Genomic DNA, 72,089 nt, shown 5'->3' with positions numbered 1-72,089 from the left:
CTGCATCTGGTGCTCAATAAAGAAACAGGGACGTAACAGGGTAATGTTGATCACGTGCTGACTTATTACCTACTCCAGATGTGGGCCCATGGTCCATAACAGAAATCAATCAAATGTTTACTTCCCATCCTTTCTTCTTTTTTTCCTGAAATAAAATGATTTAAATATTTAGGAATGAAATATTATTCAAACAATATCAGCTCACTCTAATATTTTACCATCATGACAACACATGGTGCTTTTTTAATGTATATTCCAACAATTCCAAGGGCCCATTGAGCCTCCAGTCACCACAAAGAAAAAGAGGAAGACCGAAGAGATATGACTCTCATTTTCCTGTCTGCCTGCTTCAACCAGAGAACATCTTCTTTCATCTTTTTTAATATATTTCATTTATGATTTCGTTTTTATAAAGGATATTTCCATATAACAAAATAAAAATGATTGAAAAAGTGGAAAGAGTACCAGACATTTAGTGAGGACTACTTTTCTGAATTCAGCACCAGGTTTCATAAATGCATGGAGTCTCTAACACTATTGATTTTTCAATTTAGAAGTAAATAAGCAAGTGATTTTGTTACTTTTTATATGTAACTTCAAATTTGCCTCTTTGTAAGTAATATGAGAGTAACATTTTCTATATTCTCTTTACTTACTTTTTTCAGCTGTTTACTTAGGTGGATGTTTTATCCACATGTGCATGGAAAACTTCTATACCACCAGAACCTCTGCCCCTATGTTCCTCGCACCATCATAAAGTAGCTACTTATCCTTACCTGCAAGGTCTGTCCTCAGCCTTTATTGCCAGGATCCAGCCTGTACAGCTTTAAAGAATTCAAAGAGCTCCAGATTGATAATTTCATTGTCCTGGGATCTCTGCCTCTTTCCTGGTTTTTGCATTCTTTTACAAATTCATGGAGCCTTTGCCTTTGTCTTTGGAATACAGTCTTAGTAGCTTTTCCCTTACTTCATTGCCTAATCCCTAAATTTGTCATACTGCTGAGTATTCCACTCTTCCTTGAATGAGGATATTAATGATAAGTTTTATTCCTTCAAGTTCACCTTGAAAAGCTGACTAGGTTTTTGCACCACACATATACCTACAGTCAGCTGGCTAGTCAACCTGATACTGACCACATGTCTCCCTAATCTACTCGATGCTGCTGGTGGAGCCTCCAGATTATCTTTCTGCACGCGGGAATCTTTTTCTCTCTGCTTTTTCTGTGATTTTCCTCTTTCCATACCTTTTGTATTTGTGTAGTGCCATTGTTTTAGTCTCGGTGACCCATAGCACCCATCTGAGATCCCAGTATTAATATTTCCCCAAATTTGATGCATTCCAGAAATTCACATGTAGGCTGACTACTCATTGTTAATGATGTGGGAAAGACATTAGGGTTTGGAGCCGAGGGCCAAGAAAATTCTTGAGATGTCTTTAGTAACAAAAGGTGATTTTATGAAGCATGGGGATAGGACCCGTGGCCAGAAAGAGCTGCACGGGGGTCATGAGGAGTGGCCCATTATATACTTTCAAGTTGGGAGGGGGTTAGGGATAGCATAAGTCTCTAAAGAATTTGAAAGCAAGATTTCCGGGACCTTGAGGGGGTTAGCTATTGTTGGGAAAAGGTCATTTATTACCATCTAATAAAACTTTAGTCATGAGACCCTTCAGATGTATATGGGTGGGCCATATGCTTGGGGGGATAATTGCCAACATGTATCTTGGGGGGTTAGAGATAAATGAAGATGCCAAAGGAATTTTTATATGTTAAAGTAGGCTTACAGGATGGGGGGTGGGGGTTAAAATTGCCTTTTGCCCTTAGCAAAGTGTCAACATTGAGGCAGTTGAGTTCCTAGAGGAATGTCAGTCTACCTATTTTAAGGACTTGTCAATGGGCTCTAAGTAGTAAGGAAATTTAATAATTTTTCTTCTGCCTTTGTTTCCCACATCAGTTAAGACTAACTTTATTATTATTGTCACTGCTTGCCAACTGTGGATCCTAATATTTTCTGCTTTCAAGTATACAGAACAAGAGGATTATTCACAGGGGGATTTTAACATTATAATGGAGCTGAGGTAACTGTCTGGCACTTTCTGATTCATTTGTGCTGGTGTTGGGTCCTCAAATATTTCTTTTCTTGTTCTGGCAATATGTTAGTTTCTAAAAGATGAAATTAACAGGCAGAAGCTTCTCGATGTTTCCTGAGTTCAGGAGGTCATTTCTGAGTTGAAGGGTCAATCCTGAGTCCAGGGAGTCAAGGGGTCTCACTGATGACACCCCCACCCTCAATTTAGATGCCAGTTGCAAACCCAGGTTGTCATCTGTGCTTCTACCAACCTATTCTAGATCAGAGGTTCCAGTGACCCCTTCCTCAGTTTCAATTACTTTGATAGACTAGCCCACAGACCTCAGGGAAACACTTATTTGCATTTACCAACTTATTAAAGAATATGAGTACAGATGAACAACCAGGTGAAGTGATACATAAGGTGAGGTCCAGGAGGGTCCAAGTGGAGGAGGTTTTGTCCCTGAGGAGTTGGGAGACATCACTCTCCTGGTGTGGATGTGTTTGCCCACTTGGAACTTCTCTGAACCCCACACTATTGGAATTTTGTGGAGTCTTCTCATATAAGCATGATCAGTTATTAACTCCATTACCAGCCCCTCTCCCTCTCTGGAGAATAGAGTGGTGGAGTTGAAAATCCCAAGCTTCTAGTCATGGTTTGGTCTCTCTGGTGAGCAGCCAGCAACCCATTCAGAGTCACCTCATTAAAACAAAAGATGCTCCTATCACTCTTATGATTTAGGAAATTACAAGGGTTTTAGGAGCTCTGTGCCAGGACTCAGGGGCAGATACCTATATATATTTTCTATTTCTTACACCTCTTAACTGGTCTTCCTGCTTCTGCTCTTGTTTGCACAGTTTCTCACAGCACAAACTCCAGAAAGAACCCATTGTAAGCCAGATTGTGTCCTTCCTCTGTGCAAAACTCTTCAATGTCTTCTCATTTTACTCAAAGGAAAAGTGCAAGATCGCTAATGTGATTCATGATCTGGATCCACACCTCTTTGATCTCATCTCTCCTGGTCCCCACTCTGTAGCACTTCAGCCACACTGTCTTCCACTCTTCCCTAAATCTGCTAGTCATTCTCTTCAGTAAGTCCCTTGAGTGGGAAAAGGTTAGCATATTTTCACATTGCTTTAAGAACGTGCATCATATGAGATAATTGCATGACTAAGTTGACTCATTTTTCTACACATGATTCATCCACTTTCAGTGTTATGTGAGAAAACTAAAAATTGGGGCGCCTGGGTGGCTCAGTTGGTTAAGCGATTGCCTTCGGCTCAGGTCATGATCCTGGAGTCCCAGGATCGAGTCCCGCATCGGGCTCCCTGCTCGGCAGGGAGTCTGCTTCTCCCTCTGACTCTCCCCCTCTCATGCTCTCTCTCTCTCTCTCTCTCTCATTCTCGCTCTCAAATAAATAAATAAAATCTTAAAAAATAAATAAAATAAAATAAAATTAAAAAAGAAAAGAAAACTAAAAATTATTCCTATTTAAAGCCACACCATATGAACTTTTGACCTTCAGTTTCCTCCTATCAGCTGACAGGTATTTCAAGTATTAAAAATAATTTTAAAATATGCATTCACAAAGCATAATTAAAGTGGTAAATCTGTTACTGAAGGACAAAGTCACAAACTCTGTTTCATAGAAATTATTTTTATATTACCTGCTGTCAGAGTCATTCCAGTCACTATTTTCAATTGAAGTAAGATGAGAATGAATTACACACACAAATACTTAAATGGTCCATTTTATTCTTTTCATATGGATAAAATTAGTATTAGATAGATTGTGGTGACTATTTAGTAACTGATTTTGTTAAAATTCATAGATAAGACATTAATTTTCCATCTTCTATGTTATTCAGTTAAGAAGTAAATGAACATGCAGAGGGCACAAGCTTTGTGGGAAATCTTTTTAATTCTTTTGAGAAAATGGTGATTCTCTTCCATTATAAATGAAGAGAATTACTTTTGTCAAAATGAAAAATCCTTTGCCTGTTTTCTATATCACTACATATATAGAATTATCCACTTACAAAATAACAGGAAATTTATCTCATCAGAAGATTATTATAGAGTAATAATTTTGCTTAAAAGTGTTCATATGTTATTATGAATTGCTTTCAATAAGGTTTTTTAAATATATTTAGAAACTCATATTAAGATGTAAGATTATTGTTTTATGAAATACTTCTCCTCCTAAAATTTCTGTTCTACTGCTCCACAGAGATAATGAATAGTTTCAGAGGACAGAGGAAAAATTTTATAATGCAGTGTTATCTAAGTGCCCAAGAAATAATGTATTCCAACTAGTGATGAAAACATTTTTTCTGTGGCATTTTTGCTCCTCTTGTGACATTTTGTTCCTCTTGTGACACATCATATGCTACCTTGAATTAAAGATCTAGAACTGATTGTTTTCACATAATAACCTCTCCACATTATAAGTCAATGTTTGATAGTGATAGAATATTCAACTATATAAATATGTCCTTATTTATTTAAAACCATTTCTCGGGCGCCTGGGTGGCTCAGTTGGTTAAGCGACTGCCTTCGGCTCAGGTCATGATCCTGGAGTCCCTGGATCAAGTCCCGCATCAGGCTCCCTGCTCGGCAGGGAGTCTGCTTCTCCCTCTGGCCCTAACCCCTCTCATGTGTGCTCTCTCATCCTCGCTCTCAAATAAATAAATAAAATCTTTAAAAAAAAAAAAATAAAACCATTTCTCAGTTGATGAACAATTAGGTTGCTACGTATATTTTTGTTATATAGATAATTCTGCACTGAGTATTTATTTATATATAAACTTTCACAATATTGTGTAGTTACAGTTTTAGAATCAGTATTACAAATCAGGGATGACACAGATATGACTAAATCACCTTCCAAAAGGATATTACTATTTATATTCTCATGAGCAGTGAATGGTATGAGTCCAGTTCTCTAGTACTTTATCCAGGTTTTATTTTTTTATGGATTATTCTTAGTGTATATATCTTCTTACCTTTTTCTTTGTTAAGTTGTTCATCTTTTGTTAATTATCCCTTAAGAATTAATTATTAATATTCAAAAATGTCTTATTATATATGTGAACACTTTTATTTATTTGTTGCAAACATTTAATTCTGGTCAGTCACTGTTTTAAAAATGTGTTCATGGTGTCTTGTATCTTATATTTTTATGATGTGTTATGCCTTATAGATATTGTATTAATTTATCCAATTCTGTGTAATATATTGCCTCAAAACTTAGTGGCTTAAAACCAAAAACAAAAAATGTAATTTTCTCTCAGTTTCTCTGAGTCAAGACTCTGGACACAGCTCAGTTGGTCCACTGACAAAGGGTCTCATACAAGGCTAAAATCAAGGTGGTGGCTAAGTCCACAGTTTTATCATCAGGAAAAACTCAGAGAGGACCCACTTCTTTTTTTTTTTTAAGATTTTATTTATTTATTTGACAGAGAGAGATAGCGAGAGAGGGAACACAAGCAGGGGGAGTGGGAGAGGGAGAAGCAGGCTTCCCACTGAGCAGGGGACACTTAATGACTGAGCCACCCAGGTGCCCCAACAGGACCCACTTCTAAGCTCTTTTGCAAGTTGTTAGCAAGATTCAGTTCTTCCCCCAGTGTTGGATGGAGGGCCACAATTTTCCACTGTCTGCTGACTAGAGACCATCTATGACTTGTGGTTCCATGCCATGTATCTCTTTCCATGGGGCACCTCACTTGGCAGCTGATGGCTTCCATTTGAGTGTGCAAGTGAGAAAGCAAGAGTTGGTGAGCAAGGTGGAAGCCAGTCTTTTTGTAACCTAATCTCAAAGGTGATATTACATCATTTTTACTATATTCTTTTCCTTTGAAGCAAGTCGATAGGGCCCGCTCACACTACTAGAGAGGAGATTATACAAGTGAATGAATATGGGGAGACAGGGATCTCTTTGAGAGGCATCCGGAGCTGAGTACCATAAATGTCAAAATTTTATTTATGCAAGTTTGTCTGAATTTCCCTTTATTGCTTATAGCTTGACAGAAAAATATTTATAGCTTATTTATAATTCCTTTACTGTGGCAAGAATAGTGTTTGGAATGTAATAAAGACTTATTAAATATTTCCTGAATAAATGCACCAATAAATAGACTGAAAAGATAGCCACAATTCCCACTCCTTCCTATGTCCATGGCAGTTGCAATGTGATTTCATAGATCCTTCCATCAAGAGGTGGGTACTATGCCTTCACACCCAGAATCTGAGTTAGTTTCATTATTTGCTTTTGGAAACAGAATGTGGCTTCAGTGACAGTGTGCTAGCTCTGAGTTAGGAGATGAAGTGGCTTTTTATGACTCTCTCTCTCTTTGAACTCTATTGCTACCATGTGACCAAGCCTGAGCCAACATCCTGGAAAACTAAAAATCATGTGGATAAGACACAAACTGTCTAATTTTAGGAATCTACCGCCAAGCAGAGCAGCAGCCACCTGATTATCAGAAAGTGGTTGCAAACACAAAAACTGTGCCCAGCCAACAACATAAGGACCACCAGCTAAACCTGACCCAAATTGTTGAACCATAGAATTGTGAGCCAAATAAATGTTATTTTGAGGTGGTTTATTAAATGGCAAAATCTAAATAATATACTCACATGAATACTTTTTATTTATTTATTTTCTATTATTTGGCAAATTTCACTAGGGAAACCATCATCAGGTCCTAGACTTTTGGTTGTTGGGAGGTTTTTGATTATTGAATCTCTCTGCAAATAATCAGTCTGCTCAGATTTTCTATTTCATCATGATTTAATCTTGGTAGGTTGTATGTTTCTAGGAATTTATCCATATCTTCTAGGTTGTCCAATTTGTTAGCATATAATTGTTCATAGTAGTCTTTCATGATTATTAAATTTTTATTTGAATTTATTCTCCTTTGGGCAACTTGTAATAGAATATTCACCTATGAGATAAGTTTGCATTTTCTTCCATTTCTTTCCCTTTTTTTGTCCATTTCTACTTTTAGTTTGAATTTCTGATTAGTTTTTCATATCTCCAATGCTTTTTGACTATATATTAATTTTTAGAGCATTAAAATATTTTTATTTCATGGAACTTGTATTTTTTATGTACTTTATAGGATCAATTTCTTTCAGTTGATACATACACAACTTTGTTTCATGATTTTTGGTATTAGTTTACTAAGGATGTTAGGAGTTTTATTTAGATTTTATGATATTGGGGTATTTTATATGATTTTTTTGTTCAAACTTGCTCAAATGTATCCCTTTTACACACAATTATTTTGCAGCTTCAGCATTCTGTGTTCAAATAATATTTATGGTGTGATGTTCCATAGGTGTGAGGTTATTTTTTATCATTTAAGGAGGGAATTTGGGGAGGTATTTACTATGATACCAATATTGTCTACAACTACTCAGATTCCTACTCCAAATATTTCACATTTATTTTTGACATTTTTATCTTTCTTGGTTATTCTTGTAATCAACATTCTTAAATTTTAAAAAGTTAAGTTTCTTTTTGTTTATGATTTAAGGATATTCTTTAAATCCTTCATAACTTAAGAAACAATGGGACATAGCTGTAAACTGCTACAGCTTCAGGAAACATCAACTATTTCACTATCTATAAATGTCTAAAAGTTTAGTAGTTGTTTCTGGAGGCATTTTGTTAAGGGTTTAGAAGGTAAATGGATATTGCTGTCTTTACTGCAAATGAAAGCAAATTATTTCTCTTAAAAATACAAAAACAATAATAAAATCAAGTTCACATATGAAAAATTGCAAATCATCAGTCTGGGAATAACAATGTGAAATCTCTCATAATCTGATTCCCAGACTAAACTACCACCAAATAATATGTGTATACAATTCAACAACTCATAATGTCAAAACCCTTCAAATACAAATGTACTTTCACATATTTTACCTAAAATCCCACTGTATAAAGGCAGTTAAGGATACACAGTAGAATGGGGAGGGGAGGGGGTATTCTCCAAATCTACATGTAAACCGAAAAATATTTAGCATATGTAATACCTTGTGCCAGATGAGGGTAAAATAAATGCAGCAGGTGGTATTTTACTCCCTTTAAAAACAAAGCCCTTCACGTTCTACATGGAGCACTGGGTGTTATACGTAAACAATGAATCATAGAACACTACATCAAAAACTAATGATGTAATGTATGGTGATTAACATAACATAATAATAAAAAAATAAAAATAAATACACACACACACACACACAAAGCCCTTAATTTGTTGAAATAAGCCTTGAACCCATGAGGAGATAATTTTAAAAATATAACAATTTAAAATGTGTAGATTGATGTGTAGATTAATCTGATATTAAACCTTGGATCTCTGACTTATCTTTTATTCTCAGAAATATGGCCCATTTGGGCACACTGATGATATTTCTCAACACATTTGCTTATCAGATGATGGGGCCAATAATCACAATCTAAGATCAAAGAAATGCAAGTGAGTCCAACTGGGGAGACTTAAAGGATGGGTATTATTCAAATTGGATCATGAAAAATAGGTTGGAGTTAGAGAAAAAAAGAACAGGAGGAACACACCTGGTATGAGAAATAATGTGACAATGGTAGAGAGCACTAGGTTGCCATCAGAATTATTCTTCTCCTTCTCTATAGGACAGAACTATGGCTGGCCATACAGACAACCATATTGAAAGTACACTTCAAATCTTTCTTTCAGGTAGATACAGCCATATTACTAAATTCTTGTCAATGAAATATAAACAGAACTGCAATAAGTCACTATCAGCATTAACCCACCACTGGGTGGGCTCTTCTATATTCTTTTCTCTTCCAGTAACTTAGATGTTAACACTGATGTGAACATGAAGATGAAAACCAAAACCTTAGAAAATGGTAGAGAAACAGATAGAAGGACCTGCATCACTGAGTGACTATGCAGAATAAAGATACTCAGCTTATTCAGACTACTTACTTTAAGGCTAGTACATGAAAGAACTGATTTCTAGCGTCTTTAATCCATTGTGTTGTAGGGATCTCATTTTTACAATGCTTCAAACTCTTAACTATGTTAACTGATCTTGAATAATATAGTGAACACAAGTACAAAAGGGAGGAAGCACCATAAAACATTATGTGCTAGGATTGGATTAGTTGATTATAATCTAAAAAAAAAAAAAAAAGAATGTGACTGAGGGAAATGTAGATAAATGAGGTCTATCATCTCTTCTGAGAAGGGTCTTCACAAAAGAGAGATGTGCAAGTTGACTTTTCTAATCGTAGAAAGGCTATTTAGGAGCAGTGGATTAAGATGACATACAGATTGCAAAATGTGGAGTCTCTTAAGACAAGGCTGAGGAGTCTAGAATTTGCCCCTTCAGACTTTGGCTCATAAACCTGCAGGCATAACTGAAGGAGGTAGGGTGTAATTAGCAAATTAGAAACATAGAATTCCCCTTCATTTCCATAAATTAACAAATTTTGACACATACGTTTGAACAATATCATTATCAGTCTGTTTTTCTTTGTTTTCTCTCTTTGGATATAGAAGTAATTACAGGAAACATTGCACTTTATTCCTAACTTTTTTTGAAGGAAAATAATGCAAATGTTACTATGAGTAACAATGGACAGGCAATCTTCTTGTTGAGGGGATAATAGCAGAGTACATGCTCCATCCAGTGTGGGTAGTTTTCTATGAATGCTAGCTGACTCTTGCCATATAGGAACCCAGGCTCAAATTTCTCTATCTGCTGTCATTGTTTGTTTGTTTTTTTTTTCAAGTTAAGCCAGGAATCTGGGCTTTCAAACATAAAATTTCCTTGTCTTAAATGTTGGTAGAAAATTGTAGCTTATAATGCTGGGCTAACCTTTACTGTGACAACCAAACTGACCATGTTTGTAGGCCACATTTGATCAATAGTCTACCAGCCTATGCTCTTCTGAGAACATTCCAGTGAGGGAGAAAGAGTGAAAACATAATCTTAAAAAGAGCAACCCAATTGATGAGCAGATGATTTGAAATAAGCAAATATTATTTATGGTGAGAGAAAAGAGAGGAAATAATATTTCTTGTGCTCAAAATAGTTATTATATAAAATGCTTCACACAATTTATTTCATTATGCTCACAAAAATCCCGTAGTTCAATATTTTCTTTTCTTTTCTATGGTAAGTAAACTGAACCTTAAGGAAGTAAAATAATATACTGTTTTGGGTTGAGTAACCCAAGAAGCAGAAGCCGGATAAATATATTTGAGCGCAGATAGTTTCTTTGGAAAGTAAACTCATGAAGCACTGGTAGGGAAGTGAGACAGAGGAGAAAAGGAAAAGAAGTCACTATTACTTGGGTAGAGTATAATACGCCTCAGAATTGGTATACCTTGCCCCTATCCTCCCAAGGGACAAGGAAGCTGGGTTATGTACCCACTACACCTGCCTGTCATTTGTGGAGGACAGCTTCCAAGAACATTAATTGTCTGCCACCTCTGACGTGTCTCATGTTTTTGCTGGAGAACATCCCTGTGGCCAGAGGTAGCCCTCAGGCAGAGTGTTGCAAGTACTTCAGAGTAAAGCTGCTGGCATGTATGGATACCCTGAATGCTGAGGGGTTATGGAGTCCTAACCATATCTTCCACACTTGACCAAATTTGCTGAAGTATTTAATCTAGGGATGGGAGCAGAAACTGAAGGATGAGCAAGTGAAGAGGATAAAGAAGAAATATTCAGATAGTAGGTAAAAACTAGAACAATATGGCATTATAGAATTCGAGTGTGGTTGGAATGAGAGATTTATAAAAATTAATAAAATCAAATAATCTATTAGTGCATAAAATGCATTATATTGTCTTTGGGAAATTCTCCAAAGTTTAAATATTCCAGACCCACATTGAAATATGAAATATGAACCAAACGATAATTTTTGTCTTCAGAGAACTTGAAATTCATGAAAGCATGGTCAATAGAAGACAGTATAGATTGTTATACTCTTAACAATCTAGAGATGGATTTTAAACTTTCTAAGGTAATATTATTTTCTTCAATAGGGTATCAGATCTATTTTCATTTGAAGCTTTCAGATACTTATGTAAGCTCACATTCTATCCAAATTGACCTGGCCTATCTATTACTTTGTTGTGATGCACACATTTACAAGTTTTATTTCACATCCCTTTTCACTATTCAAATCTCTTTAGGTAATATTCCTTCATTAAGTCCACATTTTGGCTGACTACTCCTGAATTTTTTTTTTCTGCAAAATGTTTCTGGAACTTTTGTTCAGTTTTATTTTATTTTATTTTATTTTATTTTATTTTATTTTATTTTACTTTATTTTATTTTACTTTATTTTATTATATGTTAAGGATTCCAGTTGAGAGGAGTAGAGATCATATAGCTAGATCTGTATTGATTCTATGATACTCACCATAACAATCAAATATAAATAAAACTAATTTCCAGGTCAACTTCAGAAACACCAGAACTAATATAGGTTTTGAAACAGGGTCTGGTTGTACATTGCTAACTAGCACAGGAGGGAATAAATCTTGTCAAGCAACAAAACAACTTGCTTTTTATACACTCCCTGGAGGGAAAAGGTGATATTGACATGGAACACATACAAGGCCACAATATGGAAAATAGGTTTAGTAAATCCATACCAAACTCAGAATGATAACTGAGATTTGCATTGTCTCCCTGTTACTTTGCCCACGCTTTTCTACTTAAAAGTTAGGTAATGTAGGGCGCCTGGGTGGCTCAGTTGGTTAAGCGACTGCCTTCCGCTCAGGTCATGATCCTGGAGTCCCGGGATCGAGTCCCGCATCGGGCTCCCTGCTCGGCGGGGAGTCTGCTTCTCCCTCTGACCTTCCTCCCTCTCATGCTCTCTGTCTCTCATTCGCTCTCTCTCAAATAAATAAATAAAATCTTTAAAAAAAAAAAAAAGTTAGGTAATGTAGTACTTTTTGTCAACTAGCTGATTTTTTTAGTTTCTGGAGTTTAAAATTCTGTGTCCTTAAGAGCATCTTTCAATCAAAAAGCATAAAACGTTGTCCCAAGTCTTGGTTACATGACCCGTGAAAAAAGTAAAGAGCACTAGATCTGTCAGAGAGAGAGCTGTTGTTTAGTAGCACATACCGGAGTTTCACTTTCGAAAAGAAAGATGTATTTATATGTGGAGCTAGATTTCCCAGAGAAGCAGTTTACACCATGCTCTGCAAAGTATTTATCTGGCAGTCAATAAATGACAGTGATGATGGTGATCTGTTAGACTTACAAGAGCACCTGGAGGAACTATCACGTCTGACTGATAAGCTGAGAAAAAACAGTGAGAAATAGAATTGGGACCATGAGAGCTCCACTTGATAAATAGCCCACAGCTCGTAGTCCCTGAGAAAAGACTGAAGTTACTTTGGGGGATTAATTAATTGGAGATGGCAAATAATTCTGGAATTCCTAAATTCTTACCACCCTGCTAATAGATACTGTCTAATGAACACTTCACATTTTGCTTCTCAAATTATTTTCCATCAAGAAATAGTAGGGGGAAAAAAATCTATCAAAGGCCAACTCATTTTAACATAAAATGTTACCAACATAAAATGACCAAAACCACTATGCGTTAAGATTTTACGTAATAAGATGTTTTAGTAGTGATTATGGTGAATGGAAAATAAAAACACAAAACTAAAAACTAAGATTTCTGGAAGAATGGAAAGGGATATTAAACTAAGATTAATGGTTGACAATCTTTACATAACAGGATGGAAAGTGTGACCCATTGTTTTATCTTATGGTTTGCTCTAAGGGATACCCATAGATACACCACCCTCTCTGGTGTGAGGCCTCAGCAGTCTGCAACTCTGTGCTGCATTAGATTCAGCAGGCTCAATGAAAAGAAAGAGGGAAATTCTCACAAGCCAAATCATACAGAACTTCACCAGGGAAAAAAGTGTGAAACAAATTCAGGATAAGGCAAAGAGCTCAGGGAAGAGAGTTGAGAAAAGTTTCATCTATAAATAAAAGCAGCGGTACAATGTTGCCCCAATTTATATTTGAAGACACTATTCTTTGATGATTGCCCATAGAGCAGTGCCAAGGTTTGACTCCTAATAGAGTTACAGAGCCTTCTTTTGCACTTGTTCTATTCTCTGTGTAATTCTGAATTTCAAGCTGCTGGATAACCTAGAGGAGTTTATTGCCATGACGACAGTGAGGCGTGATTGTTAAAATAGATCAGAATGTTTATTTTTCTAAGTATTCGTTTTAAACACTTGTTTACAGCTTCTTTTTATTTTCAATTTGTTCATACAGTACCATTTTGGCTGTCCACTTCCCTTTGTTTTTACCACTTACACCAAAGAAGAGATTTAGCTGTTATAACTAAAATTGCCACACTCAAAATGGATGCTGTAAGTACTACCCTTGACGTTAGCCACCTTTATTGCTGTAAGACTCTCATCTCGGTTTAGATTAATGTTGACCATAGATTTAACAAGGTAATAAAAAATTATTATCCCAACAACTATATCAAGTCAAGGAGAGATATGCATCATGAAACACATTAACTATTTTTAACTTTTTATTTACATTGAACTGCATTAATTATGCAAATGTAGACCTCAGTAGCAAGACAATAGCAGTAGGAAAATATAAAATAGGTTGGAAAACACTGCCTCAAGGTAGCCTCCCCTTAATTCTCCATGTTTTCCGGGCCTTAGAAATCTGAGTGTAAGAAGTGTAAGTGTTCTACCTAGGTTATTTATAACTTGAGAAATGTATTTTATTAATGACCATTACTGATAATGCTAACAGAATGTATTTAGAATGGCATATTTTCTATATCTATTCATAAGTAGTTTTTAGATCACATAGTACTATAACGAGTCTGTGACATAGATAGAAAATGTGGAGCTACATCTGTATTACAGATAAAACTGACTAGTGCTAGATCTTATGTTAATATACGGCAAATTCAGGATTGGAATCTTGCCGATTGCTTTGCTTTCTACAACAACAGAGTCAAGCAACACACTTGGTTTAAGCTAATCGGTAAAAATCATTTTACACTCCATTCAGGACCTGGCACGACAGGCACTGAAATATTAGATAAATGGATGTTTAATAATGAAGGACTGTCATCTCTTCGACTATACCTTTTCAGCAAAATATTTTCAAAATGGTTAAGCTTGATTCCTTATTTTGTTTTGTTTTGTTTATTATCATATTTGAGTAATCTCCACAGAGGCTAAAGCCCTATCTCCAGCTTCTAGTGTAACATCTGTCACATAGTAAAAAGTCAATGTAGATTTTTTGAATGAATGGATGGTTGGATGGCTGTCTGATTGCCTACTCGGCTGGATGACTGCATTTTTTAATTTATACCTTGGGATCTTGTTATTTGAAGTTATTATTGGATTGTCTAAAATGAACTATGAAAACTAAGGAATTCTTCACTTCATCTACAGCAGTGATAATTGTGATGGTTAAATTATTCATTTCTTGATTTCACTTCTCATATAATGATTCAATGTGTCTAGGTTGGGATCCAAAAATCTGCATTTTAACACACTCAAATTTATACTAATGCAGTTTGTGGATTATGTTTTGAGAATACTTTTTCATGGTATATAGGTCTGATTAGAAAAGACCCTGTTAAAAATTCTTGAGCAAATCTAGGATAAAATTGTCCGACTTTAGATTACATACATCTCAAAGTACTAAACTGATCTCTGAATTCCTGACAGAAGTCTCACAAAGCAGTAAGTATTGTTATGAACATTAACCATAAAAATAAGAAATCTGCATTGAGCATTTGACATGTGCTTTAGAGTGTAAGGTATAGTTCTTGATTCAGATAGCTGGGTTAAAATCTTGGTTCTCTCCTTTAGTAGTTGTATCTCCCTGGTCCCATTGTCTAACTTCTTTCTTCTTTAGTTGTTTTATTTGTACAATGTAGAAAAAATAAAAAATAACAACATTTCCTGTTTTCAAGGAAAAAATTAAAATAAAATTTAAAAATTAAATTAAATATAAGTATATTTCTTATTTTGGAAAGAAAACTTAAAGCAAGTGAACACTAAGGTATTATGGGTATTAATATAAGGTATTAAAGGTTGATATTGACTCACAGATAAGCTAAGGCAATTTCCAAAGATAACTAGAATTTTTCATGAATTTTACACCTATGTTCTATCAGACCTGCAAAAATGGGTTTTCTCTACTAAATACTCTGAAGAAATTTATTTAAGACTTAAAAAAACATAGGCAAAGCTACACATAGAGATAGCAATACAATAATATTTATGAGAGTTTCATCCTTTTTATCACATATCTCACGAAAAAAGAAGAGGAGAAATGGGAAAGGAATAAAATCCTGGAATGTGAAATTTGGAAAAAAGGTCAGAATTTCTCTAGTCCACTGATGCCATTTTACAGACAAGTAATTAATCAATGAATATACATCTAACTATATTATAATAGCACCAGATGCATGGATCTCTACCACTATAATTCATGTTCATTGCAATGGATATGCTAGCCTTTTATATAATTGAAGCAAAAAATTCCAGGTTTCAACCAAAGATATCATCACATTTTTTTATACATGAAGAATATAGAATGTCCTATGTATTGACATAATGTCTTTAACAAAGTGTTTGTTTAATTAATATGTATTATATATGAATTGTATATAAATATATATGATTATATAATCAACAGAAATATAAAACCACATTTTTACATATATATACACACACATATATATGTGTACACACACAATTATATGTACACACACATTATACAGTAATACTCAAACAAGGCTGTTAATATTCTTTGACTGAAACAAACACAAAAGCTATCTTAACCAATCATTAACCGAATAATACTAACACAAAGATTAAGTCTCTTTGCCACTTTTCAACATTAGTTGTTTTTTTTTCCAAATTTACTAAAGACTAATTCTAAAGTTTAAAAGGAAAAGCAAAAGAACCATAATAGCTAACACAATATTAATGGAGAAAAAACAAAATCAGGAGACTGACATAACAGAGCTTCAAGGCTTACTATAAAGTGGTAGTCATCAAGAAAGGGCAGTATTAGCAAAAGAATAGACAACCAAAGGAACAAAATAGAGAGTCCAGAAATACACCCAGATAAATATAGATAGCTAATCTTTGACAAAGGAGAAAGGAGAGTCTTTTCAAGAAATGGTGCCGGAACAACTGGATATCCACATGCAAAAAAACAAAAAACAAACAAAAAACTTAAAACTTTTACAAAATGAACTCTCAAAATGTACTAGAGGTGTAAATGTAAAATGCACAACGATGAGTCTCCTAGAGGATAACATAAAATATAGGTGATTTGGGGTTTAGTGGCAACTTTTTAGATTTAGTACCAAAGCACTATTAAAGAAAGAAAAATTGATTCATTAATATTAATTCATTAATTCTCATTAATATTAAAAACTACTACTGTGCAAAAGATATTATTTAGAGAATGAAAAGACAAGCCACAGATTTGGAGAAAATATTTGCAAATACATATCTGTTACAGGACTGGAATCTAAAATATGCAAACAGTACTTAAAACTCAAAAACAATGAAACAAACAACCTGATTAAAAAGTGGGCAAAAGATACCTCACCAAAGAAGATACACAGGTGGAAAAAAATGCTAATCATCACATCATTAGGGTACAAAATAACAATGAGATACCACTACAAACTTATTTAGAATGTCTAAAATCCAATACCGCATACTGGTGAGGATATGGGTGGGAATACAAAATGCTACAGCCACTTTGGAAGATAGTTTGGTAGTTTCTTACAAAGCTAAACATATATTTACCATATGATGCAGCAGTCACACTCCTTGGTATTTACCCAAGTGAATTTAAAAGATGTCCACAAGAATCCTGCACATGAGTGTTTATAGAAGCTTTATTCATAATTGCAAAACTTGTAAGCAACCAAGATGTCCATCAAGAGGTGAATTAGTAAACAAATGGGGTACATTCATTTAATGAAAAATTATTCAGCACTAAAAAGAAATGAATTATCAAGACATTAAAAGGTGGAACCTTAAATGCATATTGCTAAATGAAAGAATTCCATCTGAAAAGGCTGCACATTGTGATTTGAACTATTGACATTCTGGAAAAGGCAAAACTATGGAGACTGTAAAAAAGATCAGTGATTGCTAATAGTTCAAGGGAAAGAAGAAGCAAAGGGGGTTTTTTAGACAGAAATCGTTCTGCATGGTACTCAAATTGGTGGACACATTACACTATATATTTGCCCAAACTCTTAGAATGTACAACACACAGTGAACTCTAATGAAAACTCTGGACACTAGTTAATAATAATGTATCAATATTGGCTTCTCTATTGTAACAAATGTTTCACACAAAAGCAAGATGTTAATAATAGAGGAAACTGGGGGGTTTGGAGTGATGTGGGGGTATTTATGAAGTCTCTGTACTTTTCACTCAGTTGTTCTGTAAACTTAAAGTGCTCTAGAAATAGTTTATTAACTAAGGAAACAAAAAAATTAGCAATATTACACATTTTAATTATTTTAAAGAAAAAACAATTTTAATTATAAATTAGTTACTAAACTTCTTTATTATCATTAAAATTTAAACAAAAAATTAATACTATGAAAACCTTTTTAGATCACAAAAATTGTTCCCCAAACCTCTTAAAAACCATAGTTAATAAAGTATTTTGGAAGAATTTGGAAACACACACATGAGCTAAGTATGATAACATTAAAGAGTTACATAACTGGGGAATTTTTTCAAATTTATTTATTTATTTTTTTTTATTATGTTATGTTAGTCACCATACAGTACATCATTAGCTTTTGATGTAGTGTTCCATAAACTTTATTTAAACAGAAATGATTAAATACGTTCTGAAAATTAGAATAGTTTGAAAGGATTAGTATATTTTTAAAAAAAATTTTGAGTATAGTTGACACACAGTGCTACATTAGTTCCAGGTGTCCAACACAATGATTCAACATCTTTATATCTTATGCTGTGCTCACCACCAGTGTAGTTACCTTCTGTCACCATACAACACTATTACAATATCATTGACTATATCCCCTATGCTGTGCCTTTTATTCCTGTGACTTATTCATTCCATAACTGGAAGCCTGTATCTCCCACTCCCCCTTACTCATTTTGTCCATCTCCCCACCCACCTCCCCTCTGACAAACATCAGTTCGTTCTCTGTTTTTATAGATCTGATTCTGCTTTTTGTTTGTTTTGTAGATTCCACGCATGAGTGAAATCATATAGTATTTGTCTTTCTCAGTCTCATGTATTTTACTTAGCATAATATTCTCTAGGTCCGTCCATATTGTTAGAAATGGCAAGATCTCATCATTTTTATGGCTGCATAATATTCCATTGTGTGTGTGCGTGCATGTGTGTGTGTATAACATCTCCATTATCCATTCATGGACACTTAGGTTACTTAGGTTGCTTCTATGTCTTGGTTATTGTAAAAAAAAAAAATGCTGCAAAAAACATAAGGGTACATGTATCTTTCTGAATTAGTGTTTTGTGTTCTTTGGATGAATACTTAGTAGTGGCATTATTAGGTCATACAGTATTTCTATTTTTAATTTTTTGAGGAATCTCCATACTGTTTCACAATGTCTGCAACAGTTTGCATTTCCACCAACAGTGCACAATGCTTCCTTCTTCTCCACATCCTCCCCAACACTTGTTATTTCTTGTCTTTTTTACTTTAGCCATTCTGACAGGTATAAGGTGATATATCATTGTGGTTTTGACTGGCATTTCCCTGACAATTAATGATGTTGAGCATCTTTTCATGTGTCTATGGGCCATCTGTGTGTCTTTTTTGGAAAAATATCTATTCAGGGATTAGTATAATTCATCATGCATAATCAGTGTTAGAAACTGAAAACCCACCATGCCTCCAAAGACCTAACTAAAATGAGATATTTTCATTGTGTTCTTTTCCTCAACTGAAAAATATTTTAATAAACAGCACATATTTAGAGAATGACTACTTTTAGTTAAGTTTAATTAATTAATTAATAAAAAATAAGTTTTGAAATCCAAGATGTTAATTTTCCCTAGTTTCCTTCTTTGAATTCTGGATGTAGCCAGGTTCCACCTTCAATATTGTGATGGTTTGAATGTTTGTTGACCAGAGGATTGCTGCAACATGGTTTTATTTCTTTATAGACCAATATGTAGTACAATTATATTGCCTTTGGGTTGGAAATAAACAATGTATGTCTAGTTCATTGCTTTTACTATTTGAAAATATAGCTCGATTGCCTTCAAACTCGTTAATTCTCTCTGCCTCTTCAAATGAAATGGCGTCTCATATAACACCTGAACAAGAGTGAATTATTTTACTTCAGAAGATGAGGAAAAATAGTTATGCCCTATTGAACTTTTAATATAAACCAACTGCTCCTTGAAATGCTTAATGATTACAGAAAAGACCTATAGGAAGATTCCAGACTCGATCTCTTAGAAGAATAAATAAAACAGACAGGTAATTAAAAGCAAATTCAGTTCTTGGTTTCACTGCTCAGTGTATATGCTCACTAAGCGTTAGCAGATCAGGAGTAGGACTGCAGAATACTAAGCTGGAGAGAGCCTCTGCCTGGTAGAAGACATCTTTACTATTTTTCACTGAAAATCTCAGCTATCAAAAATCTTCAACCTTTACCAACAATCCAGTACAAAGCAGATGTACTCACCAAATAAATTTTATGATAGAAATGAATTAAAATGATATGAAATTTGTGTGAGAGTGTGTGTGTGTGTTAAATTGCTTCTTATTTAGAAGAAGTAAGCTTCATATATATGTATATGAACATGTCAAATTTCCTGAGGGCAAATATTTGAAGATTAGCTCTCTTTTCTCTTATTATTTCCACAAATATTTAATAATTCTCAGTGCCTAACCACGTTTCAGATATACTATCTATAGAACCAGTTGAACCTCCAAACTTTTCTTTTTCCTTTTAATATACTGTTTATAATCCTGTTCTGCTCAAAGGCACACCTCTTGTCTTTGTTTCACCCACGATAAACATCTCTAGGGGTACAATGAAAGGAATTTTGACTTTAATTTTCATTTGATTGAATCAGATGATTTTGGAAATGCTTCCTATGGTTTTGTAGTTTCTTTATTGCCCGATTCAATTAGTACCACTTACATACTAGTCTAATTTAATGCCCATTTCCCACCCACAACACTGAAAGTTGTGCTGTGTGTAATTTTGACACGCAAACCTATTTGCTGTGACTAGAATCTCTTACATGGCATCAGTGGGATCGTACTGAGTGCACTGTGGTTAATTGGCATTCAGAGCACAAAGTACTTATGCTACAGCCATTGCTTTTCAAACTTCTCTAGTATCAGAACTCTGGATGACTTATTGCCTGATATTTGCCTCATTTCTTAGTTTTATTTAGTCTTATATTGGTAGGATCAATTGGTAACAAGGAGAATTACTGGGTTGGTTTTCCAAAAAAGCTATTTAAGGAAAGATGATTTTCTGAAAATCATCATCTTTCTGAAATCTTATTTCAGAAAGTTTTATTTCTGTTTTTGTTGGAAACATAGAGATGATGACTGAAGCCACACAGGAAAACACATTGGACATAAGGTGAGCCTGACAGGACGATGCAGTTAAAATGATGCTTGTGAGAGAGGAAATTGGGATGTTGATGCCACAGACCTTCTACAACAGTTATGATGGACTCCCTACTTCGGAATTCCTTTACATGAGACAACAACCTCTATCTTTCAGTGTTATTTAAATAATTTATTCTAGGAGACAAATATAACTCCCAATGCATGCAACTGTTTTGTGCTCCTCTTAGCCTATTGAGTGTAATCCTACTGGCTAGAAATGCCTGAAAGCATTCACCTGGCTTGCAGTGAGCTTCCCACAGACATGTCCTCTTTCCAAACCAGTGTTAAAACTGAACCCATCCTTGTGGTTCTTCCTATGCTTGCAAGATGCCCTTCAGCAACGACCATCAGGAAACTTTGAAAAAATAAATGTTTATTACTTACAAGACCTGCAAATGACATAATACCCCTGGGGCCCTCTGGTAGAGAAAGAGGAGAAAGAGAGAGAGAAAGCTCATGCACTGGGGATTCTGCTTTTATTGGGGTCAAGAGTGGGAGCCTCAGGTTTCACAGGCTCACTCTTTAACGTGAATTTAAAATATAACAGCAGGAATTTAAAGTGAGGGAAACAGAAAAGACATGGAGGTGAGTAACTGAAATCAAATTTTCTAAAACACAGGAGCCTCAGACAGGTGGGGAGTGGTCTGGCTCTTTATCTAATCCTGTGGACTGGTAAGGTGTTTATTCAACATAGCTGGCTTTGAAGTGGATGACTCTTTCAAATGGATACTAGCAATCAAAGCTTAGTCAGGCACTTGCATTACCAAAAAGAAAAAAAAAAAAGTCTGTAAGGGTTCACACTACAACAGCATTACTTCAGTTCAAAAAATCCAAATCAGATCATTTATATAAATTCTTAAATAGCCGGCACATACTGGGCAATGTACAGTTAATTAGTAAAAGTGGAGGCTGATACAATTGGACATGAGAATTATTTTCAGGTCATTCTCAGTATTTGAACCTCCATTAGTCACAGTAGAATCAAGAGTCATAAAATTTTTCCAACACTGCTATACAGACTGGAAAACAAGCAAAAAATTTACAAGCAATAGATGCAACTCAAATCCTGCAGAGAGCATATGTTCAAAGAATATGTACTAGGAGAACTTATATTTAAATTTTCAACCCTTAAAAATTATAAACAATAAAAAAGATTGAGAGTTGCTTCAGTTTGCCATAAAACCACTTCAGTTTGTAAATCTCAAAAACAAAAATGCTGTACCTGTATCAAAACCAGTATAAAAAGCTGAAGTTCAAAAATAGATCTGGAAGTCCCTGATGCCCCGGCTCTCTTTGTCTTATTTATCTTTGATGCAGCTTAAAGATCAGCAGAATTAATAATGGTAAAATATATTTGATGACACTCAATGAAAGTTAATTTTCTTAGGGAAAATAACAAATGATTTCCACATATAGGGAGGAAAAATGGTAGTGGTGATGGTGGTAAAGAATCCACAAAATTCAGGGGTGTCAGGGTGGCTCCATGGGTTGGGCCTCTGACTTCCACTCAGTTCATGATCTTGGGGTCCTGGGAGGGAGCCCTGCATCAGGTTCTGTGCTCAGTAGGGCATCTGCTTGTCCATCACCTTCTCCCTCTGGCCCTCCCCCCACTTGTGCTCTCTCTCTCTATATCTCTCAAATAAATAAATAAATAAAAATTTTAAAAAAAGAATCCACAAAAATCATAGATAGAAATATTCTAATTTGTCCAGCAAAATACAGTTATACAATTCACTAATTCATAAAAACAAAATCATAAAGTCTTTACTGTTTTCTTAGTTTTTGCTTTTGATAAAAAGTGTGACTAATTATTTAACAAGAGTGAATATCACTCTGTAATTTTAAAGTGTGAAATGAAGTTTGGAAATAAATAGCTTGCAAGCAGGCCAGTTGAGGACCCAGCAGGGGACCCACAGGACTAGCTAAGAGGATTTTTAGCTTTAAGTAGGATGGAAATCAAATGTGAGCCAGCAGGAAGTGAACGCAGAGTTTATTGAAGATATATATCTTCAATATATAGAGAGAGAGATAGATAAATATAGATATATATAGAGAGAGAGAGAGAGAGATGGACGGAGCATCCAGGAGACTTGGAAAGGAAAAGAGCATGAGTCTCCTCTTTGCTTGGAGTCTTGGGTTTTTATTGGTGATTGTGGTCTGGTGCACGTGTTCTCTTAGTCATACAGGGAACTGTTTAGAATAAGGACAGTGTCCAGGTGTCCTTCGTAAGTCACTGATTCCCTGAAGCCAGGGGTCTTGGTGTCAAGGTGTTTGGAGTCAGTGGTTTTGGAGAATGAGGACCCTGCCCAGTCATGCCTTAGATGTTATTTATAGTGCTGGAAGACTCCAAAGATATCATTATCTCTTTGTCCCTTACAAGGAGGATATATGCTATTTGTATTACAAGGCATGTGTAGAGTGGGGGGGTGGGGGGCAGATCCTAGCAAGAATAGGAACTGGATAAGAAGAAAAAGAAGAAAAAACAACTTTTTCTTTCATGGGGTCCCTTCAGTTTCCCTGTGTCATAATTATGTCAGCTATGATTGAATAATTGCCCTAATTCTCTACACATTTCTATATTCATCGCTTTTAAAAAATACCTTTCCAGGGGCGCCTGGGTGGCTCAGTCAGTTAAGCATCTGACTTGCTTTCATCTCAGGTCATGATCTCAGGATTGTAAGATTGAGCCCCACATCAGGCTCTGGGCTCAGCTCTCTCTCTCTCTCTCTGAAATAAATAAATAAATATCTTTCCAGATCCCTCCATCAAAAGGCAGAGTCTATATATTCACTCCTTGAATCTGATGTAGCCAGATGACTTATTTTATCAGTGGAATTTCTGAACCTAAGCCTTAACAGGACTTTATACATTTTCTCCTAGACCTTTGTCTTATCCATGAAAGCAAGCCAGGACTATCTTGTTGGAGGAAAAATACATGGAAGAGAGCTGAGGTACCCCAGCCAAGAACCATATGACTCCCAGATGCAAAGCCACCTAGCTTCAGTAGCAGCCATTTAAGGGAGACCAGCAGATACAAGAAGCCCTCTACCTTGGCCTATTTTTTTTTTTTTTTTTTTTAAGATTTTATTTATTTATTTGAGAGAGAGAATGAGAGAGAGAGAGAGCACATGAGAGGGGGGAGGGTCAGAGGGAGAAGCAGACTCCCCGCTGAGCAGGGAGCCCGATGCGGGACTCGATCCCGGGACTCCAGGATCATGACCTGAGCCGAAGGCAGTCGCTCAACCAACTGAGCCACCCAGGCGCCCTGGCCTATTTTTTAACATATCAGAAACAGTGATTTATTGTTTAAAATACTCAGTTTTGGGGTGCTTTATCACAGAGCAATAATATGGCAATAAATTACTAGTACAATAGCCTAAAATGGTTACATGATTCTGAGACACTAAGAAAATGTTGTAATTGTACTATAGCAAGCTGAATTATAATACTTTATTCAAAAGAGAAAGCAGAGAGAAAGTAAGTTTGGCAAGCATGTAGATTTAGTTACAAATTTCATCATTACTATCTATGTAAAAATAGGGGCGCTTGAGTGGCTTAGTAGGTTAAGCTCTTGGTTTTGGCTCAGGTCATGATTTCAGGATCATGAGATTGATCTGTCAGGCTCCTAGCTCAGCGCCCAGGAGTCTGCTTGGGATTCTTTCCCTCTCCTCTACATATGCCCCTCCCCCGACTTGTATGTACGTGCATGCGTGCTCTAGATAGATAGATAGATAATAAATAAATAAATAAATAAATAAATAAATAAATAAATAAATAAAATCTTTACTATCTATCTAAAAAATAGAAAATCAATTAGCTTTTTTGGGCATTACTTTCCTCATCTGTAAACTGGCCTAATAATAGTATCTACCCCTTTGGTGTTAGCAAATAGGCCTTCCTGTTAAAAACAAACAATCAAAACTAAATATTATAAATCATTTTTAATGCTTTAGCCATTGACCCACACGAAGAGTTAACACATATGCTAGGCATCTAGCACTCTTACTAAATGTTACAAAGAAATCATTTTAATACGATTTAAATGTCATCATCAGCATTATTTAATAAATGCTACCAAAAGTTCTCAAGCAAAGAAAATGGAAATTATTTTAATAATCCTTTAAAAAAGGAAGAGTTTAAATACTGGATTCATGTTTTGTTATTTAAATTTAATACAAAAAGATGTATTGATGGATCACATACAGTATTTTTAAACATAGATCAAATGAATTCAAACTTTTTAAAGACATGTTAATACATAAAATATCTGGTAACTTTTTGAAAAACATATTAAATTCTATTCACACAAATAATTTTGCAAGCGAGACGTCATTGACTAAAACCAATTACATTAAAAAGATTCCTAAGTAAAAAATAATGTTAAGAAAACTTTTATATTAAAGGATATTTTTTCAAAAGCAATTATTACTTTGGAACATGTAAAAGAAAATAAATATATTATGTATAATAACTATACTCCATGACCAGGTGTGATTTATTCCACTAATGCAAGATTATTTACATATTGAAAACCAATCAATATAATCAACCACATTGATAAGCTAATGAAGAAAACATACATGATCATATCAACTGATATAGAAAAATCATAGAAAATCATGAGGAACTTACAATCTAGAAGTAATAATCTAATTCAACAAAGTCACAGGACACAATAAAAACATTCAAAAATCAATTGTTTTTATGTACTAGAAATGAACATTTGGAAACCACAATTTAAAATACAGTACCATTTAAAATTGTTTCAAAGGAAATGAAATACAAAACATGTACAGAATCTATATGCAGAAAAATTACCAAAAAAACCTGATAAATAAAGGAAGAAACATATTGTGCCCATGATTTGGGAGATCTGACATAGTTAATATGTCAATTATCCCCAAATTGATCTTTAGGATCTGCACAATGCCTACTAAAATCCCAGCAAATTGTTTTTTTTTTTTTAATATCAACATTCTTTTTTTAAAAAGATTTTATTATTTATTTGAGAGAGAGAGAGCACAAGCGGGGGGGGGAGGGGCAAGGGAGAGGGAGCAGCAGATTCCCCCCTAAGCAGGGAGCCCAATGTGGGCCCCTCCCTGCCCCATCCTAGGACCCTGAGATCATGACCCTTGCAGAAGGCAGCCACTTAACCAACTGAACCACCCAGGCGCCCCTATCAACAAACATAATAAAATTTATGGAAATTAAAATGTACTAGAAAACCTAGAACAATTGTTTAAAAAAATAAAGTGAGAGGAAACACTCTACCTAATTTTAGGAATACTAGTTATCTACAGCAATCAAGACAGTGTGGTATTGAAAACGTACAGACACATAGATCAAAGGAAGAGTAGAAAAGCCAGAAATAGACCCACACAAGTATGCACAATTGGATTTTGGCAAATTTACAAAGACAATTAAATGAAGTATGAGTGACTTTTCAACAAATATTAATCATGGCATCTTATGGTCTGTAAAAGATAATATTGATAAATTGCACTTCATCAAAATTTAAAATGCATGCTCTATGAAAGACCGTGTTGAGAGGATGGGAAAACAAGCTACAACTGGGAAAAAATATTTGCAAACCACATACTGGACAGGGGATAAGCATCTTAAATATTTGAAGAACTCTTGAAACTTAGAAAAAATAAGCAGTAAGAAAATGAAAATTTAAATCATGGCATATTAGAAAGATTAAGTTAATAAGATATGATAATACTGAATGTTGGCCAGGTGAAGGATTTACTGAATTTCTCATAAATTGCTGATAAGACTGTACAATGTTATAACACTCAGGAAAAAAGTTTGGCAGTATCTTATAAAACTAAAATACACTTACTATATGACCTAACAGCCCCATTCCTGGAATTTATCTCAGGGAGATGAAACCTTATGTTCACACACAAAAAAATTGTACATGGATGTTCATGGAAGGTTTATTTGTAATAGCCAAAAATTGTAAATAGCCCTGTTGTTGTTCAGCTAGTAAATGGTTTAACAAACCGTTGTGTATCTATGCCATGAAATATTACAAAGGAATGAACTACTGACCCATGTAACTACCTCCATGGATCTCAAGGTGTTGAGTGGAAATGTCAATCTCAAAAGGCTACATACTATACATTCCATTTATGTAAGATTTTTTTTTAATATTTTTATTTATTTATTTGACAGAGAGAGAGAGAGCAGGAACACAAGCAGGGAGAGTGGGAGAGGGAGAAGCAGGCTTCCCGCCGAGCAGGGAGCCCGATGCGGGGCTTGATCCCAGGACCTTGGGATCATGACCTGAGCCGAAGGCAGATGCCCAACGACTGAGCCACCCAGGCACCCCATTTATGTAAGATTTTTGAACCAACATGGGGATGGAGAACAGACTGGCTGTTCATGTGAACAGTCAGAGTTTAGCAACAGTGGGGTTGGTAGAGCTACAAAGGGGTAGTATAAAGGAGTTTCTTTGAGATGATGAAAGAGTTCTGTTTCTTGGTTGTGGTGGTGGTAAAACAAATCTATATGTGGTAAAGTTTCATTGAATTACACACACACAGACACAAATGAGTGCATGTAAAAATTGTTGACGTATGAATAAAATCTGTAGTCTAACAGTATTATATCACTATCAATTTCCTGATTTTCTTTTTGTGTTACAATTATGTGAGATGTGACTATGGTAGGAAGTAGGGACATAGGCAAACTGGACTCTCTGTACTATCTTGGAAAATTCCTGTGTATTTATGATCATTTAAAAATTAAAAATACCCTCTAGTTTCTTAGATTTTTGTTTTTTAATAAACCAGAATTTGATACTTCATATTAGTTCATCACAAGTCAATGGAGTTTCCTCAGATGTTACCGTCCAATTCTAATGTTCCAGATACCCACATTAGTAACTAACCAAGGATGTCTTATCCACGGATTTTTGTGTCCCTGTAGCATTGCATATTCTATATCCTTCTCTTTCCATATCCACAGGTGGCTAACTCTTAAAGTACAGACAAATATAATCTATTCTGGAAAGTTCTCTTAGTCTTACCGTAAATGGTATTGTATTCTAAATCTACATAAATACTTCTCCCCCCATCCGTACAAATACCTGTGTATGATTTTCTACTATGAAACTTGTTTTGTTATTACAGAGTATATGTTCCTGTAAGGATTGGGGTACAATATATGAGTAAGAACTGCTATTGATATTTCCATCTTCTCAAATGATACACAGAATATAGTGGTCCATATATATAAGTTGATAATGACAGAATAAATGAATAAACAAACAAAATAGTTTGGAGGGACACTATGATCTAGAAGTTGTTTAATTATCTGGTTTAAAAGGTTTAATTTTTCAAATGGATCTGGAATGTTTTTAACATAATATTGACTTTTAGATCTTTATTGTTGTCATCTACTGTGAGATCTTGCAGACACTGATTTATTTGGTGAATCAAATTATTAAATATTGAACTCTTAGGAAATATTTTATGAATATTTTAAACATAATTCTTACACCACATATATCATTTGACTTTTACAGTTCCTTCAATTATGGATAAAAATAAATGTTCTATGAAATTGTTTTGGGGAACTTCTAAATCTGAGAACACTTATTTTACTTTCTAGTGAAAATATATCTCAAGAGTTTAATTCTGAAGATCATGCTTGTGATATATCGTCTATTACAATATACACATTTTCTGTTTTTGTGCATTTCCAGTGCTTACTTTGCAACAGTGCATCTTCATCTTAACTTTCAACTCAAAAACACAACTTGCTTCTATTTACTGTGAATTTTATCTATGTCTATCTACTGGGAATTTTAAATTTAAATTTGTGCACTATAAATGGAAAATTCAGTTAGAAGCTTTGTTTCTTATTCTTCATTCCAATATCTTCACTTGAAGTTAAAATAAGTAAATACTTTGTTTTCTGGAAATGTTTATATAGCAAGATGTTCTTTTTCTATCACTTGTCGAAATTTCACATTCCAGTAGTTTAATAGAACAGCTAATTTGTTTCTAATTATGCAAATTCCTTTTTACATACTGTAGTTTTGATGTACAGGTACAGCAAATTGTAACACATGAGTTTGTTTTTTTTTTTAACTGAACAGATGCTAAGATTACAGAACGTTCCAATAGTAAAATATTTGGGGAAAACATGGACTATGCAAATAGAGTCTACAACAAAGACTGTTGAAAGCTGGAAAGCCTATGCATACCAAAATGTCTAAACATATAAGAAGATAAATGTTGGTCTATTCCCAGATACCTTGTATATATGAATTGTAAGGGAAAATCTTTATATACACATAATTGTAAGTGAATAATAAGTAAACAAATATAGCAACTGTTCTATAAGGATTTGGGAATGACAGAAGCTGTTAAGGGAATTTAGTTTTAAGAAAGTGAAAGGAAACATTTATGTATCTACTTGCTGATGGGAACAGCTTTTATTTATTTTTAAAAATTTTTCCCACGTTCAGATGGCGATTCCATTTGGATATTGTGAATACTTGGTGGATAATAAAAAAAAGTAACAGTAAAGTTTAATTCAGGACCATATTGCAACTAAATAGAGAAATGATCTCTGCTTTCAGTACTCACTGCTCACGTATGTGCAGGAGATGGACTTGGGGTCTGCCTTCCTTCATTACATTTCGGAGACCATGTTATCGAACCAGACTTCACCACCACCTGGAAATCCTTTTAAGTCCCCTACTGAGGTTTCTATTCCCCACGCTAACTCTTTCGCTCCTTTCCCAATCCCGTTAAATGCAGTTTAATCCTCTCACTCTCAGATGACCTTCCTTCTCATTTCAGAGAGAAAATAACATGCATTCATTAGATAGGAACTGGATCAACTCCCTCAAAAAGGCAAAAAGAAAGAAAGAAAGAAGGAAGGAAAGAAAGAAGGGAAGAAAGAAAGAAGAAAGAAGAAAGAAAAGAAAGAAAGAAAGAAAGAAAGAAAGAAGGAAAGAAAGAAAGAAAGAAAGAAAGAAAGAAAGAAAGAAAGAAAGAAAGAAAGAAAGAAAGAAAGAAAGAAAGAAAGAAAGAAAAAAGAAAAAGAAAAAAAGAAAGGTGTCCCTCCTTCCCAAACTTTGATTTGTTTTTCTGAAATGTCTCTTCTAAGAACTCATCTTAATACTACGAATTTTTCCTGGGCTGTCACATTGATTTTCATGGCTTTGGTTTTCATCCATTTGTAACTTCTCCAAAATGTACCTTTGCATCACAGCTTCTCCAAGATTTGGGAATAAAATTTGCAACAATGCATTACACACAACTCTGTGGATATTAGGAAAGAACCTCAAACTCATCATGTTCACAGCTGAAATCTGGAGTTTCTCTCCCCGGAGCCATTCTCCTATGCCCCCGGCTTATTGCCAGATACCTGTCAAAACTGAAGTGCCTAAATTAGAGACGGGACATTATCTAGAATCTTGTAAAAAAAATCTGCCTTGATATTACCACTGATAGGGTATTTTACAATTATTTAAAGTAACTTATTTAGAAACAAATACAATTTTTGATCAACTTAATGTTCAGGCTTTTCTAGTATTCTTCTATGAATTTAAATTTATTCCTTCAATTATTATTATTTTTTCAATTATCTCATTTTGGTTGAAATGAAAGAAACTTTCATTAGATCTGTCGTGAAAAAATATCATAATTTTTTCCTGATTTAGTAGAGCTCATCTTTGGTCAGCCTGTCTTTCTCTTTTAAATCTTATACCAAGAAATGACTACTTCAAATAGTTTTCTTAAGAAACTTAAAAAAAAAGTATAAATTTATGTTTATAATACCATTCATTATGGATATGCCAGCAAATATATTTTTAATTCTGATCTACATTATTGATACATGTGAAACCTGCATGTAAATATGAACTAAACTAATAAAAACTTTTAAAAAGATATTTATAATACACATTTACAAGTGAAGTATAGCTCCGTATTTAAGGATAACTCTACCATACCTTTGCTCATTTTTCAGGAGAATTTGGAGCCCTAGAAGCAGTAACCAATGGTATTTCTCATTTTGCCTCTCTCTCTTCCTTCAGTTTTACATTCTGATCTGTAGAAAAGTATCCATTATAGTTCTTTTATACTTGTAGGGAACCACTGCTTCTCAAATAAATAAAAAAATCTGCCTCTTTAAATATATTGTCCTTTAATGACACATATTTATTTTAATATTATGAACTGACAATTCAATAAATGTATACAATACAGACACAAGAAATTGCCATCATAATATCTCTGACCCATATGGAAACATGTCTTATCCAAATAACTTTCCATAATAACTTACCACAATACTTTGTTTCACATGTGTATTATTCTATATAATTCCTTTTGCTACCCCATAAGAGTCATATCTACCAATACAGTTTTCAGTATAGTATTCCATACATAATTTTAAGAAATAGTGTTTTTATTAAAATTTTCTTTGTATGATCAAAACTCTTTATTAATTATCTTCATATGCATATTACCTCTCACTTATTCTTGAGTCATGCTTGTTATATAAAAACATCATCTAAAACACTTTGATATGCATAGAATAAATGGATATTGTAAATCAAAACCATGTTGCTGCACCACCTGAAATATCTGAATGATTACAGGATTTTAGTACAAAGAAAAATTAAAACAAAATATACCATATATCTGTTCTGATGTGTCAAATGTAGCCTTTTTTTCAAAACTCAAAATATTATACAAGGTATACATTTTTAAATGTTCTGATATTAAGATGTGATATTCATATCTTCTTTAAGATTTCTATAAGTTAAAAAATAGAGGGTTAGCTTAAATCTCTATACTACAAAACATCTGGTGCATTCCTGTTGAAGTCAGCATCAAGGCAACAACACCCCTTACTACTACTACTATTCATTATTGTTCTACTATTCATTTATTGCTAATGCGATAAAATAAGATAAACAAATGAGGTTAGTAAGGTAAGAATGAAAATACTTATTATTATTTACATATTATATGAGATATGATCACCTAATAAATCCCAACAGAGTCAACTAACCACTAGTATTAAATAGTTTTAAAAATCTATAAAGTGGCAAGTTAAAAAGTCAATACAAATAATATACAAAAAGTCAGAAAAACGTATATGAATAAAACTGAAAAACTTTGTTCACTGTCATAAAAGAAAGTCTGAATAAATATAAAGCCTTAACATTGTACAGGTGTCAATTATTTCCACATTTTACTAAGTTATCCATAAATCAAATTCAACGCAAACATAATTATATAATTTGTGGAACTCAACACATTGATTCTAAAATTAATATTGCAGATTAAGGGGTTAAGAATAGTCAAGAAAATTTGAAGAAGATGCAATTTTTTGGTATGATTTTAATCGCATTTTAATATATCTCTAGGAAATACATTTACTTTTTTCTTCAGCGTTGCTTTTTTATACTTTTCTTCATTTATTTCTATTTCTGTTATTTATCATATTTTTTACTGATCTGTAGAAGTTCCTCCTATATTAGTGATAAGACATTTTGTTTATTGTACATAGAAAATGCATGTATCCTCCCACTCCTACTTGTCACTTAACTTAGTTTATAATGTCTTTTCTCAGGCAGATGGCTTTAATTTTCCTTCAAGGCTTTTGAAGGGATTTTGCATTTTGCTTGGGAAAGACTTCTGTACTCCATGATTATGTTATATAGTATTTGTTTTGTTTTCTTTTGTTTGGAAAATTATTAAGATCTTGGCTTAATGCAAGGTCCAATCATGCAACTATTTTACTGGTCTTGGAAAATAAGTGCATTTTTGAATATTATTTGGACTTATTGATTAATGCCACCTATTGGCTTTGTCAAAAAAACTCATTACATAATTTTTCTTTGTAATTCGATAACCGTAACTGTTCAGTATACAAAATTTTAATGACTACAGCATCCTATTTGTAATATGCATCAACAGAATCATAAAATTTCATATAAATACTTATTTCATAAAAATATTTTTTGGACTTCATTTAACTAAATATATTTTTGTTGTGTCTGAGTAAACTTGGGAAAGGTATCCACAAAATTATTTATTTGCATGACAAAATTAGTTCCCCAAATTAAAATTAAGATGATGTCCAGTGTATTTATGCTCTTGTATTTATAAGACTGTTTGAATTTTGCATATTCTTTATTGGATGAGCCATTGTCATTTGTTTTGTTTTGTTTTGTTTTTATTTAAGCATTGTTTTCTCTATTTTAACATTATTACTTTATTTTCCTCTTATGTAAAAATTACTAAATTGTGCAAGTAATTAAATCTAAGAATATATTTAATCTTTATTTGTAATTTGATCTAAGTAGCCAAGGTGTTTTAGATAAATTGTAGGCTCTCTAAATGTAGTGTTTTCCTTACACATGTTGAAATATACCAACATGTTCATGTATTTTAGTTACTAAAAGTAAAAGAAAAATCACTTGGTACTTGGTCTGTGTCAGGAACTATTCTAAAACCTTGACCTTTATTAACACATTTAATCCTCTCAAGAAATGTATGAGATGGGTGTCATTATTTTCACATTTGTTTTAGATTTGAAATGGTGACAGGGAAGCTAAATGACTTGCCTGAGGTGGCATAACTGGTATTTGGTCTGTAGAAGTTGGCTTTCCTGTCTAAGCTATGGTCACTTCATTATACTAAAGGGTTTTTACATTGATTCCTATGAAAAACAAGCAAGCCTGACATGACCATTGTATGAACTTTTCCCTTCCTTCCTTGTAATTGTTTTGAATTTGAAGGTAACATTTAATTAACAAATTAGTTAGGTGTTTTGTAATAAATGGACAGTTCTAAATTAGTGATTCTGAAAAAAAGAAAGCTCCTTTAGGCAAACACAGCCTATATATCATGAACTGTTTATTTACTATTTTTTTCTCCAACAGAGTTTGTTGCATATAATTGCAAAATAAATACCCTTCATCATCATAGCTCTGCCTGACAGTTTTGGGGATGATAATATTTCTGAGAACGGAAACTCACAGGAGTAAAAGCACATTTTACGCTGAGTATCAAGTATGAAAGTTAGACACTTATTTTTTTTTTTAAGATTTTATTTATTTATTTGAGAGAGAGAATGAGATAGAGAGAGCATGAGAGGGGGGAGGGTCAGAGAGAGAAGCAGACTCCCTGCTGAGCAGGGAGCCCGATGTGGGACTCCATCCCGGGACTCCAGGATCATGACCCGAGCCGAAGGCAGTCGCTTAATCAACTGAGCCACCCAGGCGCCCGAAAGTTAGACACTTATAAACTACAGTGGATCTGTATTGTATAGATCAAAATCAAGAAGAGTGTTCTAACAATTAGATACTCAAGTCTGATTGAAGGTTTTAGGAAATAGAGATAAAATCATTGACACTATTAATAATCTTATTAATATTTTTGTCTAGATTATGCTAGGTTTCTAATGGAATATACCTAGTTTTTTGGAATAAATATAACCATTTGAACTGAAGATTTAATATAGTTAAACATTATCTTGTTATTACTCTTATCCTCTATTATAGAGAAGAATCAATGTTTATAGCCCCTGATGTTAACTAATTATGTAAATTGACTATTATAACTATTTCAAATGGTTTTCATGGTAGACAACAAAACTTTTTTTAAATACTCTTCATGTTGTCAGGACACCTGGGTGGCTCAGTAGGTTAAGTGTCCAACTCTATTTTGGCTCAGGTCATAATCACATGAGTCATGAAATCAAGCCCTGTGTTGAGCCCTGTGTCTGGCTCAGACAGGAGTCTGCTTGAAGATTCTCTCGCTCTGCCCCTTCCCCTACTCTCTCTAAGTAACTAAATAAATCTTAAAAAAAAAATACTCTTCATGTTGTCTTTTGATGACAATTTTTTAATTTTTTTAGTTTCATTTATCATTTTATTTTCTTTCATTATTATTTCTGTGTCTTGAGAAATTTTTCCCTATGCACATGCTTGAGAAGATAATTCCCATATATTTCCTTCTAGAAGATTTGTTATTTCTAGTTGTTATGTTTGATCTATGATATTTAAAACTAACTTTTCGTATCATGTGAAGTAAGGGTTGATATTCGTTTATTTAAATATGGTTATCTAGTTCTCACACCAATCACTGAAAACTTTTTCTTCCTCCACTGGATTATTTAATGTATATGTGGGAAAATCAATTAATTATAAAAGGATGGGTCTATTTTTACACACTCTATTTTGTTCTATTTTCCCATTTAAATGTTTTTATATTTAAATACCATACTGTTTTGATAATTGTTACCTTATTTTTTCCTTTTTTTTTTAAAGATTTTATTTTATTTATTTGACAGAGAGAGAGAGCACAAGCAGGGGGAGTAGGAGAGGGAGAAGCAGCCTCCCTGCTGCGCAGGGAGCCCCTGGGATCATGACCTGAGCCCGAGGCAGACACTTTGACCAACTGAGCCACCCAAGCATCCCGGTAATTGTTACCTTATATTAAGTATTGAAGTCAGGTAGAGGTGGTCTTCTAACCATTGTTCTTCTATTTCAAGACTCTTGGTTTTTCACATTTTCATATATACTTTAAAAGCACCCAAACATTTCCTTTAAAAATGTTCTCAGAAATTTAGTTTGAAATTGCTACAATTAAACCTGTACATCAATTTACAAAGAATTGAATTTTTAACAATATTCCATCAGCTAGTCCATGGACATTGTATAGCTCAGCAATGTTTTGTAATTTTGCAATGCAGAAATATTTCACATATTTTGTTATAATCTCCATTTTATTTTTGCCACTACTGTAAATAAATTGCTGTTGGTATGCATAAACACAACTACTGTTAATATACTGAGATGCATGTAGTTTTGTATATTGATCTGTGACCTTGATAAATTCACTTATTAGTTCTAGTAGTCTGTAGATTCTTTTGGATTTTCTACATGAGAAATCTTGCTTTTTGTGAACAATACCTGTTTTCTTTCTTTCTTTGCAATCTGTGTCTTTTATTCCTTCTTCATGACTTATGGCATGGACAGGAGGTGCAGGTACAATGGTAAATAGAAATGGTGAGAGTGGACAGTCTTATCTGGTTCTTGACCTTAGAAAGAAAGGGTCTAATACCTCATGATTTATGTTTGATGTTAAATGTAGGTGTTTTGTATGTGCCCCTTATTAGATTTCAGAATCTTTTTTACATTTCTAGCTTGCTGATAGTTTTTATCAAGTATGGGTACTAAAAAGTTGTCAAAAAAAAAAGTTGTCAAATGCTTTTTTTTCTGCATCAGTTGAGTTGTTCTCTTTGGGATATATATTAACTCTCATTTTTTTTAATTCCAAATACTTTTATTTATGTTGATAGCAACATAAATTAAGTTTGGTTAATGTTAAAACAATTTTATACTCACAGGATAAACTCCAGTTGGTTATACTGTATGACTATCCTTTTTATAAACTGTCAGATTTGTTTTGCTAAAATTTGTTCAGAATTTTATCTATATTCACAGGATAAACCCCTAGTTAGTCATGATGTATTGTAATTTTTATTTCTTGATTGATCTGATTTGATAATGTTTTAGTAAAGGATTTATGCATGGTATTATGGGGATTCTGTTATATATATTTTTTCCTTATCATATCTTTATAATTTTTGGAATCATAGTTGCTTTGGTTTCAATAAACAAATAGAAAACTTTACTCTCTGTTTTTACTATCTAAAAATGTGTATAAACTTGTTTGTTTGTTTTAATGCTCGTTCGAATTTATAATTAAAACTATCTAGTCCTGGAGATTTCCTTGAGAGTCATTTTGTTGTAGATGTTTTTAAAACACATTCATTTATTTTTTTTTGACATAAAGCTATTCTGATTTTTGGGGGGGGGTAATTTTTATAAATTGCTTTCAGTGACTGTGTCAATATATTCTAAGTTGTCAAATTTATTGATTTAAAGTATTTATAAAATTTCCTTTGCCTAATTTAAAATCTGAAGGATCTATATTTCTATTTCATTCCTATTATTAGTAATTTGTGTTTTTTTCTTTTTTATACTAACTTGCTAGAGTTGTATAATTTTTCATTACTTGTTTAAAAGAACCAACCTCTTAAAAAATACCCCTACCATTTGTCTACATCTTAATTTCTTGATTTCCAGTGTTAGTGTAAATTTATTTCTGTGTACTTGCTTTATACATTTGTACATTTATTTATTATCTTTATCATTCAGTACAAAGAATTTGTAATTATTCCTGCAATTCTTTGAACAATGGGTGTGTTCTGTTTTGAACAATGGATTAGTTATAAATTTATTGTTTACCTAATAACATTTGTGGCTTTTCTAGATATTTTTTAAAAATTATTTTTATTTTAATTCTGTTTCTTGAAAATTACCAAAAATTTCTTTATCAGCCAGCATATAGTCCATCTTTGGGAACAGTCCATGTGAACTTGAAAATATTTATTCTTCAATTTTGGGGTGAAATGTCTATAAGATTCAATGAAACCAAGAATGTTGATAGTGGTATATAACTTTACTTAATTTTTCTCCACTTTTTTCAATCAAATAATGAGAGAAGCATGTTAGAATCTTCAACAATGATTGTGTATTTTCTTTTTTTTTTTAATTTTATTTATTTGAGAGAGAGAGAGTGAGAGAGAGCATGAGAGGGGAAGAGGGTCAGAGGGAGAAGCAGACTCCCCACTGAGTGGGGAGCCCGATGTGGGACTCGATCCTGGGACTCCAGGATCACGACCTGAGCCGAAGGCAGTCGCTTAACCAACTGAGCCACCCAGGCGCCCGTGCATTTTCTTTTATTTCTCATTCTACTTAAGTGTTTATTTTTGTATTTTTTGTGAAGCTCTATTACTAGCCAAACACACATATATTTGTGATTATAGTCTACCTGATAAATTGACCTTTTATTATGATGAAATTTCCCTTTCTATCTATGGTAATATTCCACTATTGGAAGTCTATATTATCTGATACTGATATAGCCACTTCATTTTTATATACTCACTATTTGGTACAGTACAATTATTTTTCTCCTTTGACTGTCAATCTTTCTAGGTCTCTAGTTTTAATATGTGTCTATATTTAACGTGGATCTTGCTTTTTTATTCAATCTGACAATTTTATCTTTTAATTAGAGTCTTCATTCTCTATTTTATGTAAATTTGACATAACTGGATTTAGACCTACAATAAATACAAGCTTCATCTCAGCCTACAGGGGATTATCAGCCTAAACCGCAAATGAGCCAGGTTTCCAACTGGAGATAGCACCCAGCCCAGTGGAAGCTTCTCCCACACAGACACTCCCAGGTGCCCCAGTTATTCAGCCCTCCTGCTGAGTTCTGTACAACTTTGAACCAGCAAATGAAGGGGAATTGGGTTTTAAAGAGGGTGATATCATCACACCCACTAACCAAACTGATGAGCACTGGTATAGGGCAATGCTTCATGGCCAGTCAGGCTTCTTCCCCATCAACTATGTGGAGACTCTGGTCGCCTTGCCCCATTAAGATTTTAGGCTGGCAGGCTCACCTCCTCTGTATCTTGATATAGTTATTTAAATTTAACTGCTGCTTTGATAATGCTGCGTACAACACATCCGAGGTGCAGGCGGCAGTGGTCCAAGTCATCAAGCCCCACCTAGTTTCTTTGGTTAACTTGTACAATCTTACAAGAGTCATGGTGATGGGTGGTATCTTCTTAGCCTGGTGAGCATGGCATGTGCTTTTTAAAATACCTTTTGAGATCAGCCAGTAGTCATTGAACTGCTGTTTACATGGTTCTCAGGAGGCTGTAGCTTCCTAAAATATGACCATGAGCCACATCACAGAAAAAACATCCCAGTGTAGATAGTGTTTGTCACCCAGGGGCCACCTCAAGGTCTCGGCTTCTCCATTTAAATAGGAGACTGTTCTTCCTTCCCCATTATCTTCTCCCAAATAGGTACATCACAGAATTGTGGAAAAAAAGCCTCCCTCACCAGCAAATTGTCTTTGGGTCTGAATGAGTTGGTCCCACGATGCTGTCGGTAGAAAAGCATTGAATTTGTGTTTAAAACCTTCTCTGAAAATGGTCATCTTTGTTTCTCCCACTTATACCTACTCCGGAGGGACAGTTTTCTTCCTTCCCTGCTAATAAAGCCAAAGGAAACTCCTGTTTATTTCTTTTTTTGCCCTAAAAAAGTATTCATGTTATCTTTAAGTTAATTCAAAAAAAATTCCCTGAAATCATTTTTATATTTTTGATACTTCATTGAAATAAAGTCTTATCCTTACTGTTAAATATGTCTTTACTTCATCTGTCTCTCTGCTTTTCCCCCAGCCTCTATTGGAAATAACATATTATCATTTTCTGATCATAAAATATTTCAATCCCTAACTCAAGCCTATTATGACACATCAAAAATATTTTTCTTTAATAATTGAAGTAGAATACTATATTCATTTGCATATAGGAAAATTAATACAGAGTCACATTTTAAGGCAACAAAACAACAATTAACATTTGTAATAGGCAAGTCAGTTGACACATACATAAATATATCTTGGGATATATTACCTTAGGAAGGTGGACCTATGTATACTTAAAATCTGAATTTGCCTCATTAAAGATATTAGTGGAACAAGTAATTGAACATTTGAATTTTACACATCTTCATTTCAGAATAGATACATGGTTACAATCAAAACAGCTGTTCTAGTAAAATAACTCAATACTAGTCTTCAAACAAAAGTATAAAAACAATTGAAATTAAGAACTACATTTTTTTAAAAGATTTTGTTTATTTATTTGACAGTGAGAGACAGCTAGAGAGGGAACACAAGCAGGGGGAGTGGGGGAGGGAGAAGCAGGCTTCCCCCGGAGCAGGGAGCCCGATGCGGGGCTCGAACCCAGGACCTTGGGATCATGACCTGAGACGAAGGCAGACGCTCAACGACTGAGCCACCCAGGCACCCCAAGAACTACATTTTTTTCTATCTCTGTCAATTCAACATACAATGCATATGTGTTTCCATGCAGACATACACAGTCAAAACCACACAGTCACATGCAAAGTATACTTTTAAAAAAGGCTTTATGGCACCAGAATAATAGCAAAAATAGGACCACTTGCTTTGAAGTACATAGTTCAGATATGTCTCTTTAACAATTTTAGAAAGTCATTTTAATTCAGAATTATCTAAGAATATATGATATTGAATAATAATAGCAAACATTGCATAATGGAAAATATTTACTAATTCTTAATTATGCATATGTATTTGCATATGAATCTATATATTTAGTAAATTACTGTAGGTATGTATTTATAAATAGCATGTGTGACTTCCAGCTAACATGCTTGTGACACCAAGCCAAATTCCGGCAACTCCACACTCTGCATGTGGGGGCAGCAATGTACTTGGAAAGAAGGCACACTAACTGATTTTTCCTAAAACTGTGATTATAAAGCACACACACATTTTTTAATAACTTTATCTGTAGTGACTTTAGTATGTGAAGCATGATACTCTTCCGCTACTCTTTCTCAACCACCTAGAAGCAACCTATTTTGCAGCCATTACAGACAGTGGAGCCAGAGATTTCCCTCATTCTTTTTTTTTTTTAAGTATTTATTTATTTGTTAGAGAAAGAGAGAGAGAGAGGGCAAGAGAGCACAAGCAGGGGGAATGGCAGGCAGAGGGAGAAGACTCGCCACTGAGCAAGGAGCCTGATGGGACTCTATCCCAGGAGCCTGGGATCATGACCTGAGCTGAAGGCAGATGCTTAACCAACTGAGCCACCCAGGCATCCAGACTTCCTTCATTCAGTTTAAAATTCTCTTTTTCTGAGTTCTCATACTTCTATTGTTTCCTTCCAGATCTGTTTTATTTTGCTTGTTCCTCATCTTAGTGATAATGTTTTGATTATTCTCTATTTATGTCTATAACCTTCAGAGGTTAGTCCTTAAAGTGCAGATGTTATGTCTTAGTTATAAACTTCAGTAATCATGTGTCTAATGATATAGCTCTTTTAATTTTTCAATTTTGAAGCTTACGTATTTTACAAATCTTTGAAAGAACAGCTTCAAGAGATTTATCTCAAACTCAACAATCACTTGTCGACCTGCTTTTGGTGGATGGCAGTCTTTTTATGTGTAATATTTCATTTAGTCTTCATAACCTCTGTGACAAAGGTATTGATAATCATGTTTCTCATATTAGATGTGAACCTACTGCCCTGAAATTTTAATTCCATCTGAAAATCTATGAGTATTCACTACTGTGCTGTTATGTATTTATGTGGCTTTATGATTACAAAGGGGATTTCCTAAATTAACCATTGTACAAAGATAGCTACTGCATTACTGAAATGCTTCTTTCTGGATATTTTGCTAAGTAGTTCTTGCAACAGATTATTCTACTGCAAATGAATCGTCTAGTCTGGGGTTATTTTAATTCTTAATACCAGCACTGTCCTGACACGCTAAGTATTACGAGTTCCTACTATTTCCTTCTGTTATTGCTTTGCTAGGTTTTCTTGTTTAATTATGATACGCGCACCACATGTAGAAATGGTTTCTCTTGCATGTATGCATATACATTCACACACATGAAAGGACGTGTGCATGCATGCAACTGCACACACACGCACACAGACTCACACACTACTTGTTTTTCGGTCAAAAGATCTGGATATAATGAACTGGGTTAGGAAAAATCCAGTCTACTTTCGTTAAAACCTATTTGAAAGTACATAAAATTGAGTTCAAACTGGTTTTGGTTTATAAAAGTAAGCCTTGGTGCAGAGACAGGTTGATAAATACTACAATAAAACTTAAGTCAGCACTTATTTTAAAATGGAACATACTCTATAAAGTCGGAGCTTATCAACAACAAAGAAATTATAAACAATATTCCAGATTTCTGGCCCACTAAAATTTCACTGACATCTTGTAAGTGGGAAAAAAGTAAATAATCTCTACAAATCTTACTGACTTCAACCCAGAGAAACAGCATCATTTATTAAAATGCTGGGAAGTTGATAATGATGATGATGATAAGCAAAATGGATAAGAGTGTCTGGGATTTTGGAGGCCTTCCACCTACACTTTCTGAATGTATACAGAGAAAAGCAAGCATCTGGCATACCAGATGGTTTATATTTGTGATGCCCAAGGAAAAAAAAGACTATGGAAGACAGAAAGACATGTTCCTACTGATACTAATAGTTTAGTATTCAAATTATGCTACAAGCATTTTTTTCTCTATAGGAGATTAATGTTACTGTGCATCAAAAAGAAATTTTAAAAATGAACTCTTAAGGCAAGAAGCAGACTGAATTTAAATGTATTTTTCTTCGAGAAAACTGAATTCTCTAATTATCTGAGGAGTTTTACTAGTTCTAACAGTATTATTTTTCCCAACTTCTGGCCAACTATAGCTCAACAAGGAAAGGCCACTCATAGTCTTCACTCTCCTTGTGTTTCCTCCTGATTCAGAACATGACAGGTTGACCGTTCCTTATTTCCTGACATATTTTAATGTTTGTCTAAGGAAGGATTGTCTCACAAAACATATAGGGTACTATGTTCTCCAGTAAGTATTTGCCTCAGGACATTTCTTAATGCAAGTCCTGTATTTTAGCACCCCTTGCAGAGCATAGGGCTTCCCTGAGGATTTTGGCACATAGTGTGATGCTGGAACACCAACCACTTATGCCATTCAAGCACAAAAGGGATTTTAGATTCTTTTAAACATTTAATGAGAAGAAACTGAAGAGAAAATTGACTGCATCTGGTGATTCCAACACTAGACTTAGTGTGGAATTTAAGCCCAAATAACTCAAATTTTGGAGTAAACATAAATATCAGATTATTGTGTGATTATTTGGTTGAGGTAATATGGCTAGATCCTATGAGTGATGGTGAGTTTTCCTTCAGAAGAAAAAAAAAAATCAGTGTCAACACTCAACCATTCACAGAAGTAAGTGGTCAAGACCAAGGCAAAAATAGGGGACCAAGAGGTAGGTTTAGTGTCAGGGGCAGTTTGGGCTAACTCCCCAGCATAGAAAATCTGGGGTAATTTCAGATTAGGGGACTAAATTTTCCTTAGTTATATGGAGTCAAGTCATGATTGAGGTAATGAGCTGATCTTTAAAGAATCCTTAAAGAAATAGTAATTCTCTGTTACTTACTACATTATTCTCTGTCTATTCTTTAAAGTCTTGAAAATTCTTTTAACCCAGTGTGTGCTGTGTTGTGGAGAACTAAGAAGTGCCTGTTCTCCATTTGGGACTAAGTGAAATCTTGCTCATTCTTCTTGCTCATCTTCTACCTTAATGCATTTGCTGTGGTTTATTTATAAGGGTTTTTTCTCAAATATTTTCCTCAGATGAGTTGCTTGGATCAGATATTCTTTGTCTCTGTGATGATCTCATTTATCTTCCATTCACCCTGATAGAAGAATGATAGCTTGGCTAGATACAGGATTCTAGGATTGCGGTCATTTTTTCTCGGTAGTGTGTAGATTCTCCTTTATTTTCATCTAGCTTTCAGAATTGAAGATGAGAGGGCGCCTGGGTGGCTCAGTTGGTTAAGCGACTGCCTTCGGCTCAGGTCATGATCCTGGAGTCCCGGGATCGAGTCCCGCATCGGGCTCCCTGCTCGGCAGGGAGTCTGCTTCTCCCTCTGACCCTCCTCCCTCTCATGCTCTCTGTCTCAAATAAATAAATAAAATCTTTAAAAAAAAAAAAAAAGAATTGAAGATGAGAAATACAATGATATCTTTTTTTCTCATTGTACAAAAAGTTTTCTTCTGGCTTAAAGCTTATAAGTTTTGTTTTGTTTTTTCCTTAGGAATAAAAAATTTTAAACAGACTATTCCTAAATAAATATTCATTCTTAAAATGAATTCTTAAAATACAGTTTATGAATTTATAAACTCCTTAATTCTTCAGGCACAGGTCTGCCCTCTACTCAGGGATATTTCTTTCCAGTAGTTCCGGATTTTCTTTCTCATCTTTTAACTGCTCTTTTTTTTTTTTTCCTTTTGAAAAACTTAGTTTTCACAAATGAGAGCCCTTGGATATACTGGCCACATCACTACCCCTTTTCTCATAATTCCCTTTATCTCTTTTTCCTCTTCTTTTTTGAGATCATTTTAAAATTTCCTATTTTGTATAATTAATTCTAGCTTCAACAGTGTATATGTTTCTTTTTGGTTAAATTACTGATTTTTTGTTTGTTTCTAGTTTGAACATATGTTCTTAACTTTCAGTACATATTTTTACCTTCATGTACATCTTCATAAGTGATACATATATGTACTTGACTTTTTCATCCAACAATTCTGTTTCACTGGTTTTGCATTTCAAAAATCATTTGATCTCTCTAGCCATTATTTATCTTTTTTAGCTTAATGGAGTCAACACATCTTGCTTGGATATTCTTAAGATTGGGTTTATTGTAGATGGTGAGTAGAGAAAATGATTTCTGCTCCTATGATGGTCTGTGGTGTGGGGAAAAAAGGGGGGGGGCTGGGCTCCTGTAAATGCTTCTCTTGTGCATCAAGAGAAAAGTCAACCAAAACTATTAATTCAAGCTTTTTAAAAATGTTGTAAATGGAAAAAGTCAAGATGAGTGTTCTACAGGAAACAAGTTGCTTGAAGTATTATTGGGATAGATTGGAGAAAGTCAAAGTTGAGTGTTGTTCTGAGAATTGTTCAGTTTATTAAAGGTATGAGAAAATTAAGATTGTGTTAATTGTGGTAAGGATTCATAAACAGTAAGACTTGCTAAGAGTCAACTTGGACTTAGTACGAGGGGAGGGAAGATAGAGTTGAGGCTAAGGTCTTCTGTGCATCAGTAAAAATGTTTCATTTCCTGAGCATATTTCACACTTGTTTTCCTGCACAATTGCAGCATTAAGACAGGGAAGTCTCAGGTCAAACATTCAGCACTATTGTGCCTTTTGGACTTAAAGATTAGAGATCCCTTATTACCAGCTATTCCAAAGACTCCTGTTTTTGCTGCTGGATTCGATGGCTTTCTTCAGTGAATATCTTAGGAATATTCTTAAGCATGGAAGGGAGACCCTATCAGTTCTCTCCACAGAGATCTCAGTGGAATCTTTATTTATATTAATTTTCCTGGATTAAAATTGGCAAATGTTTTAAAGATGGGCATATGAGGAAGGAAGGCGCACATTCTGTTCACCTGTTTTTAGATTTCACAGTTCTTTTGTTTTTTTTGTTACTTACCTGATAAGAAGTTTGACGATTTCTTGTAAATGTTTCCTTTTTGTTACTACTTACAATTTAAAAGACCTGGAAATGCATTAGCAAGTTGGTATCTCATATGCCAAAATGTTTGACTACATAAGTAATTTAGAAATTAATAGTGATAACACATTAGCTATTTGGAACTGAGGGGAAAATGTGGTCATGTCATAAATCAGATATTTCATTAAACAATCCTATGAGTTTCTTTGCCTTGTGAAAAATATGTGTATTCATTTTAATGAAGTGCATTAAGATGGCAATTTTCACCATGGTGTCGAATGTCCCGAAGATAACAGTTAAATTTAAGCCATGGAGCGAGGAAGAGTGAAGACAAAATAAAATAAAACAAAATAAAAATAAAATCTTTTTACTTAATTGTACTAAATATGGTTAGTATTTAGTCTTTGACTTTTTACTTTGTCACATTAATGTAAAGTTTTTAACGAAATGCAGACTTCTAACAGGATGGATTTATTCTTTCTGTAAATGAATGTCCAAAAGCTTTTAAAATTTAAATGACTTTCTTTATGAGAACACATACACTAATTTACCTACACAAAAGAAAGAGAGAAATATTTTCCAGACTATAAATGGCTACAATGAATCACTTTAAAGAGTCACAGAATAGGGGCGCCTGGGTGGCTCAGTAATTAAGCCTCTGCCTTCGGCTCAGGTCATGGTCCCAGGATCCTGGGATCGAGCCCCGCGTCGGGCTCCTTGCTCCACGGGAAGCCTGCTTCTCCCTCTACCACTCCCTCTGCTTGTGTTCCCGCTCTCGCTGTGTCTCTGTAAAATAAATAAATAAATAAAATCTTTAAAAAAAAAAAGTCACAATATTACAAGGTTTTGTCCTTGACTTGACAATTATTGTTAATTTTATATTGCCAATAAATATATTGTTATTATGGAATAATGCAAGATTAGAGTGAAGATTTAAGACTCAGAGTAATTTTTTTAAATAACTGAGTGTCAGCCTATTGTTTTAGTTATTTAAGTTTACAGATTTTAGTAGAGTTAAGACCATACAATTAGTATTGTTTAACTAGTTCAGTGATAAAATATTTTATCATTCTATACTAAGCCTGACATATTTCTGAGGAATACAATTGACCCTTGATCAATACGGGTTTGAAGTGCATGGATCTGCTTATATGTGGATTTCTTTGGTAAATACAGTACATACTGTAAATGTATTTTCTCTTCCTTATGATTTTTTTCACATTTTCTTTTCTCTAGCTTACTTTATTATAAGAATACAGTATATAACACATTTAACATAAAAATACGTGTTGATCTACTATGTTATCTGTAAGGGTTGTAGTCAATAGTAGTCTATTAGTAGTTAAGTTTTGGGGAGTCAAGTTTTACATATATTATCAACTACATGGAAGCTCCACACTTGTATCTTCATGTAACCTTAATTATCTTGTTTTAGGGTCAGTATCCAAATGCAGTCATATGAGGGTTAGGGCTTTAACATATATATTTTGAGGAACTCAATTCAATCCATGTCACACCTTAAAATATATGCCAGAGAAATTAAAGGCAAGCTGACCATAGGATTTGCAACATGAGAATAATTTATACATGGTTTAGGATTTTTTTTTAAGTAAGTTCTAAATAGTTTCATGTGTAGCTATGGGCACAAATGTTGAATAAAGTTAAAAATCAGTCATTACAATACATTAAGATGTGCTGTATTACTATGTGGCAGACTCCTGTGCAATAAAGATTGCTACGTAGATTTAAGAGAGAAAATTGATATGCATTCTTGTTACATTTTAAGATAATTCACTTTAATTAAAATGTAAAAATATGATTTGGAGATTTTGCTATTTAATACACGTAGGTTATCTCATTAATTCAGAATTGCCAGAGGGGCACCTGGGTGGCTCAGTCGGTTAAGCATCCAACTCTTGATTTCAGCTCAGGTCATGATCTCAGGGTCATGAGATCAAGCTCTGTGTTGAGCTCTGCACTGGGCATGGAGCCTGCTTAAGATTCTTTCTCCCTTTCCTTCTACCCTTCCTGCTCCCCACTTGTGTGCACTCTCTTTCTCTCTCTCTTAAAAAAAATTTCAGAATTGCCAGAGGTATTTTTATATAAAACCAAATAGCTTCTGGAGGTCGGTAGGGGGATGGGTGAAATGGGTAGAGGGGTGGGTGGGGGATGGGTGCAATAGGTGAAGGGGTGGGTGGGGGATGGGTGAGATAAGTGAAAGGGTGGGTGGGGAATGGATGAAACAGGTGAGGGGGATTAAGAGTACACTTACCATGATGAGCATTGAGTAATGATGTGTAGATTAAGGCACACACCTGTGATGAGCACCAGGCGATGTATGCAAGTGTTGAATCACTGTATTGTACAACTGAAACTAATATAACACTGTAGTTAATATACTGGAATTAAAATTAAAAACAATTAAAAAATTTTAAAAAAAACAATAATTTCTGTCTTAGTTTCAGATTCTACTTCAGTTTTACCTACCAGTGCCCATTTTTCAACAATCTCACCTCCCAAATTTTAGATTTTGCTTATTTACTGCTATTTATTTATTCATTCAAAAAACATACTTAATAGATATAATTTAGAATTTTTAACAGCCCCTGCTATTAAAGAGTCAGAGCTCAAAGTCTTATAGAAAAATGAGAATAAGGGAATCTATGAATCACGGCCATTTGATAAATGCTATGAAAGAGAATAAAGAATGCATAGTAAAAGTCCTTTAATATATTCAAGGATGACACTAATGAGACAGTAAGCTTGGGCTGAATCTTTAAGACCTATGATTTAAAAAGCAGATGAGTATCTACGCATTGGCATGAAGGCTTGTGAAGGAGAGCATGATTTGGGAGTACTGGGAGCATTACGAAGGAAGGACTAAAGGGTACAATAAAAGGAGGCAGAAGGAAATAGGAGATAGCTTCAGTGTTCTGGATAGCATATCTCACTTGATTTTTCCATGCTACTCAAAATGACATTTTTCCACCTCAATTTTTTGTGGCCAGAATTATGAACTTAATTAGTCTCTACTTGGCTGGAAAAATATCTGGATCCTAGATCCTCTAGGCTATTTGTTCTTTAGCATAACCTGTCTTTAATGTTGAACCATCCTGCCCTGCTGCTCACCATGATAGTAAAGGCAGATATAGTCAGAAGTTCAATTCCTGTAAGGAGAGTAATATGCCTAAGAAGAGGGTTGGAACGTCAGTAGCCTAGAGTCAAAATCTTGGGAAATTCATTAGTCAAGACATAAATTCCAAGAAAATTTGATTTAAATGAATCAAGAAAGATAGGAAATAAGTTCTTATCTCCAGAAATGTGATTGACAAGAATTAGAACTTAAAGATATAGATAATAGAATATTATTCAGCCATAGAAAAAAAAAAACTTGCCATCTGTGATAACATAGATGAACCTGGAGGACATTATGTTAAGTGAAATGAGCCAGATACAGAAAGATACATTTTGTATGATCTCGCTTATTTGTGAAATATAAAAACAAAAACAAAACAAAAAAAGAAAGAAAGAAAAAATTTAACTGATAGAAACAGAAAGTATAATAGTGGTTGCTAGGGAGTGAGGGAGAGTGGAAGAAAAAGGCAGATGTTGGTCAAAGGTACAAACTTTGACTTAAAAATAAATCAGTTTTTATCTAATGTACAGCATGGTGACTCTAGTCAATAGTACTATATAGTATACTTGAAATTTGCTAAGAGAGTAGGTCTTAAGCATTTAATCACATACACACACAAAAACGTAACACAAAAAAAATGTATGCATGGTGACAGTGACGGATGTGTTAATTAACTTGATTGTGGGAACCACTTCACCATGTATACATATATCAAATCATCATGTTGTACAATTTAAATATATGTAATTTTATCTATTTAATCAGTTCTACCTTAATAAAACTGAGGTGGGGTGGAAAGGGCATAAATACAACCTATTCAGGTAAAGACTGACACACTTGACTCTAATGTTTGTACATACATATTTATATTCATATTTATGTATCTAATACACATATACTATAAAGTACACATATATAACTCTATAAAAATAGAATTATCACTAATAACAATTTTTATCTTAGTGACTGCCTAAAAAATTTTGCCACTATGTGACAAAGTATTAATTGCCCTAATATGTTTTCAAAACTTATAACGATAGTTAAGAAAAAAGACAACAAAGAGTAAAAGACACAAGGGCACTTTTGGAGGTATTTGTTACCTTAATTATGGTGATGGTATCACAGTGCATACATATGTCCAACTTCATCTAATTGTATGCATTAAACATGTACAGCTTTTTGTAGATCAATAATATCTCAATAAAGCTGTGAAAATACATTACACGAAGATAGTTTCTTAGTTTGTTTTCTCTTGAAAGCAAAGACCAACAACTTTGGTACAGGCACTGTATTTGGGAGATAATCTCACTAAGGGGGAGTGGGGGAACATAATAAGGGATACAGGAAAGGAAGAGAGGCCAATGTAGAGGTCTGTAATGAAGCTCGATGCTATGGACAAAGACTCACTACTGCTGGGACCTCTGAGAAGCAAACAAAATGTCTACCAAGTTTTTCTATCAAAAAGATAGGAAGCTAGAGGATCCTAGTCCTAGCAGTGGTTCCTAAATTCCACTGTATGAAGATTGGCCCTGAGGATGAACTCTAGCATTTCAGGGCAGTGCTTAAGAACAGTCAGAGGAAACTCTGTCAGGCCTTGAGACAGCCCTGAGGTAGAATACATAAAGTCTATTATTGCAACCTTGAGACTAGCTGCTGGGTGTGTGAGTTTGCACAGAAATATCCACTAAACTTGCCAGTGCTGAAATCAGAGATGAGTCAAGGGGATGTGACCTATACATCCCTTTATTTATTTATTTTTTTCTTAACATTTTTTTCTTAACAAGAGGCATCTTCTATAAATATGAATGAACAATTTTCAGAAGTGTAATCTCAAATAACTAATAAGAATTTCAAAGTAATCTCAATATTTTTATAATTGGTAAAATAAAAATTTTAAATAAAAATAAAAAAATTTTAAATAAAAAAATAAAAATAAAAATAAAAAAATAAAAAAATTTTAAATAAAAAATAAAAATAAAAATAAAAAAATAAAAAAATTTTAAATAAAAAATATTTAAAAAAATTTAAATAAAAAGAAATAATATTCCACTTCTTTAGATATTAGCTAAAAATAAGATTTGAAACATCAGTTAATGGGAATTGTGTAGAAGTAATAACTCTCATGTTCAGATGGCAGAAGTATAAATTGGTATAAGCACTTCTGTAAGAATTGAAATGGGAAGCTAAACAGAATAACTTCTGATCAAGCAATTATCTTTTAGGTATTCCTGAAAATTAATCCAAACTACTATCTCCAGAAGAATGTTGTATATTCATATGATAGAAATAAAAAGTAGCAATTAAAATGAAACAACTTGATTTCTATTTAAAATCATAGATTTCAAAATTACAATATGTATAAAAGGAAGTTTTGTAGCACAGAAAATATATCAATGATATGGACTGAAATCCGTGTTAAACAGTGATGTATAATGTAGAATAACGTTGTAGAAATATGGCCTGGAAGGACTCTGAAAGGGCCACAAATTCATGATAGAAGAAAGAAGATAATAGTGGAGAAGTTAGAAAAAAAATAGTGGATTTCAAGGTAGTATGTAAAATTTTACATCTTTAATAAAATATCAACTGAATTTTAAAATGAGGTATCATTAAAGAAAAATCAAAACTATAAAAACAGAGGTTCTAATAAATTAAAAAATGCTTTTATTTTTAGCTTATTACCTTGTCATTATTGTCCTTATTTAATATCACTGACTTCAAAATGAAAAGAATGCTATATTAATTATGGTTCTCCGAGAAATAGAACCAAAAGGATATCTATCTACCTATCTATCTATTATTTATTTACTTATTTAATGCTAATATCACTCGGCCTGAGCATAAATAATACTCGAGTGCTAATATCACTCGGCCTGAGCAATTATGGAGGCTGAGAAATCCCAAGATTTGCAGGTGCTGAGCTGCAATCAGGCATCTGATGGCATGGTTCCATTCAGGATCTGAAGGACTGAGAATCAGTAGAGTCAGTAGTGTAATTCCAGTCCTAAAATGGGCAGGCTCAAGACCCAAAAAGAGCTGATGTTTCAGTTGGAACCTGAAGGCAAGAAAAGAGCTACCTCCAGGCTCCAACAACAGGAGCACTGTCTTAGCCTTTTTTTTTTTTTTAATTCAATCTTCATTTGCTTGCATAAAGCCCACCTACATTAGAGAGAGCAATCTGCTTCATTCAGCCTACAGATTCAAATGCTACTGTCATCTAGAAATGCCCTCACAGACTTACCCAAGAATAATATTTGACCACATATCTGGGCACCTTGTGGCCCAATCAAATTGACATATAAAATCAACCATAAGAGCCCTATTCTCAGTTTTTAAAGATTTTATTTATTTATTTATTTATTTATTTATTTATTTATTTAAAAGAGAGAGCATGAGTGGGAGGGGCAAAGGGAGAAGGAGAGAGGGAATCTCAAGCAGACTCTGCACTGAGCACAGAGCTGGAGGTGTGACTCAGTCTCATGACCCTGAGATCATGACCTGAGCCAAAATCAAGAGTCAGGTGCTTAATTGAATGAGTCACCCGGGTGCCTCCTATTCTCAAGTTTTAAAATGATGGATGCTTATTATAAAATAAAAAAGACAGAATGAGAGAGAAAAATTGAAATCTCCCAATCAATAACAAAGATTATTAACCTTTTAATTAAAAAAGTTATTTTGAGAGACACCTGGGTGGCTCAGTTGGTTAAGCATCTAACTTCGGCTCAGGTCATGATCTCGGGGTCCTGGAATCAAACCACCCATCAGGCTCCGTGCTCAGCAGGAAAAAAGTTATTTTGATAAATATATATAAATACATGTAAATATGGTTTTATTATTTATCTTCCTTTTGTTGTTTTTTTCTAACTTAATAATTTATCATCACAGTATATCTGTTCTACTTAAAAAATATTACTTCTTAAATACTCCATAATATTTTATTTATTTTTTTTCTTAACATATAATGTATTATTTGTTTCAGGGGTACAGGTCTGTGATTCATCAGTCTTACACAATTCACAGCGCTCACCATAGCACATACCCTCCCCAATATCTCTCACCCAGCCACCCTATCCCTCCCACCCCCCTCCACTCCAGCAACCCTCAGTTTGTTTCCTGAGATTGAGTCTCTTTATCATTTGTCTCCTCCTCTGTTTTCATCTTGTTAATCCAATCAAGAAATGGACAGAAGACATGAACAGACATCTCTGCAAAGAAGACATCCAAATGGCCAACAGACACATGAAAAAGTGCTAATATCGCTCGGCATCAGGGAAATCCAAATCAAAACCTCAATGAGATATCACCTCACACCAGTCAGAATGGCTAAAATTAACAAGTCAGGAAAAGACAGATGTTGGCGAGGATGTGGAGAAAGGGGAACCCTCTTACACTGTTGGTGGGAATGCAAGCTGGTGCAGCCACTCTGGAAAACAGTATGGAAGTTCCTCAAAAAGTTGAAAATAGAGCTACTCTATGACCCAGCAATTGCACTACTGGGTATTTACCCCAAAGGTACAAATGTAGTGATCCGAAGGGGCACCTACACCCCAATGATCATAATATTTTAATTTATAGGTAATGATGGTAGTAGCATCATTGAATTACCTGATTGACCATCAACAGACATTTTTTTTAATTTATATCATTCATGTGCAGCTGTTTAAAGAATATCATGATGTATTAGTCCAGATTTTAACTGCAAATAATAAGAAGTATGGTAATATGGTAAGTGGTTTAATCAGAACGATAGATCCAGAATCTCTAGCAGAGCGAAAAAGTCAGGATAGGAGGCTATGCAGCCAGAAACGATGTAAAATGGTAGATGCAACTACCATGGGAAGGAGCCCAGTGCTATGACCATGGGCACAAACCCAGCAGCTGACCCTGCTAATGCTGATGCTCAACTTCAGTCACTCAGCTAACTCTGCTAACCCTGAAAGCCAGATGTCTTTGCCAAGAGAGTTTGACAGAAGATTGCCTCTACATGGCACAGCTTTTTTCCATTTTTGTTAAAGTCCACATCTATCATGGGGTAATCAGTCTAGCAATGCTTATTTAACATAACTGTGCCCCAGTGGTATGTGAGGATGGGAAAGCAAGTCTGTGGCTTCTGTCTGGCCAGACAGGATTCAGTGTGGAGAATTTCCTCCTAAATAGAAATGACATTAAAGAGTTGCTCATGTCCACACACATCACAAATAAGCATATGATCCAACCTGCTCACTGACCCATATCAACCCCCACATTCTTTAACTTCCAAACAACACAAAATGCCCCTGGCTTACATGATGTCACTGTTCCAGAAATCTTCAATTCTACTCTCCACTTCTCTCCATCCTGCTCTTTGATCCAAGTGGCTGACCTGCAGGGACCGCAACAGCTCCCTTGTCTGATTTCAGCTTTGAGTTAAGTGGGAGTCCTGTCAGGAGGCCAGAGGGAAGGACAGTGAGGTAGTGGGTGTGTTTTCTCCTGGCTCTCTCCCTGTGGGGTGGCCCCAGGCTGGCTCCATCTCTCACGTGAAAGTTGACTCTTTGCATTTTGAAACTCTAATTGAACTCAATCATTTCCCTCTGGGTTCTAGTAATTGCTGACTTTTTTTCTTCCTTTTGGGTCTAGGGGTGGCAGAGTCCCAAAGTACTTACTGTACCATCCATTGTGGTTTCCCTACATCTTGTCACTTCTTTGACAAGTAATCCCTTTTTTGAAGCACTCCTGGAACAGAATGTGGATGCTGTTTCCTGCTAGCAGACCAATGCAGTAATTATATGTTATTCCACAAAGATGCTTCCCTCTGACCAAAGGAGAAAAACGTAAAGTCTAATACGTTATTGTATCTAGCTTTGATACAGGATTTTTATTTTACTGTTTCTTCCTATTTTATTAAAGTCTCATGTCATTATATGATAATCTATCGAATAAATTATTAATTTACCAATATTAATAAACTCTCTGGAATGTAAAGAAATAAGAATTGTTTTTTTTAAAAAGCTAGTTAAAACGTATAATTGAATGTGACCCACAATCTAGACATATAGATAGATATCATAGCTCTAGTTTCTGTAACCATTCATAAAGCCATAATTGACAGATAATGCTTCATCTTTCACTAACCATTCCACTTTCCCTTGGTCCTCAGTCAGCTCTGCCATTTGGAGTTTCTCACCTGATGGATGTACTGAACTGTCTTTCCTGAGATAGATGACATCTATGGGGCGCCTGGGTGGCTCAGTTGGTTAGGCGACTGCCTTCGGCTCGGGTCATGATCCTGGAGTCCCGGGATCAAGTCCTGCATCGGGCTCCCTGCTCGGCAGGGAGTCTGCTTCTCCCTCTGACCCTCCCCCTTCTCATGCTCTCTCTCTCTCATTCTCTCTCTCAAATAAATAAATAAAATCTTAAAAAAAAAAAAGATGACATCTATGTAGTTTTCCAAACATAAAATTTATGCAGTTTATTTGTTCACTTGATAGAGCATCTTAAGATGACCTATTCAGTCTAGAGAATATGTTGTGGATTGGAAAGGATGGGCAAGAATGAAACAGGGGTCTCAATTGGAACACTTATTACAATAGTCGAAAGAAAGAAAGAAAGAAAGGAAGGAAGAAAGAAAGATGAATTTGGAGGGAGGGAGGATGGCAGTGGAGGTGGAGAAAAGTGTACAGTATTGGAAAATATTTTGGAAAGGGGCAAAGCAGGAATTATTAATGAATTGGTTATAGGAAGAAGACAGAGAAAGTCAAAGATAACTCTTAGATATTTAGCTTGTGCATTTGGGTGAATGTTCAGAACATTTAAAGAGAGAGAAAAAGTAATGAAAAAAAAATATTTGAGTGATGCTATCAAGATGTCACCCTGGGACAAAATACGTTTGAGATGACTATTAGGGACACCAGGTAAGTACATAGATGTATCAATCTGGAATTTAGAGAAAGGTTCAAGACTGAATATTAAAAATTCAGCTGTCATCCTCATGTAAATTTTATTTATGCCATGTGACTGGCCTGGGTCAGTAAGGGAGAAAAATATAAGGGAGAAGGAAGAATGGTAAGGAATAAATCCCTGGGAACCCATACTTGGAGTTCAGATAGAGAAGTTCTCTAAAATGTCAGACAAAGACTAGTCATTGAGGTTGGAATAAAAAAATCACCCTAAAAGTGTGAGACCACAAAAGTGAGGTTAAAACGGTATTTAAATCAGAGAACAGAGATTAACTGTATTGCAAGAGTTTGAAGGGTAGAGCAGAGGCCAAAGATATTACCAATGTTTTTGGTAAGAGTCAATGGCTAGTCAGCTGGATGAAAGCTGTTCATTTCCGTGGGCTGATATAAAGAGAATTTGGGCGAGGAGTGAAGACAGCTAACAGCAGATTTCTTACTAATAAAGCCTAAATTTTAGGGCACCTCTCATGTATGGACCACACTTATAGTAGCTCTCTTTAGGTGTCTCCAAAGAAAAAAATCCATTTATTTTATCTTTTGCATGACTTTTAATACTAATCATATCACTAACATTACAGAAACAGGTAAAATGCTAAAAGTTATGTTTTCTTCCTTAATACTTACCCCAGTGAAGCTTTGAACATAAGGTTTTATGGAGATTGATGTTTGTTTAAATACATCTACTTGAGTAATGTAGCATTACCCTCATTTCTAACACCGTGAGATGCACTACCACTGTGTATTTTATGCCTTTTTTTTCAATGATAATAACAGTTGGCCATGAAAGCCTGTTTAATGACCTATAACTCCTTCAGAGAATAATTGCAAATGTTGCACTCAAAACTGCTAAGCTATTTTTCATATCACATTTGACATTTTAAAATGTTACTGTGTTTTAGAAATAAACCTATTTAAGTAAATTAACCTCCAAATCCTATGTAAAATGTATCTGATGTGTAAAATATATTTAATTATAGTGCAGAAAGCAAATTTAGCACAAGTTTGTCAGCTCATACATCTTTTTAAAAAATGTCCTTGTGAAATAAAGTCAGTGTGTCACCTCTGCCCAGAACAACCTCAAACTATTGCAGTTGTGTTAGCAACAGCTCCAAATACTGTAAAACTAGTGATAGGTTATAGTATACATTGTTGTCACATATAAAATTTAATAAAATTGATCGAGGTTTTGAGCAAGTTCTGAGTTCTTGCAGAAATGAGTATGTAGGAAAAAGTAGGAGAAAATAAGAATACAGGTATGAAAAATTCATGTTTTGTTCAATGTAATCCAATCACCATTTAGCCAGTATGACTGGATGCATAGTGTCACACAAGACGTGTTAGTTTAGTGTACTAAACCCTCTGCCTTAAGGAAAGTCATAGTAGGGATGCGTGGGTGGCTCAGTTCGTTAAGTGGCTGCCTTCGGCTCACGTCATGATCCCAGGTCCCCGGGATTGAATCCCCTCATTGGGCTCCTTGCTCGGCAGGGATCGTGCTTCTCCCTCTGCCTTCTGCCCCCCTGGCTTGTGATCACACACACTCTCTCTCCCTGAGAAGTAAATAAAATCTTTAAAAGAAAAAAAAGAAAGCAATAGTAGCAAGAGCTTATCTTTTCCCAATATCCTATAAAACTAAGTAGAACACAATTTTTTTTGGTACCTCTATCTATGGACCTGTTCCACTTTTCAGGCCAATGATGTAACTAAATGCAAAGAAAAATCTAAGGTTATAGAGTTATTTGGATAAATCACATTAATATGAATAAATATACACATACATATATAAATGCATAGATTCTTAGTTTAATATTTTCTTGTTCTTAAAAAAAGGGTATGTAAGGAAGACCAAATTTCAGGGAAGAAAACATGTTATTTCTAAAGCTAAGACAAGTTTATTGTACATACGAGATCCATTGTACATGGAGTTGGCAAATGCTTTTTAACTAAAGGTACATTATCTTGATAGTTCTTTTATAGTAAAACAAGTTTCTCAGATGTAAAGTAACATAATAGTAAAATTTCTGGATACTTGCAATATCCTTGTTGCTTAAAACAATTCTAAGAATCTTATTAAGACCTAGCTTTAAAAATCTAAAACAATTTCAAAACAGAAAGCCTAAGAGAATTGAAACAAAGTAGTGTATATTTTATATTTGGACATTGCACATTAATGCCCACATGATATCACCTATGGTTACCCATATGTTAAAGTAATATACACAGTCTAATCCATGATTAGACTAATATGCATGATTCTAATCCATGGCTTCTGACCATGTTTGTGGTTCAAGGAAGAGCCAATACCTTTAATGTTATATTGTAGAGATAATATGATATTGCACAGAAGGAAATATATACATTTAAAAGTCTGACAGTGTCTGTTTGAAGTATCTGACTGGCTAACTTACTTCCTTGAACTCAAGAGTGATATTCTCTTTCAGAGGAATTTTGCAATGCCTGGTACTTTTTTTGATAACCTCTAAGCCTTCAATATTAGAGTCAGAGAATTCACACTTTTTTTTCCTAGTAACAGTTTTTACCTTGTGAACCAAAGCTCTCTTGGATCTACTTTTCTGTCTAGTTCCAAATGGCTATGGACTTCTAAGCATCCTCATTAACATTTATTTCATACTCATCCATTCTGAATAAAGCCGCTCCTAGAATGCATTAAAGAGTTTTCACACTCAGGCCATGCAAGAGTACCACTGAAATCAATGCTCCACAAACTTAGGAACCATGCCAAATTCAATCAACTCTGGCTTCCATGTAATGTGATAGTTATGCTTTCTCTCCACTGCCATAGTATTCTATTTCCCACTTTCACCAGCTTTGTGGCAGCCCCAGCACCTTTGGCCTATCCAAAGAATTGATGGGAATCCAAATTTGAAGTTCTTTTTGTTCTACCTCTTGGTAAAGAATCTAAGTCTTACACAAACAATGAATCATGGAACACTACATCAAAAACTAATGATGTAATGTATGGTGATTAACATAACATAAAAAAAAAAAAGAATCTAAGTCTTAAAAACACCAGATGCAAAGACGTGATGTTTGATGCATCAATATGAACTACTTCTCAGTGTAGTTGAAGATGATTCTTTCTTTGGAACATCAATTAAGATACTCTAGTTGTTTTAATAAACCTTGCTGAATGCTTTCTTTACCTATATCCTATAACTGGTGAATGCTTGGTATACTGTTTCTTGTGTTCTTCCAGAACACAAGCTGTGATGTTTTATATTGTCACTGGCATATGGGTGCAGTTTGCAATTCCATATCTTCAGCATGTATGTAGCTAGACTCAAGGCAGTAATATCATAGATAGCCCAGAGGGACTGCAAGGCGTTTAGTTATTCTGTTCCGAAATGATTTTACTTTCTTCATTTGATCTCAGCAGCATTTGTTTTTTCAAATTGTGTGTTATGGTGGGAAAATTTTTTAAAAAATCACTTTCTTCTAAGGGAGATTTTTCTGTAACTATCTTGATGCATTGTCATATATATTACTTTTAAAAATCTAAAGCATCCTACCTAAAATCTCTATCCCACTTTATTTTCTTATTTATTTTCTTATTTCTTATTTTCATCCACTTATCTAATCTGGTTGTTAATACCAATCAGTTCCTCAACTTCCTTTTGCTGGTATATTACCATCAATTCTCATAAACTGTTACTCAGGAATTGGAACACATTCTTAACTCACACCAACGCTTATTTGTTGAATACTTATATATGTTCTTGTGGGGAGGAGGTGGTTTTGATTGAGATGACAAATTTACTGTTTCTGCTACTGATTTAGGCTCTTATGCCTTTTTATTTATTTTTTTAGTCTGCTTCAGGTATCATAACAACAAAAACAAGATAAATGTTTTCACCCCATCAGAAACACGTATATGGCACACAAATTTCTAAATCTGTACGGAAGTCACTACATTTAGGACACAGCTGGTTTCCAACTTTCCCAGAATTCTTGCAACCTAATTATTTTATGGTCTCCTTCACTTACTAATTTCTCATTTCCATCTCCATAATCATCTTTTCTTAGTCATTTTTAAAAAAGATTTTATTTACTCATTAGAGTGAGAGAATATGAGAGAGAGAGAGAGAGCACATGAAGGGGGGAGGGTCAGAGGGAGAAGCAGACTCCCTGCTGAGCAGGGAGCCTGATGCGGGACTCGATCCTGGGACTCCAGGATCATGACCTGAGCCAAAGGCAGTCGCTTAACCAACTTAGCCACCCAGGCGCCCCTTCTTAGTCATTTTTTAAAGACAAGGTATAATGGTTTTCCTAAAGGGTTCTAACGGATCTCTTTTAAAATCTAAGGTTTAAAGTCCCCAAGCTCTACTAAAACTGCTATGTAGTGCAACCAAAAGAATTCCAGTGCATGGAGGTGAACCAGGATATGATGAGATCCCATCATGCCACAGGTACCACCCATAGTAGAAACTACCAGGAAGTCTAGGACAGGGTCTGGCCCCCACTAATATCCAGCTGCCTTGGAGAGGCTCATCTAAGGCCCATCACAGGCTGTAATAGAATGATTCTGAGTCTTCCCACTAGTCCCAGTTCAAAGTACTATTGTCACTTTTGTGGCTATTCTTCACTGATCTGCCACCACCGGGTCAGCAGAAGAGATAATCTATCTGTCCTCCTTTCCATCCTAACATTTTACATGACTCACTTAGAGGATATTGGGTAGACTTAACATTAACTAGGGTAAGAGATTTAGTGTACTGAAGCCTTGTGGTCACAGCTTCCTGTCCTGGCATGCATATTGAGTATATGGGGAAGCCATATAATTATTTCTATAGAAACTATTCTCTTTACTAAAGTTGCTAATTTAGTAATTGTGTTTCTAAATCAATACCAGTATTTTACATATATATGTAAATATGTGACTATAACAAGTCTTTTAGTAGCAGAAATGCTAGGCAGAAATACTTGACGTATTTCTACCCCTACCTCTAAACACTGGCTCATTTTATTAATTCCATTAAATTAAAGCAACTTTTGGATCATCTTCCAAAGCAAATTAATAAAAGCTTGATCCTTTTCAGATTTAGGATCTGTCTCATGCATATGTACTATCTAATTTCCTGCTGTGCATTGGACCAATATCAGCATGACACTGGCTAAAAACTTTAAAATAATCTGCTCACTTTCTCATGGCACGGATGCGTATTCATAACCTTCCTGGTTCCCTTATAAATCTTTATCACTTAAGACTTCAAATTAAGCTTGAAGTTAGCCCCTCAGGCTCTGCTTTAAATCAAATAAATGCTACATTTTCCCATCCCTTATTGAAATTGATTCTCCCTGAGGCTGTGGGAGAAGAAAGTCCTTTTTGTCTTTGCTTCCTAAGTATGTCTTTAGTGTCATTAAAAAGGAAACAGAAGAGTATAAAGAAAGTCATGTCTATTTTGCCCTGTCTGTTGACCCTAAAACAGCCAATGTGGGATAGCACACTATAACTTCCAGATCCTTCTCATTCATAACTATTCATCTTGCAGTTTAAGTCTTTTTCCAATAGTCAATCACCTTTGTTATTCGCTTAATTAGAAAAAAAAATAAGTAGTTTTGCTTTTTCTTATGGTGTAGAAAGCCACATGAGAACCTTGTTCCCAATCAAACAGCAGGTAAGAGCCTGATGATCTAAAAAAAAATCAAACTGTCTCTTGAGCCCATTACAACACTCAGGTTATGAAGCAACCATAATTTCTCAAAAATGACAAGCTCCTTCAAGGAGAGACAGGAAACACAAACTTTTACTTTGGGTATGGCATGAGAGGAAATGACAGCCACCATATAAACATGTAAGACTAAATAAGCTAAATTTTTAATGAATTCTTAAGGACTGACTATGGATAATTATGTCAGTTTTGAATAACTAGGGCCCCCCACACAAGAAGAATGTGCACTCAATTTCAAGCTTTTTCCAATAGGTCTCCATCAGGTACTTTTTTTTTTTTTAAGTAAGTTCCATGCCCAGAATGGAGCCCAACGTGGGACTTGAACGTATGACCCCGAGATCAAGACCTGAGCTGAGATCAAGAGTTGGCTGCTTAACGGACCGACCCACCCAGCCACCCCTCCATCAGGTACTTTTAAGAGAAAGATTAGGGTCAGGGTGGAAAATATTATAAAAATCCTATTTGAATCAAAAAGTGAATTATGAAACTCTCCTCTCCTCAGGATCCAGACAAAGATACACTGCAACTGGAGAAAGGAGTAGAAGCAATGGCCATTAGCCACTTTTGGAGACACATGAAATATTCTTTTTTTTTTTTTTAAAGATTTTATTTATTTATTTGAGAGAGAGAGAATGAGAGAGAGAGAGCACATGAGAGGGGGGAGAGTCAGAGGGAGAAGCAGACTCCCTGCTGAGCAGGGAGCCCAATGTGGGACTCGATCCCGGGACTCCAGGATCATGACCCGAGCCGAAGGCAGTCGCCCAACCAACTGAGCCACCCAGGCACCCACACATGAAATATTCTTGAGCCCGGTTTCTTCCCCAAAAGAAAGGCTGGCTCTGCTACCACTGGGGAGGGACAGAAAAATCTTTCAATACAGCGAGAAGATACAACCATTATAAACATTTATGTACCTAATGGCAAATGATCAAAATATATGAAGCAAAAACTGAGAGAATTGCAGGGAGAAATAGAAAGTTTTAAAATAATAGTTGGAGATTTCAGTATCCTTCTCAAAAATGGACAGAATAACCAGAGAGAAGATGAGGGAGTAGAGAACTTAAATAACACAGTAAATTATCTAGCAGACATATATAGAACACTTTACCCCCAAACAATAGCATACACACTCTTCTCAAATGCACATGGAATATTTTCCAGGAAAGGTCATATGTTAAGGCTGCAAATTAGTCTCAATAGATTAAAAAGGTAAATATCATACAAAGTATATTTTCTGACCACAACAGGATAAAGTTAGAAATCAGTGACAGAAGTAAAACTGAAAAATCCACAAATGCTGTAAATTAAACAACACACTCTTAAACATCCAATGGATCAAAGAAATCACCTGGGAAATTAGAAAATATTGAGTAATAAATGAAAACAAGAAACTAGAACATACCAAAAATTTATGCAGTGCAACAAAAGTGGTGTTAAGGGGGAACATTTATAGTCACAGATGCTGGGAGGGAATGGGAGTTATTGTAAATGGTTATAAAGTTTCAGTGTTATAAGATTAAAAAATTTATGGAGTTGGGTGGTGATGATGGTTGCACAACATTGTGAATGTATTTAATACCACTGAACTGTACATTTAAAATAGTTAATATGGTAAATTTCATATTACATGTATTTACCACAATTTTAAAAAATGGGAGAGAGAAAAAAAAAGCTATAGGACATTATCAAAGTGTCATACATGTATTAGAGTCCCAAAAGGAGAAGAATGAAAGAACAAAGCAGTGCTTTGGAGGAAATGTAAAGCATTCGAAACTTATATATTAGAAAATAAAATACATTTCAAATCAATTAAGATTCTACCTTTGAGGAGACTAGAACAATCTAACTAGCGCATCCTAAATGCATCCAGATTGTAGGGGCTGGTTCAGAATGTCTATTTCCTCTCACCAGTTATATTTTTAGCTTCTATGCACTTAGTCTCAGGAGGCATGCAGGAAATTACTGTTTCCTTTATCTCCCTGATCCCTTTCTTTTCCAGTATTCTAGGTGCTCTAACCAGGAATTTTCATTTATAGAGCCTTCCTGAGAAAGCAGTGGAGAGCTTTAAGGGTAGAGATAGCTCCTTACATTTATCATTGAATCAGAGTAGATATCTTGATTCTTCAGAGTGTAGTATCCATAGAAAACTATTTTTATTTGCTTCTGTTATTTTCATATTCTTATTTTTATGGGCTAATTTGAAATATATTGATTTTTATTTGGTATAAAATGCACTCATATTATTAATGGACATGTTTATATTTTTTCTAGCAACTGTAAGTTATTCAGCATCTCAATCTTCTTCCCCAACAATAAAAAAGGGGGTTACCATATTATACCCAATAAATATCTGCTCCATTCTCCCAAATTACTTTGCATATTTTTTAGAAGTTTAATTTCAGAATATTTCTAAAGAAAATAATTTTTATTATCAACTTTGAATTGCACATACCTGTAGAGTTTGCCCCATCATTATGTGTCCTGATTTTCCCTGCTCCTGCTAGGTTCACTTCTTTTTTTTTTTTTAATCCTGAATTTTATATTTTGGTAGTAGTTTCAGCAAATAATTAATAATATATTAGTGTATATTTCTGAAAAATGTATTTAATTTACCCTCACTACTGACTTATAGTGCAGGTAGGTATAGAACTCTAAGGTGACTATTTTTTCTACATGATTTGTGGCTATTACCCCATTGTATCCTCAGGTCTATTATGTTGCTCAGAGTTACTATCAGCCAAATTTATTTCTTCATAGTAAACCATCAGTTTTTTCAACCTTGTAGCTTTTTTATTTTTCATCCAATGTTCTTTTCAGTTGAGTTTTGGGTGAATTCCCAATTGTCTTTGGCCATGTCAAGTCTGCAGTTTATGCTTCTCAGAGCATTTTTATCCCAATGATTATAAATGTTTTATTACTTGTAGGGCTTCAAATAAGCTCTTTTTGAGTTCCCTTCTTATTATATATCTGCTTGTTATTGTTTCATAATTTTCATTCATTTCAGAGTTCACATCCTCTATTTCTTTGAAAATTTCAAGTTAACTCTGTTATTATTGTTTTTCTGAATTCATTCCTGATACACACACACACACACACACACACACAAAATGTTTGCATCAGCTCTCCTCAAAGACTTTCAGGTATTGGCTAGTTGATTCATTTTCACTGTTTCCTGTTTTTTTCTTCTCCACTCACCTCACCATCACTACTTATTTTACAGTAACATCCATCTGAACAGCCCAAGTTCCAAAAGCAGAATCAAGTCTTCCACTGGTGGGTTAGGAATGTACCATATTATGTGATTGGACACATTACAGTCGCTCAGTCCAGGTCCTTCCTGCAACCCTGTGTTTGGTTCTATTTTTTTCCTCAGGTAGGAAGCTTCAAATAAGTTATATTTCCTCTAGTCTGAGTTTGTTTCATGGATAAACAAGCCCTAATAAATTATCTGGCTTTGGCTAGCAGGACTGACACATGCCTTCCATCTAAATAAAGACATTTGGTCTTCATTTCCCCACAGAATAAATATTCTAGTTGCCCTGCTTGCCTCTAATTTTTTTGTTTATTTGTTTCATTCATGTGTCTGGCCTGTAGATTTTTAATTTGTCTTTACTTAAGTAGGTGTAAATCTAATTTTTCTTTCAATATTTTATCTATTACTGATATGAACTTGAAGCAGTAGAGTCCCTCTTAAAACACGTTCCTAGACAAAATTCCTATTTCCTTAAGAATTTCATTAAGACACAGATATAGCATCAAAAATATTAGCTCACCAAAAACTACCAGAATGTGGCTAGGCAATTGTTTCATTATTGAACATTTCTACATAAATCAAAGCTGTTTCCTCCTTATCCTTATCTACCAATTATCACTGTTACTATCTGCTTATAAAAAATTAACAACTACCAAAGACCATTCTCTACTAAGCAATATTTGAACTGTCTCTAAGGATTTGCAGAATGTGCTCCTGTTCAATATTGGTCCCTTTGCCCATTTGCTTAGGTTTCTGTATTTTGTATACATTTCTCTCTTTTCCTGGATTTATTATACACAACTATAATTGGAGATTTCTGTAAAATCATAGATATTGTTTATAATGCTACTTATTATTATTAGGGTTTTAAAATATGTTCCCTTATGTTATTTATTTCCAACAGGGGAATTCTTCCAGAATAAGGTATCACTTAATTTTCTATTTTTACATAGCCTTCCGACTAATTACATAGTGCATCCTTTTCTTTTTTTTTTAAGATTTTATTTATTAGAGAGAGAGAATGAGAGACAGCACAAGAGGGAAGAGGGTCAGAGGGAGAAGCAGACCCCCCGCTGAGCAGGGAGCCTGATGCAGGACTGGATCCCCGGACTCCAGGATCATGACCTGAGCCGAAGGCAGTCGCTTAACCAACTGAGCCACCCAGGCGCCCAGTGCATCCTTTTCTTTTAGTTTGCAATTTTCTCTTCAAAATGACTTCAATTTTTCAGAGCCACAGCAAGGACCTTCAGTTAAGACTGTCTTTACTGGTATGTTCTGCAGAATATTACTATCTCTTTATCTCTGCTCCTAAACCAGTCTTGCCTTTTGAACCACTTCTTACTTAGGTCTTACTTTTTCTATCACATAACCTGATCTTGAGCTCTCTGTTCTGTATTCCTGGAAGGGATTCCCATCCAAACTGATAGTGTTGGTTTATATGAGTCTGCACAAACAGATAGTTAGGTTTATGTATAAATAAATAAACATTAAAAGTGCAGTGAACATACATAAAATGAGCTCACATATTCCCTGCCACAAAACGTCTGAAGAGCATTAACAATAGGATATATTTTGTAGAAGAGACAATATTTTCACCAAACCACTCCTTTTTCCATGTGCATAAAAGAACATTACATTTCCTAGCCCCCTTGTATTTAAGTGTGATCATGATATCCATCCTTTGAAGACCTAACCTTAGATTCTGCTCATTCTTCCACACTTGTGGTTGGAAGCCAAAGATTCCTACATGCTGGAGTAACATGATGGGAAGAACCAGAGCCCTGAAACCCCTATTAGAAGAGAATCATCTAGGAGTGCTTCTTGGACTGCAAGAGTCTGTGATGTGAACAAGAATTTTGTTTGTTTGTTTCTGAGACTTCCTTGTTACATCAGCTACCATTAATTTCCACAAATATTATATTGTTCAGTATTCATATATTATCAGACAAAAGACAGTGATGTGTCATTAACTAGACTATTATTATCAATTTTTAATGGTAACAGTTATTATCCAACACTATAATTTAAGGGTGCCCAATTTATTTAAGAAAGTTTTTTTGGTGACTTGAAGAACATAAAAAGAAGCAAAAGTTCAATAATTGAAATCTGTTCCTGGCTTTCAATCAGAAAAATCACAAAGAACAAAAAAATCTAAATTTGAGTACTGATTTACTAGTCCTCTGACTTAGCATGTAATATGAAAGACATTTGAATTAGACTTTCTATTAATCTCTACTGTTTTTGTGTACTGAAAATCTTTTTAAGCATTCCATTTGGTGGTGTGATGGCATTCTTTTAAAATGCTGTTTTTTAAGATTATTATCAATATAATAATATTAATATTTTGAAAGGTACAACTTATATAAATTGTAAGGTTTCTAAAATACACTAGAAAAAAAAAGACGCAATTCATCAGTTTTAATATATATTTGTTTAGGAATTTAGTCTCAATGTCATGTCTCAGTTGTCAAATATCTCCAAATATACTTTTGTTCTTATCAATATATATATTTATCTAAAATACATACAAATTTATAGTTGATTAATCACTGTGTATTAATGACCTAGTGTATTGTTCTATATGTTGTCTTTGCTTACCTGAATCATTCCTTTGTAAGAGAGAATTAGTTTAAAAAGTCACTTTGCCTGAAGAAATACAATTTGTAGGGCAGTGGGAGTTCAAGATTGACACTACTAAAAAAGCAGCAAGCAAAACATTGAAGAATACTTCTTGTCAAATGATCCTTGAAAATAAACTCTATAGGATACATGAGAATGTAGTTAAACAAAGAGATGCTAAGGGTAATTTAGCAGATTCTTTGAAGGAATGAGAAGTAGGCACCACACTTGCTTTGTCAATTGTGTGGAAGAACATTTAACTTGAGCCCCTGCTGAAAATAAAACTATTTAATTACATTTGAGATGAAGAGAGAAAAAGTTCTTCCACTGAAGTTTCAGATTTACTATTTTATTTGGAAGACTAAAATTGAGGACTGCAGCAAGATAAATAGCCAAAACATTTCTAAAACATAAACAATTGAAATATGTATATATAAAATTAGATAATTTGTAAAAAAAAAAACAATCAATAAATAGTATGAAAACAGGAAAAAGGAAAATACACTACGGAAAAATATTTCTGAATTAAAAATAATATATGGCCAATTCTAACTCATACTCGATATCTGCTAAATTTTGAAAGCATTGGAAACTTTTTAAAACATTTTTCTATGTTCCAACCTTATGATGACAATTGATTATAACATAAAATTCACATTTCTTATCTTGGCCTTTAGGATTCTGACAGGTCCAAATTGTAGCAGCTATATTACCTTATATTCATCATTATATTACAGGACTTCTGTGCTATAGCTATGTTAGTGCAGTTACTAAGGCCAAATAAGGCTTGCATTTTACCACCTATATACATTTTGGCTCAAGCTTTTAGCTTTCCATGAATATCTACGCACTTAATGCTTATACATACTTGGCATGAAGCACACTTACTCCTCAACTACTTTAATTTGTTCCTGAAAACCTTAATGCCAAATGAAAGGTTGTTAATGAAAAAAATGGCTTTATCTTTTTTCACAAATTTTAATGAAAAAATTATTCTCCAACTCATAACAAAACAATATAGGCAAGCAATTTTTACATATAGAAAATTATGTCTATTGAATAATGTAAAGAACAATTTGAAAGTAAATGTATCCAGTTTTTTTTCAGAAAACTTAACATAGGAAAACCTTGTTGTACTTGCCAAAATTGGAAGGGGAGACTTGGTAGTGGTTGGAGATTGAGATGGTCCATAAGTGACTTATTCATTGCAAGATACATTCTTCTTTAAGCATTATATTCTTCACTAATTTTATAATTTGTGGGGGCTCATGGCTTTCTTGTACTCAAATTGGAATAAAAATAGAAAAGCCCAAGGTCTGCTCTGCGAGGCACTCTAATATTATGAGGAAAATGAGAGAATATCAATCCAAAGAGTTATGAATAAATCACAAGTAAGATAGGAATAAAACCAGGAGAGCAGAACAGATGCATAAGTTTATATCTAAAGAAGCCCTTTAGGAAATCCCAGATGCTGGATTTTCCGGGTGAGGTTGGTTTTGTTTCCACATTGAAAGAAGAAGAAGAGGGATAAGAGAAATTTTAAATATTTCTTTAGAAAAATGTTTGATGGAAAAATCTTGTCTCCTTAAAAATGTAATGTCAAATTAATACTTTTTATGGTGTATATTTTAGTGTGTGTTTGATCATTTAAAAATGAATTGTTAATTTTCCAGTTTTGAGTTATTGATTTCTAGTTTCATTCCAGTATAGTTGGAAAGATACTCGGTATGGTTTTAGTTTTCTTAAATATGTTAAAACTTGTTTTATGACATAACATGTGATCTATCCTAGATGATGTTTTGTGTATGCTTGAGAAAAATGTGTAGTCTGCTGATGTGGGTGGAGCATCTTATGTGTGACTGAATATCCTCATGCAAAAGAATGAAGTCGGACTCTTACTTTACACCACACACAAAAGTTAAGTTAAAATGGATTAAAGATTAAAACATAAGATCTGGGGGCACCTGGGTGGCTCAGTCGGATAAGTGTCTGCCTTTGGCTCAGGTCATGATCCTAGGATCCTGGGATTGAGTCCCACATTGGGCTCCTCCCCCCCTGCTCATACTCTCTCATTCACTTGCTCCTTCTCTCTGTCAAATAAGTAAATAAAATCTTAAAAAAAAAAAATAAGATCTGAAACTGTAAAACTCCTTAGAAGACAATCTAAGGGAAAAACTTCATAACATTGGTCTAGAAAGTGATTTCTTTGCTATAATATCAAAAGCACAAACAACAGAAGCAAAAGTAAGTAAGTGGAACTACTTCAAATTAAAAAGGTTCTTCACAGCAAAGGATACAGAGTGAAGAGCAATCTACTGAATGGGTGAAAATAAGGGTTTAATATCCAAAATATATAAGGAACTAAAACATAATAGCAAAAAAGGAATAGCCCAATTAAAAAATGGGCAAAGGACTTGGGTACACATTTTTCCAGAGAAGATCTATAGGTGTTCCACAAGTATATAAAAAGATGTTCAATATCACTAATCATCAAAAAAATGGATATCAAAACTACAGTGAGATATCATCTCACATCTGCTAGGATAGCTACCATCAAAAAAAAAAAAAGATGTTGGCAAGGGTGTGGAAAAATGGGCATACTTCTACATTGGTGGTGGGAATGCAAAATGGTACAATTGCTATGAAAAATAGTATGGAGGATTCTTAACAATTAAAAATAAAATTACCTTATGAACCAGCAATCCCATTTCTGGGGATATATCCAAAAGAATTGAAATCTGGATCTCAAAGAGAGATGTACATGCTCATGTTCATTTGAACATTATTTACAATAGCCAAGTTATGGAAACAACCTCAGTGCCCATCAGCAGTTCAAGGGATAAGGAAAATGTGGTATATACAGACAATGAAATTTTACTCAGTCTTAAAAAAGAAGAAAATTCTGCTATCTGCAACAACATGGATGAACTTGAGGAGGACAATATACTCAGTGAATTAAACCAGTTACAGAGGTACAAATACTGCATTGCATATAAAAAGAGAGTAGAATAGTGGTTTCTAGGGGCTGGGAGAAGGGGAAATGGGAAGTTGCTAATCAATGGTTATAAGTTTCAGTTATGAAAAATGAGTAAGTCCTAGAGATCTGCTGTACAACATAATCCCTATAGTTACTACTATATAATGCACTTGAAAAATTGTTGACAACGTAGATCTCATGCTGAGATCTGCACTTGATCTTAGCCAAAAGGCCGAGAAGTGATTCATGTTGAGATCTGACCACATTTTTTAAAATCGAGTTTTTTTTTTCAAAAGTGAAATAACTTTGGTTCCAGCTATGCAATGCTACATAAAAACCATTATAAAAATTATTGGCATTAAACAAAACAAAACAAACAGCATTTTACAATGCCTCCATGTGTTGTAGATCAGAAGTTCAGAAAGAAACAGAAGAATGACTCTAAAATTGGGAACCTGAGAAAATGTTAATGACAGAGTGACTCAAACAACTTGGGGCTTGAACTGTCTAGATGTCTGTCACATATCTGGTGTCTGGATAGGGAAGAAGCAAGCACTTGTCTCCCATTTTCCATGTGACTTGGGCTTCCTCACAGCACGGCAGTCTCAGGTTAGTCAGACTTCTTCCATTAAGGCTCAGAACTCTATAGTGTTGCAGGAAGCAAGGAGGATGAGGCATGTTTGTTTTTTTGTTTTTGTTTTTTAATGACCTAGCCTCAGGAGTTAAACAGCATTATTTCTACTTTTTTATGCAGCCACAAGCCTGCGCAGATTCAAAGAGGTAGTGTATAAACCTCACCTCTCTATGGGGTCATTAAAATGAAAAGTCTTCAACTGACTAGTTCTTATGTAACACATCTCTGAATTGGTTTAGAAAGTACCATCATCTGGAAAATAAAGTAGGGTGTATGTGCATGCGTGCATATTAAGATAACATCTAATATACAACGTTTTAAGGTAATAAATATATTAACATTACAACACTCATTCCCTTAGGTATCTTTTGAACATTTATTTACTGAACCTAGACCAGGCTCTGCATTAAGTGCTAACAACACATGTAAACATGACAAGTTCATTCTCTGCCCTGATTGACCTTACAGATAAAATGAGAACAAACGGATAGGAAATAACAATAAAGGATAAAGTAGTTAAGTCCCAAAATTCAAGAATGGAGCCAAGAACTGAGTCCCAGAGTTCTTACGAAAATCACTGAAGAAATATAGCATAGTATCGAGGCTACACATTTGATGGATGGGCTAAAAAATGACACCTAAGATAGTGTGATATATACTCAGAGATCGGAAGCTCGTCATGTCCCTGGGATGAGGCCCATGAGCCTGTACCTGCGGGTGTGCTGTCCAAGTTGATGTGGGAACTTCTGAGCAGAGACACACTTTTCTGTTACTGAAACCTCTGAAAGAAGAGAGGGTTCCGCCCGGGTTGCTGCAATCATTCCTGCTGCCACCTGAGAAGGAGCCAGCAGCTGCCAACATCTCTGGACTGCCTCAACCTCTTCTGAGTTTTGAAGTATCTCTGAAGGGCAGAAATCAATATCACAATCATGAGCAAGGAATCTAGACATGTGTGCAGACCGCCATCCCTCGCCATGCAGATTGGGGGAAGATAAGCATGGAGCTGAAAGACAACAGCAAATCACCAGTATGAAATAAATTCTCCGTTATAGGGATTGAAACTCCAAAGTCCTGAAGCAGTAAAGATTTTAGAGCAAAAAGATAGACAGGCAAAGTCTTTAATCACTTTAACCAGTGAAGGAACACTTACATTAATTTTTGTTATCCTCCCCCCCCTTTTTATCATGCCTATGTAAAAGCAGCCACAGGAAAAACAAATCCATTACCCTGGCCTGCAATTTCCTAAAGAGACTCTTTGGCTCCTCTGTTTGCTTCTGCTTTTCTTGTCTTGGTTTTACCCTAATATTTCTGGCTACTTCTTCACACCCTCTTTGGCTGGGACTCCTCAACATTTGGCTTTGAAATGTGACCCAGTGCTTCAAAGTTCTGACTTTGGACTTACTGTCTTCTGTCTACACTCAGCCTGGGTTATCTCATCGCGTTTCGTGGCTTTAATTACCACGCTTATATTTTCACACAGAAATTCTGACCCAGACTCCAGACCTATTTTCCCAACTTCCCGTCTGAAAGCTACACTGGAACTATTGTAGGCATCTCAACTGAACATGTCTGAAACTGAACCCCTGATTCTCTTCTCCCAAACCTTATGCTATGCTCTTTCTCTTGTAAGTTATTGGAAACCCCATTCATCCTGTGAGTTCATAATCGTGGTGTAGAGCTTGACTTTATTCCTACCTCATACATTAAAGCCAGTCCTCAAAAAAAAAAAAAAAAAAAAAAAAAAAGTGGGCTGTTTATTCCAGAATTTGACCCTTTTACATAATTTCCATGGCCAAAACTCTGGTCCAAGCTCCCGTC

This window comes from Neomonachus schauinslandi, chromosome 8 (genome assembly GCF_002201575.2).
Source record: "Neomonachus schauinslandi chromosome 8, ASM220157v2, whole genome shotgun sequence".
In the NCBI taxonomy this organism is placed as follows: domain Eukaryota; kingdom Metazoa; phylum Chordata; class Mammalia; order Carnivora; family Phocidae; genus Neomonachus; species Neomonachus schauinslandi.
This window is presented reverse-complemented; position numbering follows the sequence as displayed.